This window comes from Diachasma alloeum, unplaced genomic scaffold (assembly GCF_001412515.2).
Source record: "Diachasma alloeum isolate Michigan unplaced genomic scaffold, Dall2.0 Dall_scaffold_01728, whole genome shotgun sequence".
Taxonomy (NCBI): Eukaryota; Metazoa; Arthropoda; class Insecta; order Hymenoptera; family Braconidae; genus Diachasma; species Diachasma alloeum.
In genome coordinates, this window is record NW_021681816.1 from 60,799 (window position 1) to 122,318 (window position 61,520).

At 38.1% G+C, this 61,520-nt stretch overlaps 10 protein-coding genes across 14 annotated transcripts; 5 read left to right on the forward strand and 5 right to left on the reverse strand.

The window, feature by feature from the left end:
- The first annotated feature begins 10,138 nt into the window (after window positions 1-10,138).
- LOC107046693 (protein stunted) lies at window positions 10,139-11,845 on the forward strand. 2 transcript variants are annotated; one of them, XM_015269369.1, is made up of 4 exons: window positions 10,139-10,264; window positions 10,439-10,569; window positions 11,383-11,414; window positions 11,651-11,845. In XM_015269369.1, the coding sequence occupies exons 1-3, from the start codon at window positions 10,236-10,238 to the stop codon at window positions 11,394-11,396; spliced, it is 174 nt and encodes a 57-aa protein (XP_015124855.1). In that variant the 5' UTR covers window positions 10,139-10,235; the 3' UTR covers window positions 11,397-11,414; window positions 11,651-11,845. The 2 variants fall into 2 exon arrangements, with proteins under 2 accessions (XP_015124855.1, XP_015124856.1); XM_015269370.1 differs by lacking the exon at window positions 11,383-11,414.
- LOC107046692 (negative elongation factor D) lies at window positions 11,276-15,050 on the reverse strand. Its single transcript, XM_015269368.2, has 4 exons — window positions 14,361-15,050; window positions 12,206-13,591; window positions 11,847-11,992; window positions 11,276-11,766 (listed from the first exon to the last, which is right to left on the reverse strand). The coding sequence occupies exons 1-4, from the start codon at window positions 14,534-14,536 to the stop codon at window positions 11,732-11,734; spliced, it is 1,743 nt and encodes a 580-aa protein (XP_015124854.1). The 5' UTR covers window positions 14,537-15,050; the 3' UTR covers window positions 11,276-11,731.
- A 177-nt stretch (window positions 15,051-15,227) lies between these two features.
- LOC107046683 (carnitine O-palmitoyltransferase 1, liver isoform) lies at window positions 15,228-28,474 on the forward strand. 2 transcript variants are annotated; one of them, XM_015269355.2, is made up of 10 exons: window positions 15,228-15,717; window positions 20,750-20,908; window positions 21,632-21,768; window positions 22,411-22,687; window positions 23,467-24,195; window positions 24,972-25,105; window positions 25,277-25,345; window positions 26,209-26,320; window positions 26,442-27,071; window positions 27,746-28,474. In XM_015269355.2, exons 2-10 carry the CDS (start codon window positions 20,768-20,770, stop codon window positions 27,848-27,850), a joined length of 2,334 nt encoding a protein of 777 aa, XP_015124841.1. In that variant the 5' UTR covers window positions 15,228-15,717; window positions 20,750-20,767; the 3' UTR covers window positions 27,851-28,474. The 2 variants fall into 2 exon arrangements, with proteins under 2 accessions (XP_015124841.1, XP_015124842.1); XM_015269356.2 differs by lacking the exon at window positions 25,277-25,345 and adding an exon at window positions 25,543-25,608.
- On the reverse strand, window positions 28,396-29,248 carry LOC107046686 (protein POLR1D). Its single transcript, XM_015269362.2, has 3 exons — window positions 29,190-29,248; window positions 28,836-29,094; window positions 28,396-28,582 (listed from the first exon to the last, which is right to left on the reverse strand). Exons 1-2 carry the CDS (start codon window positions 29,210-29,212, stop codon window positions 28,848-28,850), a joined length of 270 nt encoding a protein of 89 aa, XP_015124848.1. The 5' UTR covers window positions 29,213-29,248; the 3' UTR covers window positions 28,396-28,582; window positions 28,836-28,847.
- A 90-nt stretch (window positions 29,249-29,338) lies between these two features.
- On the forward strand, window positions 29,339-32,325 carry LOC107046685 (T-complex protein 1 subunit delta). 3 transcript variants are annotated; one of them, XM_015269360.2, is made up of 5 exons: window positions 29,339-29,453; window positions 29,525-29,694; window positions 29,874-29,926; window positions 30,103-30,192; window positions 30,836-32,325. In XM_015269360.2, the coding sequence occupies exons 2-5, from the start codon at window positions 29,580-29,582 to the stop codon at window positions 32,189-32,191; spliced, it is 1,614 nt and encodes a 537-aa protein (XP_015124846.1). In that variant the 5' UTR covers window positions 29,339-29,453; window positions 29,525-29,579; the 3' UTR covers window positions 32,192-32,325. The 3 variants fall into 3 exon arrangements, with proteins under 3 accessions (XP_015124846.1, XP_015124847.1, XP_015124845.1); XM_015269361.2 differs by having other exon boundaries at window positions 29,531-29,694; XM_015269359.2 differs by having other exon boundaries at window positions 29,550-29,694.
- Window positions 32,326-32,391: 66 nt separating this feature from the next.
- On the reverse strand, window positions 32,392-36,683 carry LOC107046684 (N-acetylgalactosaminyltransferase 7). Its single transcript, XM_015269358.1, has 2 exons — window positions 36,356-36,683; window positions 32,392-35,149 (listed from the first exon to the last, which is right to left on the reverse strand). The coding sequence occupies exons 1-2, from the start codon at window positions 36,509-36,511 to the stop codon at window positions 33,560-33,562; spliced, it is 1,746 nt and encodes a 581-aa protein (XP_015124844.1). The 5' UTR covers window positions 36,512-36,683; the 3' UTR covers window positions 32,392-33,559.
- Window positions 36,684-36,800: 117 nt separating this feature from the next.
- Window positions 36,801-40,950, forward strand: LOC107046690 (vacuolar protein sorting-associated protein 53 homolog). The gene is made up of 3 exons (XM_015269365.1): window positions 36,801-36,998; window positions 37,638-38,223; window positions 38,626-40,950. Exons 1-3 carry the CDS (start codon window positions 36,909-36,911, stop codon window positions 40,461-40,463), a joined length of 2,514 nt encoding a protein of 837 aa, XP_015124851.1. The 5' UTR covers window positions 36,801-36,908; the 3' UTR covers window positions 40,464-40,950.
- On the reverse strand, window positions 40,942-43,476 carry LOC107046691 (60S ribosomal protein L7a). The gene is made up of 5 exons (XM_015269367.2): window positions 43,335-43,476; window positions 42,113-42,377; window positions 41,776-41,996; window positions 41,413-41,535; window positions 40,942-41,194 (listed from the first exon to the last, which is right to left on the reverse strand). The coding sequence occupies exons 1-5, from the start codon at window positions 43,347-43,349 to the stop codon at window positions 41,012-41,014; spliced, it is 807 nt and encodes a 268-aa protein (XP_015124853.1). The 5' UTR covers window positions 43,350-43,476; the 3' UTR covers window positions 40,942-41,011.
- A 4,326-nt stretch (window positions 43,477-47,802) lies between these two features.
- On the forward strand, window positions 47,803-50,313 carry LOC107046682 (ubiquitin thioesterase otubain-like). The gene is made up of 5 exons (XM_015269353.1): window positions 47,803-47,949; window positions 48,031-48,080; window positions 48,190-48,489; window positions 49,170-49,370; window positions 50,031-50,313. The coding sequence occupies exons 1-5, from the start codon at window positions 47,910-47,912 to the stop codon at window positions 50,226-50,228; spliced, it is 789 nt and encodes a 262-aa protein (XP_015124839.1). The 5' UTR covers window positions 47,803-47,909; the 3' UTR covers window positions 50,229-50,313.
- Window positions 50,304-57,883, reverse strand: LOC107046681 (KH domain-containing, RNA-binding, signal transduction-associated protein 2). The gene is made up of 7 exons (XM_015269352.2): window positions 57,633-57,883; window positions 55,541-55,713; window positions 54,840-54,956; window positions 52,725-52,871; window positions 52,420-52,621; window positions 51,193-51,535; window positions 50,304-50,748 (listed from the first exon to the last, which is right to left on the reverse strand). Exons 1-7 carry the CDS (start codon window positions 57,649-57,651, stop codon window positions 50,676-50,678), a joined length of 1,074 nt encoding a protein of 357 aa, XP_015124838.1. The 5' UTR covers window positions 57,652-57,883; the 3' UTR covers window positions 50,304-50,675.
- Window positions 57,884-61,520: the final 3,637 nt, after the last annotated feature.

The window sequence follows — 61,520 nt, forward strand, 5'->3', positions numbered from 1 at the left end:
GGCAGATATCCAGACGCCTGATGTCGTATGTCGAGGTGTCTTCAATAAACAATGAGACATGTGATCAGGTACTCGAGGAAAGTTCGAGACTGTAAGTTGACGATTAACCAATACGATCAGAAAGTCGTCTAGGTATTACAAGGCACGTACCAAATTGAGTGACAATGGGGCATTGTGCATTGTAATTTCATTAACTGCAGTTTTAACCATTTTTATTTAAAAATCAATTTGTTGGGAATATTCACGTAGAATTTTGACAATTCTATTTTTCTTCCCTTTTCAAAAGAAAAAACAAACAAAAGATTTGGAAAAGTAGAGACGAGGATTTCCCATAGAAAATTTTGCAAAAGAATACGTTTAATAGGAATTTAATTCTACTGATTTTGCTTTTTTATTTTAATGGAAAAAATAGACGTTCAATAGTTCAATAGAAATCCAATAGAATTTTTCAGGGAATTCGCTGGGTTTTTTTTCGCACGTGTTTCCAGAAAAATTGCGTTTATTTCAAGTGTTCGAGCTGCTGGTCAAATTTATCTCTAGTATTATCTCCCTAAAATGAGATAAACATAATTATGTGAATTAATTGACTCAATAAAAGTCCGCATTATCTTAATTTCTGCAAGTAAAAGAAAATTTGTTCTGCAGTTATCTCCGGAGAATAATAATTTTGCCTAATAAAAAAATTAAATCATTTAATGTCACTGTTTACGATTGTTTAATTATCTCGATACCGGGGACATCGCCATCACGATGACAGCCAGTTTAATTCCCCCCGACGTCATTGTCAAACAAATCGTAAAAACATTCGTTGTCAACTACCAGTTAATGTGGCGAAAAAACCGCACGTGCTGCTACCATTTTACAATTATCAGTCAACAGGCAAGAAATTGCATGAATTGAATTGACCGTCTGTCGGGCAAACCCTTCTATTCTTCGAGGAACTTAATTTAGTCATTGGATAAAAAGTAACTGGAGATTGGGAGTCCCTCATTGAATCGAAGGACAGATCTCATTTCGTTGAAAACGAGAAGTTGAGTCATTAAAAAATTACAGGCCTCAGGAGGATCTAGATTTCGGTCTCATTCGACACTAGATTAGTGAAAATTTTGCGATTATTTTATTATTTATAGATTTAAGGTATGAATTTAATTTTTTAGTTTGATGCGTTAGAAAATATTTTGGAAATGAGAAATCAAAATTCATGAAATAATTGAAGAATGGACATCTTTTAAAATAACGACCCAATTCAGCGTCATTAAATTTTTTTTTCGTTGTTTATAAATAAATAATGGAAATTATTTAAGCTTTGGTCTTTTGTGCCAATTGTTCTGAAGATTATGCAGCTGAAAAAAATGCGTAAAAGACTAAAAAATAGAAAAATAAAAATAATTGGTATGTCTTTCGCGCTTTGCTACTGAACTATTCCTCCACTATCGAAGAAAATTTAATATTTTCCTCCAGTTCACTGATAAAGCCCGTTGAAACAGGTGCCCGTTGATTTCCGTCCGCCGCCGATGTCTTAATCATCCGCACATCCAAGAATTTCCAAGTGACTTCCAATGTTTGCTCTCTCAACCACAACTCAAATATTGTTGTACAACCAGACGGTCTCGTAGTGCCCTGCCTCCATTACGGGGGGGCTTGAGTACCTCGAGGAAACCCCATTGTGCCATCCGACGAGATTAGACCCAAAAGCCCACCACTCCAGCTCCCTGATAATCACGCCCAGGTAATCGACCCATATGTCCCTGAACCGAATATTTCCCGAGTAAAGGAACTCGGTCGGGGCCAGACTCAAGCCCATAAAGATCATATTTATTGCTCTGAGATTAGTCTCACAATGTAGAATACTCAAAGTGCCGGACAATAGCCTGAAATTTCCTCAAATGAGTCACATGGATTATTTCGCACTATCGGCGAGTGAAGACAATTAAAGGGACCGGAGGAACTGGTTCAAACTCGAATGCTAATTGAATGCAATTAAAGCACTTCGCCAGGGACTGTTTCCTTAATGCCAATGAACTTGGATTTTTCCGGTATGATCTGGTTGGGACAGTAGAAAGTAGAATTCAATTTTTTTAGGCCAAAATAAAGTTTCACATCACTGACTACTGGGAGACAAACAAAGAAGGGCATGAGAGAAGTCAGAAGCTGAATAGCAGAAGAATGATGCCATATGTGTACAGAATAATTTAATAGTAAATTATGGAATTTTGTGTGGGTTTTTAATCTTAATTTAAAAGTTGTATCAGGATTTTTTTGTAGAATCCTTGGGCCTCATTTTCCTATTTTCTTTGATTTTATAACGAGAATGTTGGGAAAATACTCCCGAGAATTTTCTGCAGAAAAAATCTCAAGAGAATAATTCATACAGAAAAATGAAGATCTGTTTCTTCTCAATTTTTAGTAGAGAATTTCAATACATTTTGATTTCACTATTAAAATCACAATCTATTAATTTTCTTGGCTGTTTAATAGAATAATTAATAGATTTCGGGTTTTATATTGAGGAACCAATGTAAGTTTAATAGAATTCCCAATCATTCCTTTCGTCTGTGTAAATAGGTCTGATATAACTAGACAAACTAAAGAGATCCTTTGCTCTCTAAATCAATCAGAACACATCAGTAATCTCGAAGGCACTATCTCCCTGATTTCTTTTTACCCCGATTACGGTGGCAATGATGAAAACATTAGGTACACAATTATTGTTCTCTTGTAGCTGGGAGCAATACCGAGCTCTATTTGCATATGCGTTTGCCTCAAGCGTCATGATTTATTGCTAGTAAAGTAACTCATCCCCACTGCTTATGGCTTTCTTCGAGTGACGCCAAACAAGCGTCGAAAATCCTAATGAGATAAGGAGACACCATAACACATTCTGCCTCAACCTTCGTCACTGCGTCATTCACGCACTCATTATTTTACCTGAATTATCGCTGAGAATATCTGTGAATTCATTAATAAATGATGCATTAATCAATTTGCGGAGGGCAATGATGATGGATTGTGGTTTTGAATTGAAGGAGACGGAGAAAATGACGGTAATGTTTAATGAGGAAATTTATTTCTGAATTTTTAGGTAAACGTACGGGAAATTCAACTTTGGGCTCTGAATTTTCAGATTTTTATCCGTTTTTGGAGAATATGAAGTTTTGTTGTGATTTCATGATGTGATGTTACTATTTTGGGAACCGAAATTAATATTTAAAGTCTCAAGTTCTGATTTCTCTAGGGAATTTGACGGAATGCTGCAGAACATTACTCAAAGAAAAAAATTGCGAGAGCATCTGTAGAAATTTTACCCCACCGAATTTACTAAAAATATTATTCTCCGTCCCAGAAAAATATCCACAAATATGTGAAAGATTACACAATATTGCGCAATTATTCACGTTTATGGGAGAATTTTTGATTGAATGAATGATAAATTTTATCAAGTTCAGCCAAAGCTTTCATTATTAATAAAATAAAAAAAATACGCGTCTGATATTTTTTTCGAATCCTCATACTAGATGAGACAAAAATTGTGTAAAAAATAACGAAGAAAAATCACACACATGTTGATACGATCGAGGTACCCATCGTTGACACCCCATTATCCCCAGAATTTACAACACATTCAGAAATGGATTTTTCCACTCATCAATGCCTCTCCCAGGTGTTTAAATCTCCGTAAATCATCGCCCCAGCAGTTCCATTTGTCAAGCATCGCCATGCGTTAGCATATTCTCGTTAACTGCAAACAAATTTCAGCGGAAATCTTGTAAACTGTTAAGATTCATGGTAAAGCGTGGGTTGACATAAATTACTGACCCGTCAATAATTTGGATAAACACGCTATCCAGTGAGCCCCAATTATCCACTTGTCTCGGAAATATTTCCACGTAGAGAAAAGAAAAAAACCATAACGAATTACTGCATGGAAATTTGTATGCAAAATCAAGAAACAGAATGGAAACAACGGATTAATTTGCCCCTTTGAGACGTATTTTTTGTAAATAAATAGAATAATTTGGGATTTTTATATTTTATGTAGATAAAAAATGGATAGATTTTTATAGAAATAAATTGGATTTTTATCACTTGCGCGGAAAGTGAAATTTTACACACGCTCCGTGTGCGCTAAATGCCACTGTCCACATTGTGATGAAACAATAGGGTTCGACACTCGTGGGAAAAGTGTTATTTGACGCTTAGAACGGTACCACTCGCCTTAGGCGAGCACTAGACACCTCCCGCGAGTGAAAAAACGCTTTTACGCACTCGTATCAAAATATACCATTTTCATCTCGTTTCAAAATTTTTCTGGCCAATAGTATATGCATAGATTTTTTTTTTCTTAAAGGCGTAAGATAGAAAAAGATCTTAATGATAGTATATTATAATAATATAATAACATTATTATGGTATATCCTATTCTAAAAAGAACATACGCCGTAAGCTGTAGCGTAACGCTCATTCCTCGAATTTCATTGGTCGAACATTCGGATCCGCCCGCACGTGTTCGACTTCGGTCGGCTTTCGGTTTTCGTGGCACGATTTGTCTTTAACACGCGCGCTCAGGCGCGCGATCGATCTTGTGGAAAAAGTGAAAACTGAAAAAAATTTTTTTTCACCGGGGGCCAAAGTGTCAGATTTTTTATTTTTTCAGGGGGAAAGTCGACTTTCGCCAAAATCGAATTTTTGAGCCGGGTGAACGTTGATTCTAACTATTTAAGCGACGGGCTATTCAGAACTCCCAAAAGTATGTGGAAAAAGTGAAAACAGAAAAAGTTTTTTTTTTCAGATTTTCAAAGGGTCAGATTTTCCGTTTTTCCAGGGGGAAAGTCGACTTTCGCCAAAACCGAATTTTTGAGCCGGGTGAACGTTGATTCTAACCATTTAAGCGACGGGCTATTCAGAACTCTCAAAAGTATGTGGAAAAAGTGAAAACTGAAAAAAAAAATTTTCACCGGGGGCCAAAGTGTCAGATCTTGGATTTTTACAGGGGGAAAGTCGACTTTCGCCAAAATCAAATTTTTGAGCCGGGTGAACGTTGATTCTAACTATTTAAGCGACGGGCTATTCAGAACTCTCAAAAGTATATGGAAAAAGTAAAAACTGAAAAAGTTTTTTTTTTCAGATTTTCAAAGGGTCAGATTTTCCGTTTTTCCAGGGGGAAAGTCGACTTTCACCAAAATCGACTTTTTGAGCCGGGTGAACGTTGGTTCCAACTATTTAGGCGACGGGCTATTCAGAACTCTCAAAAGTATATGGAAAAAGTGAAAACTGAAAAAGTTTTTTTTTTCAGATTTTTAAAGGTTCAGATTTTTCGTTTTTCCAGGGAGAAAGTGGACTTTTGCCAAAATCAAATTTTTTAGCCGGGTGAACGTTGATTCCAACTATTTAAGCGACGGGCTATTCAGAACCCTCAAAAGTATCCTATTCTAAAAAGAACATTCGCCGTAAGCTGTAGCTTAACGCTCATTCCTCGAATTTCATTGGTCGAACATTCGGATCCGCCCGCACGTGTTCGACTTCGGTCGGCTTTCGGTTTTCGTGTCACGATTTGTCTTTAACACGCGCGCTCAAGCGCGCGATCGTTCTGGTTGTAATATAATAGTATATATAGTGTAAGAATAGTATAGTGTGTCCATAAAAATTTCACTTTACGCAAAAGTGATGAAACGACGATTTTCAAGCAAAAATAAACTTTAAATATTCGTACGTCTACCACACTTTGGCGAAATAAATTTTTAAAGAGAGGACTGGACACTGACTAGTGTAACCCGGACCATCGGCTATTTCTATCACTGAAATTCGGTGATACACTGAGAAAAAAATTGAATTTTCCAATCAAATGTTTCTGACAAGCATTTATAGGGAGATTTTGTATAAAAATTTCGGGCATTTGTTTGTCTAGTATATTTTCTTCTAGTGACATCACTATAATTTATCGGCAAAATCACTGAATTCCAGAATTCTGTACGCGTCGAATTTCCCAACTGTGAATTCCTAAATTTAGGGACGGATTGCTGAAGATCAGCGGCATGTCCTTGAAAATCAAAAACTTTTATTGCTCTGGGCACGAGGGAGCGATTCGTCTGACCTCGGGTAGAAGGAAAAAACAACGAATCGGATGAATAATGTTGAAAAGAATACACGGTTTGTAGACTTCTTGGTTTAATGTACGTGTACCTGCTGCGGCTGACGGATAACTGGGCAATTAAGATAAGAGCGTGAGACTGATTCACGCCTTGAGGAAATGCGATTTGATCTGGATGCTTTTCATAATCCTAAAACGTATAATAGAATTGAAAAAATAGAGGAGAATGGGCAAAACCGTTCGTCATGCTATTCATCGAGACACTGGGACGATGGAATTAAATTAGTTAATGAATTGAAGCGGAAGTGGAGATGAATATTCTTGTGCAATTGTGGAAGTACCCTCGTACTTGCAAATGCCACCGGAACAAGTCACTTTGTTTCACTCGGTTTTTCCGTCGTTTTTTTTCGATGTTCCACCATTTTTTGAGACTTTTCGGTATCTGATGCACGAAAATAGGAAATTGTCTTGTGTCACACATCCGGGTGGGAGAGGATTAATACGTCAATGTGCCTGGAAAATTTCTGGTTTAGCAGCGAAAAAGATGAGTCCCTTGTTTGCTCGCTCCCCGCTTTTGAGAGGAAAACAATTCCGCGAGTAACTGCTTCTAGAAAGTTCTTGAAAATTCTGGGTTTGATCTAGTCATTCATTGACGCTGGTAACAATTGTTGACAATGCACTTGCGACCTGGTTATACATTAATTAATTGATGCAATAATCAATTTGTGGATGTGAACTGCGGTTCCACGACGTTATTGCACTATTTTGTGAACAGAATTGAATATTGTTGGCCTCTAGTTCTTATTCTTCCAGATAATTTAACACAATTTGATCCCAGTTTCACGAAATTGTGAGAAAATATTTGTTTTTCTGAAAAATTAGCAGGAAATGTCACCGGAAGAAAATATTCTGGAAAATTCCTGAAAGATCAGTGTTTAATCTAGTCATTCATCGCGGCTCTATTTGCCGGAGCAATTGACGTGGTTCGAGATCTCCTTAGATTAGTAAACAATTCCACTACATTCACGTTCCAAAAATTCTACTTGAATTATGGTTCAGACTATTTATCAATCCATTGATCGATTTGTGATTGCAACAATGATGTTGCGAATGTTTGCCTCAATTTTTAAATTAAAGATCCTTAAAATTCACACCGAGTTTTTGAACTTGTAAATTTCCACTGAAAATTATCAACAAATCGATCGATAAATTGAGAATCCGACATTTCTCTGTCCCCATGTCACGTTTTTATGAACCCAATTGCATATTTTTGGCCTCAAATTTTCATTTTCCTGAATAAATCAACAGAACTTGTCTGCATTTTCGAGAAATAATGGGGAACAAAGTATTTTCCTGAAGAAATTAGCAGTGATATTCAATCATTAATCGCCAAAAAATTGAATCTGCACTGGGAAGAAAAAAATACGATTGCTAAGGAATCATTTTCTTGGGAGAAAATTTATTTTTTAGGATTCCTCGAGGCTTGTCATTCCCAGGTAGACCATGTCGATCTCCAAATATTACAATTATGTTAAATTATTAACAAACATTAAATGAACACTCTTCATTATGTTTCTATTTTTTTCAAATTTGAGATTTCCTTACGTAAAATAATAATAATAAAGAATACAAAATAATTTTAAATAAATAATTCTAAATGCTAATAATTGTCAGTGGAGTTCATTGATAATTCGAATTCTCCCAAGCGGATAATCCCTTGGAAAAAGTAATGATTTTTCTCAGTGTGCAAAATACCTGATAAATTTATATTCAATCTATTTATATTCATTCGTTGGTGCATTCGCCCCAACACTTGACACTGTTCGATCCCCTTTCATTAGTTAACAATTCCAACGGACATTTTTTAATCACTTCATATGTTATTCCCACCGGCGCTTCTCTTCACCACCGACGCCTTCGTGCGCCTGCATACGCGATAGCCACGGCGAATACTCAAGGGTAAAGAGATACATCGATGGATACTAAAGCGGTGGGTTAAGGTCTCTCGCGGATCGTAAACCCATATACGCACTTGACCGATTATTTCGCACATCTAGGAGTTGACAAACAATGCTCCACGGAACTGTGATATATTTCCAATTTTTCATTTGCGCAATGAGATAGTGGATACGCTGCTGGCGTTCATAAAAGGTCTTTCGGAATTTCGTAAATTGAATGATCTGTTACATCGGAGGGTTTATATAATGACGAGAGGAAATATTAAGACCCGTGTGAAATTAGAAATATTGTGGATAATAATGTGAAGCAAATGCGCAGTTACTTCTTACAAAAATAGAAACAATATCGATTATCACCTCAGAGTTATCATTTTTTATGCTCTGCTGAAATAGATTTATGGGTACTGCACAACAATTTTTGTAAACACATTCTGCAGGAAAGTGGCTCAACTCAATAAAGGCAAGTTAAAGTTTTAAATGGTTTAATTCAATGTTTTCAAGGTTTTCGGTAATTCGGGAGAAATTGTTGAGAAACGTTTTTTTAGGATTTATTTAATTTAAGTAAATTATGCAATTCCCCATAAAAAGCGTCTCCTCGTATCAAAACATTTGATGAAAAAAAAACTTTATTAAAATTCTATAAGAATTGTACGAGATTGAAAAATTTAAATCTCTAAATTAAAGATTTAAAAATTAAATTTTAACCTTCGAAATCCGAATTACGAAATCTAAAAAGAAGTTCTACTTTTCAAACACACTTTTCCAAATGATCCGGACACATTAGTCTCAGCAGTTTTGTTCGACATACGAAATCGATTAATCTTATCTGAATCAACTAGAACGAAATAGCGATATTTTGCGTCTAATGTCCTCCAAGTACATCAGAAATTTCCATCCACCTAATTCCCCTCGAAAACACATCGATCACGACTTGTGCACACGTATCGTCCCGCGAATATTGAGCCAAGTCATATAAAGTATTTGCCACTCGTATAAATCATTACGCAATATCGATCCGTGTCCTTTGTAAAAATCCAAACGACATGAAAAAAAAATGGGGAAAAAAGCGACGCAGAGTGCGTTGTACCGGTCCCAACGCTGAAGAAGCAACCATGGCCTACTTGGGGGCCCCGAGGAATCGCGGCAAAATCACTGTTTCCCCTTACCCACAGTCATCACACTCATCGATTCACCCATTATATCATCGAACCGTTAAATAATTCAGACTGAGCACTCCGAAATTCCCATCACCAATTCAACGATTCAATTCCCACAAATGAATCGAACTGTTTATCCTTATTTTTCCGTCTCGATGATGACTCGTTGCGTTAATATTTATACGTCACATATTAAATATTTAACGACCACCCGAAAAACTCAGCGCGAAGACAATATTCACCTTGAAATAACGTAACCTTGGGGATTAATAAGCCCAGGGAATTTCCAAAATTGAAGTTAAATTTTGTTTCTTATTGCACACGCGTCCTTCGAATTAAATTCCTATGGAAATTCAATAAACTACAGGTGATTATTTTAGGTCTTCCTATTGTTGCTCTTGAATTATCAATGTCCTCTGACCAAGTGATAAATTTTAAGTAAATTTGAGTCAATTGTTAATATTACTCGCCAATTTTTTCATTATTAAATTAATCATCAAATAAATATTCAAATTGCGAATTATTTTATCAATCAATAATTGAGTTCGGAAGATTGACGATTATTTGGCTAATCCCAAAATCCCTTTTAGGAGATTGAGAAATATTTATTCAATAGTCAATTAATAATTCCATATGGTCAATTCTTTAATTCATCGTCAATTGAGAATTTAAATTATCAATTGTTTATCAATTAATTTTAAAATTTCAATGTCCATCAGTCAATTCTTAATTTATTCAAGTGACATCGGTTGATTTTACAAATAAAATCACCCGATTTCAATCAAAATTTGGATTTAATATTCAAGATTTGTGTAAATTAACAAAAAATGTTGATTTGAATAGAAATCGATAAAACAAGGGGGATTTCAATTCAAACTAGTTCGACTAAAATGGGGGCAGCACGGGCCAGAAATCGGAAGTGAACGAGAGGAAAACCCGCGCCTGCGCGATACGGACAGAGCCATTGCCCTGTGTCTCTCGATTGGTATCTCATTTTCGATTGCCGAAAACAGGGAGCAATAAATTGCTAAAATGTCGGCGTGGAGACAAGCTGGATTAAAGTACGTAATTATTTATTGACTCATCATGTTTGATTGTGAAAGAAGAATTAATTATTTTATCAGAGTAATTGTGGTTTGAAAAATTATGTAACCTATGATTATTTACCATTGTTTCAATCAATTTTAAAGGGCTATATTCAGTTTTTGATGGTTTTGGGGGTCTTTTGTGTTTAGTTACATCAATTACTCGCAAATTGCTGCGAAACTCGTTCGCCAGGCACTCAAGGCTGAGTTTCGGGCTGCTGCTGCCAAGCGAGAGGAGTCTAGTGTTAAGTTCACTTCATGGAAGGATGGAAAGCCTATCAGTAAGTTGGATAATGTATTTTGATGGTTAATTGGGGAAATTCAGGGGGGAAGTGATAAAAGGTGACGAACTAGAAGATATAAATTCGACAATTCTTGTTGAATATTGAACAAAACAAAAATGTTACTTTCAACTCTCACTTCATACAAAGTCGAGACAATTGAACGCTTAAACAATTGACAAAAATGTTGAATTAAAATCTTATCATTTCTCTAGAAATTGAAAAATGTAACACAATAGAAGAAGTTAATTCGTCAATTCTTAGTGATAACTTGAATATAAAGTTGTAAAACGTAAAAAGTCGATTCAGTAAATTTTAATTCTCTTTAAATATTGATTCATCTCGATGATGAGGAATTCTGAGAGGGAAAGTTAAGGAACATCTCTTGCTGAATATTTTCATCAGCAAAAAAAGGTTTCCATTTTATTTGAAATTTTTTATTGTGTTTTACAATAAAGTTGTAAAACACAACAGAACAAGTCCATTTTCTAATTCTTGTTGAATACCAAATTATCTCGATAATGAGTGATTCTAGTCTAGGGAAAACATTACAAGATATTTCTTGACATTTCCTCCCAAAATCCCTATTTTCAGATAAACCGACAATTAACAAAAATGTTAAATTCAATTTCCCTCATTTTGCCGGTAGATATTACGTTTATAAATGGTAAAAACCCTCGATAAGCTGAAAATTATAGAAGAAACATAGAGTTACTCCTCTCATTTTATTGGACCACCAGCCTTACAAAATGATTCAAATAATTTTCTTAAATAATTTTAATGTATTATCCTCACTACTCTAATTATTTACAGCTGAGAGATCTTAACGATATCGATCGATGATTGTAAGTCAAAGAGTCCCAGATTTGCACTCTGAAACGTAATCCCATCCCTACAACTCCGATAATAATCCTAACTCCCCAGTCTTGAGAGTGTTCAACTAATAATAACCACCAAATAACTCTAATAACGATTTTCATCAGAGTGAAGTTCGAAAATTAACAAAACGTTTAAGAATGTGTGATTATCATATCTGTACCAAAGTAAATATTTTCTTACGCGAAATGATCGTATGTTTCAGAGGCCACATAATCTAACACCACCCACAGATCGTAGAATTACTCTCCATCAAGAACACCATGAAAATTCAATCTTTAAATCGTCATCTCACGACAGGACAATGGGCTTTGCAGTGAACTGTAATGATAAGAAATATCTTTGAAGTCATGTAAAAATAATTGTTATCAATAAAGTGAATTAGCAAAAGTCAAACTCACTTATGAATTCTGAAACAAGATCATTATCACTGTCTCCCCTCATTGTCCCAGTGATTTCCTCGTTCTCAACCATTGGAAGAAATAGTTGTACGAATTCCAGGCTGTATGGAGGGGCTATTGCCTCGAGTACTTCAGTAACAAAATATCTGCAAGTGACAAACGACAAAGAAAAATAAGAAAATTAAAGAATGCCATAAATTTTTTCGTGAATATTTTTAGAGTGATTGTATCGAAAAATATCAAAGGATATTCCTGGGGAGGAGTAGCTCATCTTCAATAAAAAATATCAGACCTCTCCATAAGTTCCCCGACATTCCTCTTTAAAGAAAATATTTCCTAGAATGAAGCTTGAGACGTACCTGATCAAAGAAATATCAGTGTCTCCCCTCTGCCAGCACTGTTTAATATAACAAACAACCGGAACAACGCATCCTCGACTCAGCAGATTAACCATCCTATCAATCAACATCTTCTTCATCTCCAGCTGGACGAGGATCTCCAGCTCATCCTGTTTGCTCTCAAAAAGTTGCACCAGTAACTGCAGAACTTTGGGATGCAGCAAATTGTGACAAGCAACGACTTCGTCCAGCAGTGCCAGATGAATAGGGCAATGTTCAGTGCTGAGTTTGAAGTACGAGGGTTCAGTGACAGTGCACTCAACCCACCTGATGATCCCCACAGACACCACTGGGAACCGAATGGACTGGTAAAGTGTATTAAGTTCAGCCACCAACTCAGTGGATCCCTTATTGACATTGCAGATGTTGTGGACCTTCTCGATGGCTTGAATAGTCGTCTTCAATTCGTCTTTATTCACTTTCCTAGTGTTTCCCTTTCTGGGGAGGGTTTCACAGACACTCGCAGCATAAGCCAGGAGATAAATATACTTGGACTTGTGCTCGGGGTTGAGTTTAACCCCGGACTTGAAGAGAGAATCCACGAGGAGCTCCAGGAACTGGGGATTTCTCACTAGTTCTATTGGTGGTGGCTCTGTCGAGGAATAATGTCTGAAGAGGACAGTGATGTCAGCTGGATTCAGGGTATTTCTCGACAACATTGATGCCAGGGCCAGGCAGGCAGCTGGGCTGCTAGCAGCTCCATTCAGAGCCATTGTGATTGGTGTTACGTCGTGTCTGTTCTGCTGGGCACATTTTGTTATCTCTTGGGAGAGTCTCTTCATCATGAATCCACCTCTCGTCTCCTGCGCCAGTATTTGCAGTAACACCTGACTGTACACGTAAGTGTGCTGTCCATGGCACACCATCTTCGCGCATTCCTTTATACTCGTCTGCCAGTCCTCAGTGTTCTGGAGAAATCCAGCGATTGCAGTCTTCAGTACTCGAGAGAAAACCTCGATTTGCTGGGCTGCTGTCGAAATGCTGGTGATCTCACCCTGGAATCCAGCGTCTGAGATTAGTTTTATGGTGAAGTTCAGCATGAGGCAGTCTGGGTACTCCTCGGCCAGGCGGTAGATCAGGGAACGCCAGGTTGGGTGCTGAATCATCTCGGTCAGCCAGGCTGGGGTTTCTCCCTCCTCCGTGAAGATCTTGTCGGCTTTCTTCGGGTCGAACGTCTTCAGGATCATGTCTTTCAGGTTGTTCTCCACCATTGCTTGGACATCTGTCACTTTGACGCCTGCCAGGATCAGCCATTCTGCGAGGAGGTTCGCCATCTGGGCGCAGGCTGTGTAGTTCTTCGAGAGGAGCTCGATTACCGTCTCTGGGTTGCCGCCTGCTTGGAAATATCTGGGGAGAAAACGCTTGTTTTGGAAAATACGCAAAATAAAATCTTTTTTCGATGGATTGGGTCATTTGCAGGGATATCCAAGTACTTCGGCTGTTTTTTCAGTGAAATGGTTTTCTAGTTTTGACCCTAAATTTCCAAACATTTTAGAATGATTTTATTATTTAAACTTTGCAGGTCTGAATTTGAATCGCGATATTGAACCGTTAGAAAAAATTAGAAAGTTTACTTTTAGAGGAAGATTGATGGAATAATTGAAAAATTACAATTTCAAAAAATTACGCGCAGTTTCTCTAAATAATTTATAAACAGTCAATTTTCCAACATGAAAATCATTCGCTCCGAATCGTAACAAATTTATTAATGTTCAGAATTTTACTGGAAATTGCTTTCATGACTATAAAAAATGAGATTTGCGAAAGTTTAAACAATTTAAATTATTTATTTATAAACAACAAATTTTTTTAAAAATAATAACTCCGTGCAAAATATAATTTAAATCAAATACTCCAGAAATTAAATGATTTGTCAGTACCAGAACATATGCAAATTTCATATAAATGAGTCGTTAAAAATTTCAGGATTATTTACTTGACATTCTAAGAGTAACTTTGACAATGTCAACCACGAAGAGCACAACTGTGATTAAGGAATTTCTATTCAAAAGCCCGAAAACAATGAGAGGCCCAAAAAAAATTATTTTGATTCAGAAGGGTCCATATGCTTGAATAGAATTAATGTTTTCATGGGTCTCTAATTTACATTCTCTACCTTTTGAGCTGAGTGAAGATCCCCGGCTCCATGATGTAGTCCGGTGTTTTGAACTTCTCCAGACACTGATTGAGCACTTCCTGGGGATTGTCCAGAGGATCGTCACCCCCTGGATCGTCCCCACGCCCCATATCATCGCCCCAGCCCCCCCTCTCCTCATCATACTCCGGCTCCATCTCACCCCTATCAATTTCCTACCAATAAATGTTTATAAACAACAACAACTCGTGGTAAAAACTCTAGATCCAAGACATCCAAGCACAAGTGGCTTCAACAGTTGTAAACATAACCCCACAGACTCGTCTTCTTGCCTCTCTCACTCCCCAAAAACCGTCCAACAGTCCGAATTCCGATGGAGCTCCCTTCCCCAGCGTTAAATTATTCCCCTACAAACTGTCCTATCGATGAATATTCACAAAACAACACAACTGCTCGTGATTAGGGCACTAGGTCCACATCCAGGCACAAGTGGCTTCAACAGTTGTAAACATAACCCCACAACCTCGTCTTCTAGCCTCACCACTCCATAAAAACCGCCCAAACAGTCCGAATTCCGATGGAACTCCCCTCCGAAGCGTTAAACACTTCACCACATCAACTCCCCCATAAAAATATCACCTTGAAACCATCGAATGTCCTCGAGTGAAGTTGAAGCCGCCCATGAAGCGCGATTTTTATGAACAATCCTCAGAGATGTCTCTACAATCCCCACAACACTTCCAGGTAGATACGCCAGAATTCTACTGAATCCACCCCCCGAATATCGCCACCATCTTCTCCATTCTTTATCCGAACATGACCCGAACACTTCCGTACATTACCGAATGACGTTTTCGCAAAATAAATTCCGCCGTCGAACATCAAAACTTGTACAGTTGGATTGAGCTTGTCATGTGTTCGGCGGGCTAGAACGATTGACAAGTTGATCCTCGGTAAAAATTAATTTTACGGCCCCCTCCAGTCTCCGCGAAACTGAGGAAAACACCGCGGTTCGTGCCCGTCACACACGCACGCAACCGGAGTGAGAGGATCCTGTTTTTAATTTCTTGAGTAAATACAGTCACGACGAAGTGGCTCGGGTGTTCGGCGGGAGACGCCGAAGTGGCTCGCTAAAACGTGCCTCGTCCGTTAGTTCGTTCTCCCTCTTCGTTGAGTTCACAACGTCTTTGTAGCCAGGGAATTCAGTATTTTCGCTGGTTTATTACATTCACGCGATTAAAACACTGGATAAATGCCCAAAAAAATCGAAATAACCTTCGGCTGCTTTTCGTTCGATTAATCGATTTTGCAAAAATTCTGAGTGCTCTGGAATTTTTGGAGTTCAGGGAAGATTTTTCTGGTGTATTGGTTCCTATTGGTGAGTGTCCTTTCAGAATTTGCTGGTTTATTACATTTGCGCAATTAAATCCCTGGGTAAATGCCCAAAAATCAAAATAACTTTTGGCTGCTTTTCCGTTGATTAATCGCTTTTGCGAAAATTCGGGGGGTTCTGGATTTTTTGGACTCCAGAGAAGATTTTTCACGTGTGTTGGCTCCTATTGGTGAGTGTCCTTTCAGTATTTGCTGGTTTATTACATTCGCGCGATTAAATCCCTGGATAAACGCCCCAAAAACGAAATAACTTTCGGCTGCGTTTCCTTTTATTAATCGGCTTTGCAAAAATTCTCAGTACTCTGGAAGATTTTTTAGGTGTATTTGCTCCATTTGGTTAGTGTCAATTCAGTATTTGGGGTGTTGTTTTTTTTTAAATTGTTTTTTGCAGATTAATTAATTGAGATTTTTGTTTATCTGTGACTTTATTCAGATTTGTGTTGCGTAATGGTTGAGATTAATCAGTGGCTCGTCCTCGAGAACACCCCCAAATATCCACCAATCGCGGATACTCGAGACTCGATTATTATTTCATTCATTAATCATCATTGCTGTTTTATCGTTCATTCTTGTGATAAGTGACTGTGAAAGCATATTTTAGTTACTGAGGAAAGAAAGCCCCAGTGAACGTATTTCTACTACGTTTCACGTGGATTATTAGGTCATATGCAACAGGTGTTACTGCGCTCAATCCCCTGGTTCACTTGTTGATTGGATTTATGAATTAAGATGGAAGATTCCCTTTAAAAAATGTGGACAACGTCTCCACAATTTTTAGATAATTGTCAATCATCGAATCAGACGATTAATTTGACTGGAGACAAAATTCAACACTTTCTTCAAACATCCACTTGTTGAGAATAAATTATGGAGATGCTTGGAACAATCGATGGTTTATAAATCATGTATGGAGGGAAGATCTTAGACAGTTGCATTTTTTTTTATTTCATAAATCTTTCGTATCTTTAAATTTTATTTTATTGTTGCAACTGACATTCAACTATGAATATTGAATAAAATAAAAAATTTATCTTCAACAACAAAATTGAGAGAAAAACTGAACATATTTTTTCTACGTGACACAACAATTTTTTTATTGATTCCTGCTGCTAGTCTTCTCACAATGTAGCAGTTTATTTTCTTACTCAAAAGACTCATTGACTTTAACCCAGGCATTGTTACTTTTTCCTATAAAGTCTTTACTCTCCGAGAAAATTTTTTCCACACGAGCTCCTGGTGTTGATGAGATTGAATGACTGAGGATAATTGTTGTGAACGTTTACTTCTTCAACTGTGCGGTAATAAACAGCGGAATAAAATACAGGGGCTCTAGGTGATAAATCAGTAATTTTTACGAATGACTGATATACGTATTTTCATCTGTTTATCGATAAATAATCGCGTATATTTCTCCTTCTCCTTTCCTTTTCGTTTGTTTGCGGTACAGGATTATAAAATTTCGTTGATGCGAGGTTGATTTCCCAAGTGCTTACAATCAATCTCTCATGAATATTCAACAGCTCTTTCACCACAAATTTCCATAAATCGATTTCAACCGTAAAAAGTCAAATGATTTTGAAAATAGATTCTAAGGTATCAGCGATCAGCTGGCGTGCATGAGTCTACGTTTGACACGTCGTGACCATACGTCGACCAAAACGGTATACTCCAATGTTTATTGACCTTGCGCCAATTATCCCCGAGTTCTTTATTCACTTCTATTATACTTCAACAACTAAAATAAACTTTTTTTTGTACCGGAGTCCTTGAAAAAAAGGTCGAAGTATTCTGAATCTTTTTTTTTCTTAGCATTTATTGCCGGGGGTTTATATAGCATTCCACATCCTGTGACGTCACAGGATATTGTTGGATGGGATTTTGGAATAAGTCGGAAACTAAGATAATTCACGGTATTAGTTTACAAAAAAAAATACTGAAGGCAGTGCTTTAGTAATTATGCGACAGTGCAAATACGACACTCAAATGGGTTACATCACTTTGAAACAATGAAAAAAACACTAAAATCAACCTGAGGAGTATTCTGCAAGCCAAATTAAGTTGTAGATATTTCAGTAACAGCTAGGATTAACAAACTACTTATGATAATTAAACATGCAGTCGATTAAATTTGTGATAGATTGAAAATTCTGAAAAATAGTTGCTTGAATTTTACAAATTTCTGATCATTTTAATTATCATCTGGACCTGGAAATGGCAATTTCATTGAATACTCCCGAAATTGAGTGATTTTTCAGTAAAAGAATATATGGAAATTTCATATTAATGAGTCGTTAAAAATTTCAGGATTATTTACTTGAAATTCCCAGAGTAATAATATTGCGGAAATTTTATTCACAAGCCCGAAAAAAATGCGAGGCCCAAAAAAATGTTTTTGATTCAGAAAAATTTAGTGAAGGCAGTGTAAGATTTAATAATTTTGTGATAAGATAAATAACTCAATGGATGGGTTACATCACTTTACAACAATGAAAAAAAAACACTAAAATGAACATGAGGGATATTCTGTAATTGTTTTCCTTCGTATTGAAGTTGTCAAAGCCCCAGGGAAATAAATCCTTGACCCCCAGCCCCGTGCAAGTCTGTGAATATTCATGCCACCATTGTCTGACATTTTTAATTAGAGTAAAGGTAGAGGAAAAATAGCTGCCGATGAGACTGCAGTCGTTAAATTTTGAAAAGTCCGACATCCGTTGTTTTTTATTTATTTCGTATCAATCGCGACAATTATCACGAGATTTACGCATGTTTTGACTGCACGGATTCTGTGTATCGTCGAAATGATGACTTTGCCATTACAGTACTCATTACGTATGAGAAGCTGGCCTTGAAAATGACCTGAATGAATTTTTCGTCATCTCTTTTGGAGCTCATTTCGATTTAATTAGAGTCATGATTAATTTCTTTCATGTATCTGTGACAGCAAATTTAATTATTACTGTCATTTTATCACATGTTTTAAAGCTTATTTGGCACTAAGGACGATTGATCTTGATTATTGACTGAATTCTTGCATGAATTCATCTGGGAAATGTGTAGAACTCCATCGAAGAATGTTTATTAAGTGAAGAATGAGATCACCATTTCTCTGACGACAAATTTCCCTATTCACCCATTCTACATAACCAATAGATAGCTAATTATGGAGAAATATTGCTCAGATATTTTACAATCATTGATTAAAAATCAGATTTTTTCGAAATCCGCTATTTCGGTCCTGACGTCACAAAGTGGCATAAGTACTGTTGGATAGCGCTCGATTGGTCGAATGTGAGGAGAGAGGGGAGTCGCCGTCATCCATTGGATAAGTCGCACGGGAAGATTGGGTTAGGTTGGCTCGAGCCGCTCTGTGATTGGTCCGACGTTCCACCCTTGTGACGTCATTAGCGATTTCAAAGCGCTTGAAATCTTCAACCTTCGACAATCAATTATTAATTAACGAACAATATTTCTAACGTTTGTAAATGAAAAATCCATCATTTAGGGACAAAACTTGAGGTTAAAGTATTTTTATAAAATCGTGCAATATGATAAGTTTCCTGTTTTCATTTTCTCCCTTCAGCTAAAACTATAAGGTAGCGCATAATAGTAGTGGCAACTTGTCAAATGTAAATGTGAGTGAAGGCCAACTGCTGCGTTGGGATTTTTAATATGATGACTGGCTTTGAAACCATCAGAATCGCATACTTCATCGGTACAAAGTCCAATTTAGCCCACGTGGTTGTCGCTAATATGTCGAGAATTTGCCGGATTAATTTAATCGCACTTCGATCACGACTAGATGTGACCAAAAATCCGTGAAACAGAGATTATCAATGAGTAACCGATAGACAATGAGAAACATTATTCATCCCAATGCGAGTCAATGAATTATATTTCTCTGTCAATTCGCATGTCGCAAACACTTGTAGCGATAGGTAAACTATGACGGAATAGTTGATAAACAAAGTCGGACTTTGATCGGCGGGATTGAAGGAAAAAAAGGAAAAATAACTATCTTCTTTGCAAGTTTTGTTCCCTTGTTTTTTCGATTAATATCTTGTTGATAAGATCGCTGCGGCAGGGGGCCGGTTGGGGAGGGGGTGGGAGGGGAAGAGGGTCGAGCCTCCCGCGATGAGGGATTTTGAAACAAAATACACATCGAAAGCAACCCATAAATTGTGAGTACCTAACAGCTGTGTTGCTTCGTACTCGGGTCCAAAGTCCAACCGGTCGACTACTCGTGTCCATGACGCCTTCACACATTAAATATATGTTGTATGTATTTATATCTCACACATGTAGGTACAGTTACTATATTCTTCATCAGCTTTCTCCAAGATTTCAGCGACGAATCGAAAATCTGTTGAGGTTTTCGGCTTGTTTTTGCGGCTGTTCATGATTTTTTCGTTCCTGTCTGGGTTTTTTTTAATTGCTGCATAATTAGAGCTGTTTGAATTACTAATTAATATATTCATAAATAATCAGCATTTCAGTGTCACAGAATGAGAAGTGAGATAATATTTCATTTTTTTTATTTTGAAAAATAGTACATTTCATTTTCTATCAAGTGAATGTGAGTTGTGGAATGGAATTGAAATTGTTTTCACTCAGATGAACATTCTTCGAGTTTTAATGGGTGGTGTGAAATATAAAAAGAAAGAATAAGCATTCAATTGAATGTTTATTGAAATAGTGGATGATTGAAAAAGGGATATGATGGGAAATTCAAGTTGAAAGTCCAATAATTCGAAATAATATTATCGAGTAAATGATATTTTCTCTTCCTCGTTATTTTTCCGAGTTGCGAAAATACTTCGACCTCATATTACACATGCAACAGCACAAAAACAATTATGGGTTTAAATAAGGTCAACTGGTCCCGGGCTGTGTGCAACATGCTTCAATCTACAACTTGGTTACTTCATCCCCGTTTTATTTTTTCAATGTCTGAGTTGATAAGTCCTGGGATTGTTGGAGTAAATCACTCCTTCAATGGTTTTACTTAATTTTTTTCGCAGAGTAATTAGGCAGCAGGCATGGCGGAGGCACACTCAGCCGTTGCTTTCAGCTTCTCCATAACTCACGAGGGCTGGGATGTGAATTTTGACCGTGAGGTTCTTCACCTCGTTTGGCAGTCCGGCTTGAGATCGTGGAAAAAACGTTTTTTCAGATTTCACGTAAGTTTACTGTTAGCAATATCTGCGGTATCGTGACGATTCAAGGGAGATCCAAGAATAGCTCGGATTGGACACAATTTTTTAAGAACGCGAGAGTCATTTGATCGTTCAAGTGGATAATCAATGCACGCACGAATGAATTTCATTGAAAAACTTAATGAATTCGATAGGTTTTTATACAGCTTTTTTCGTACGTGTGATATTGTGACGAGTAAACGGGGAATTCAGGGAAAGGGGTGGACTTTATTCATTTATTTATTTAATCAAAATATATGATGGTCCATATAACAGTTATTGCTATAGAATCATAAAGCAGAATTTAACGTGCGATTCCGTTACAATCCAAAAAATTAATGAATAAGAAATATTTGTTTTTAATAAAAAATTTAATAGAAAAGCTCATTCTGTTGGCATTTTGTTTAAGTTCTAGAAGAATTCCTGGAGATATTTTTTTTTAACAAGAAACAAATGAAAATACAGCCGAAAATGACAATCTTTTCACTTTTTTCCATCGAACATCAATGAGAAAATGAAACGATAAAGTTGCAGAATCTTCAACGGAATTGGCGCAAACAATCGACAAACTTATTCAATCGAGTTTTAACAGAATAGCGTTTTTATGAGGTTTCAATAGACATTCAGGAGAATTCATTGGAGAAAAAGCGGGGCCTGTTGAATTACTTGATACGTCAATCACTAGGAAAATCGTTTTTTCATTCACAGAATAATTTGCGGACTGGTGTATATCCAGCGTCCTTGGGCAGCCTGTGGTTGACAATAGCAGTGGTAACCGCTATTCATTTCGCAGGTTTTAAAGTGCCGTTCGACCTTGTTGGAAAGGTCGCACCATATCTCGAAGGGTAAATTGCAACTATCTTTTTACATTTGATACTCTTTAGGGATGGGAGAAAATAGGATGAGACAAATTTAAAATAGGGTTCTGCGATTTCTTGTGGGTGAATATGAACATGGAACGAAACGTGACTGAAACCGTATTTTTTACTTCGATAAATGCACTGCTAGAAAATTATTTGTAAAATTTTTAATAACGAAAAATTTACATTGAATATTCATGTTTTTATTGATACTCTTTAGGAATATGAGAAAATGGATTGAGATGAATTTAAAATAGTTTTTTGCGATTTTGTTTTGCTGGATATGAACATTGAATGAAACGTAACTGAATGCGTATTTATTTACTTCAATAAATGCACTGCTAAAAAATTACTCTTGAATTTTTTTAAAACGAAAAATTTACATTAAATGTTCACGTTTTCACTGACGAACCATGAGTTGACTTCAAATTTACAACATTCAGAATTTAAACTGCACAAAATTTCCAACAGTATAATGACAAATTTATGAATCCTAGGGAATTGAAAACGTGTGCATTAAGTCGTTGGACATCCTCAAGAATATTTCAAAAATCGATTCGTCTTATTCTGTTCCCTTTTCCCAATTCGATACTCGAATTTGACGAATCTAAAGAAAAACCATTACAGGTCATCGATACCAGTTCATCTGGGTGGATCAATAGTCGCGGGGTTTTTACTATGGATCACAGCGATCTACACCCTTCGATACACCCTGAAACTCCTGCTCATGTACAAGGGCTGGATGTACGAGTCGAGGGGGCCTGGGCAGAAGATCAGCCTGTCCACTCGTGCCTGGGTTATCGCTGTTAAGCTTCTGTCAGGATGGCAAAAACCAATGTTGTACAGTTTCCAAGGCTCACTGCCAAGATTACCATTGCCATCGGTAAAGGACACAATGCAAAGGGTAAATAAACATATTACACAATGGATTTAGTGATGCCCAGGTCATCCACACTTCGGTTTATCCCCAACAGCTATATTTTCATTCCACTCGGTAGTTGCATTGGACAGAAATTTATTCACTTTCTTATTCCAGACGATAAAGTTGTGGACTTCTTTCGCTCTTTCATGAATGCATTCATAAATCGTAAGGTGAATGATTCAGGAGATGGGGGGGACTTCGTAACACGTTACGATTTATTGGTGTCTGAGAATTTTAGTATTTTTAACGACTTTTTTGTTTTTAATGAAATTCTCCCCAACATTTGTATTTAAATATCAGAGTTTGGGGCACATTTTTAAGATTTGAAGACAGGAAAATTCAAAAAATAATTGAAAAATAGCAATTCATGAAGATTATGACTCTTTACGAATAATTCATGAACAATCATGTACCACCCCAAACAATATTTTCTAAAGATGCGTTTTGCATGTTCATTTTTGTTCACCTATACCCCACGGAAGTTGCGGTGCGGAAAAATTTATTCACGTTTTTATTGCAATTTAAAAAATATGAACTCGTATCACTCTTTCATGAATGTATTCATTAAAGTCATTGGAATGATTTACAAGTCTCCATGAATTAAATTCAATATTTAAAAAGTAAGAAGAAAAATACAGAGTAAATTTTCTGAAATTTATACCCAAAAATTTCTACAGAAAAATAAAAATCCCACTCCCAGAGTTCCACCAGAAATTCAAGAGAATTTCTTCATATTCAATTCTTTACGAATGAAATTCCAGTATTTGAGAAGTGCTAGACCACTTCTTGACGACGAAAACTACAGAAGAATGGAGAAACTCGCCAAAGAGTTTGAGGAGGGAATAGCTGTTAAACTCCAGCGTTATCTCATTCTAAAATCCTGGTGGTCAACGAATTACGTTTCTGATTGGTGGGAGGAGTACGTCTATCTCCGTGGAAGATCGCCAATAATGGTCAACTCAAATTTTTTCGGTATCGATGCTGTTATGGCAGAGCCTGTAAGAACTCAAGCATCAAGAGCTGCAAGTGTTATCTATGGTTGTCTTCAGTATCGCAGGTCCATCGAGAGGCAGGAGTTGGAGCCCATCATGCTCCAGGGAATTGTGCCCCTCTGCTCGTGGCAGTACGAGAGAGTGTTCAATACGACTAGGGTGCCCGGAATCGAAACAGACAGGATTGTTCATTACAACGATTCAAAGCACATCATCGTTTATCACAAGGGATGCTACTACAAGGTTCTCATTTATTACAAGAACAGGATTTTGAATCCTAGTGAGATTGAGCATCAGATACAGTATATCCTTGATCATAATGCGGAGCCACAGAAGGGGGAGGAGAAACTTGCGGCTCTCACTGCTATTGACAGAACGTCGTGGGCTCAAGCCAGGCAGACACATTTTGTCAAGGGAACCAATAAAATTTCACTGGATCTCATCGAAAAATCTGCCTTCTTCGTCACTCTCGATGATTATCCTTATGAATACGATCCGGTAAGTTTGGAATTTATTCATTTAATCGATTGTGTGGTTTTATTTACGGAATAATGGAAAATAGCGTACTGGGGTTGAGACTATTTTATTCTCAGTTCAAGGATATTTATTTTATTACGAACATTTCTTCTTGGTTTGAGAATTTCCGTATTTTTAAGAATTCACAATAAGTTGAGTTATTTTTCTTCGTTTTATCAATTTAATTCGCCGTTTTTAACCGTTGAGAAGCGTGTTTATTCATTTTAAAAAGTTGAGTAGTTTACATTTTGTGGGAAATTTAGAAGAAAATGAAAAATAATAATTTTTTAATGAAAATTAATAATTTATAAACAATGATTTTTTCTCCCCAAAAAGTCGTTCTTAGAAATCGTAGTAGACTTGCCCATATTCAGAGTTTGATTAAATGCATGTTCAAAAGTCGATTGAGTGCAAAAAACTGTCCGATACTTTATTATGTATTCGTAAGATGCGAATGTTGAAGAAAAATTGATTTTTTGCGCTGTTGACTCGATTGTCAACAGACGTAAGGATTAAAAATTTGCGTAAGGCATCTGCATACATTCAAATCATTTTATAATTTTTTTGCATTCAGAATATTCTCAGAAGTAAATCTCATGAAAAAGTAACTTCATAAAGCATAAATATTGAAAAAAAAGTTTCGCATTTGATTCGACAAATGTTCAAATGTTATTAATTGAAACTAGCCAATAGTAAAAATCGACTTGAACCGTTTTACTGCTTCGCCACTGACTCATTCTCTCCCCTTTTCCATCCAGGCACATCCTGAGAAATTAGATAAATACGGTCGAGACCTTCTCCACGGGAAAGGCTACGACAGATGGTTCGACAAGTCCTTTACCCTCTGCATCGGCAGCAATGGCAGAATAGGCTTCAACGCCGAGCACTCCTGGTAAGTAAGAATCCAATTCTCATCCTCACAACGTTCTAATAATGTCTTTCCAATTTTCACTCGACCCGAGACAACACCAATATTCCACCCATAAACACCCCCAAAATAAGAGAAACCAATCCCAAAGAGTACAATTAAAAAAACACTGTTACATTGAAATGCAACAAACAGGGCGGATGCAGCCGTGATGTCACACTTTTGGGAATTCATCCTGTATTGGGATGTTGCGCTGAACAATGTGTAAGAATGACGAAAAAAATCAGCAAAAAAATCAAGAAAAAACTCTTAATGTCTGCGATGGTCTATCTCTGCATAATCTGCTCAACTGCCATTTGTGTTTATCATAATTTATCATTTTCTTCGGCACCCTCTTCGTTGATGTTACGTTTATCTGCTTTTTTCTCTGCTTAATTATCTCTGTTGATTTATTTATTCAGGGCCGACGCACCGGTGATGGGAACAATGTGGGAAAACGCTATTTCCACTGATATAACGGATACTGGGTAATTTAAGCTTGTTGAAAATAACCTGTTATCACTCCATTGGAAATGACACTTAGTTTTTTGTTTTAGGATGATTTACTTGGTCCATAATCTCATGTACTGTGCAATGTCTCATTAATGCGTTTTTTTGCATTGCGCATCACTGTTTTATCTTGAACTATTGCTTCATGCCATCGCATGCTGTACATAATGAAATTGCGTTATCTGTGGAACAATAGGGGAGGGTGGGGCAAAATAGACACTTTTTACTTTCTCCCAACGGCTCATCGTAATGGAAAAAATTGTAGTTTGCACAGAGAAAATTTACTCCATTTGCATAAAAATTCAATGAGTTATTAAGGGGAGACAACACTGGAATTTCAAAATCACAGAGACCTTTAGTTATATTTATGCATATATTCTTCATATGTAAACCGAAATTAAAGTCAATTTATTGAGAATTGCATTGAAACAACAGCTTTAACAAACTCATTAAGACAATAGATGAAAGTGATTTCTAAATTTCGGTCTCCCCTGAAGATTAAAATAAATCTCAAGTTTCTATTTCGCCCCATCGGACCCAATTGGAGCATTTCGCTCATTATTATTCAATTTTTGAAGATATTCTGAGGACGGTCATACCATTGGACCTCTGGAGTTCAAACTGGTACCATCTCGTCTGCAGTGGGAGTTCAGCAGTGAGGGCATCGAAGTAGTAGAAGACGCAGTGCAAGTGAGTTTTTTCTCCACAATACATTGAATTTAATTAAAAAAGTCCATTCTTCTTAATTTATAAAAAATAATTTATGTATTTTTCACGTGTGATTTGTAAATTGACATTTATCATTTTCTAGGCAGCTAATAATTTATTGAACGACGTAGATCTGCGTATTTATCAACACGATCATTATGGCAAGGGCTTCATGAAGAAGTGCTCAATGTCACCGGATGCCTACATTCAAATGGCACTGCAGCTCGCTTATTACAGAGATGCAGGGAGATTCTCACTTACTTATGAGGCATCGATGACGAGATTGTACAGGGAGGGAAGGACTGAGACTGTTCGTCCCTGCACCATTGAGTCGGCTAATTGGGTGAAAGCCATGGAGGACAAGTCGAAGAGTGTTGAGGAGAGGTACAAGCTCCTCAGGCTTGCGACTGATCAGCATCAGCGTGGCTATCAGGACGCCATGATTGGGAAGGGAATCGACAGACATCTGTTCTGTCTTTATGTGGTGTCCAAATATCTGGAGGTCGACTCTCCATTCCTCAAGGAGGTTCTCAGTGAACCCTGGAAGCTGTCCACATCGCAGACCCCTCATGGGCAGACGTCCAAAATAGACTTGAAGAAACATCCCAATTGCTTGTCCGCTGGGGGAGGATTTGGCCCTGTTGCTGACGATGGATATGGAGTTTCTTATATCATTGCTGGAGAAAATCTCGTTTTCTTCCATATTTCTAGTAAAACTAGTTCACCTGAAACTGTGAGTATTTCACATGTTATTTTTTTTTTCATTTGTTCAGCCATTAAGAAGGGTTTTAAATTTTTTTTAAGAAGATTCATAAAATCATTGAAGAATAGCGTTTGTGAAGATTACGACACAGTTCATAAACGATTATAAAATAATAATTTTTTTAACCGTAAAAAATTTTTTCATACTCAGACTTTTATCAGAAATAGATTTAATGGAAGGAAAAGTTTTTCAGAAGTTCAAATAGGTTGTTTTGTTGAGGAATTTTTGCTTGAATGACGTGGGTGATCAATGAATGATGATGAGAATAAATTTAATTGTAAATCAACATAAAACATTGGAAAGGATATTTGAATATCCATTCCTTTAAATTCATAAAAGAAATCGCTCAATTATTCATTCAATTCAATTCCCACTTTTTTCGTCATGGACTTTCGTGTAATTACTGGGGAACATCTTGTTTTTTACAATATTTCTAGAAAAACTAGTTCACCTGAGAGTACACGTCTTTTCAATATCAGTTTGAGGACTTTTTTTAAATCATAATGAAGAATATCAATATTTTCATCTAAAATTATGAATTATACGAGAAGGTTCTCTTGATATCCGAAATTAAAGAAAAGAAAAGTCTGTTTACTCTTTACTCATCTCGAATTAATTGACAGTTTACCTAATTTTGCTTTCAGGATTCAGCAAGATTCGCAAGAGGAATAGAAAAAGCCCTCGCAGACATGAAAGACCTCATGGTGACCTACAAGAGTACCGAGCGCCAGAAAAATGGCTCCAAATGATCATGTTGAGCTAAAACTCGTATCAAGAATTGCCTTTAGTTCTCGAGCGTTTATTAGGCTCTCGGTACAATGTCAATGCGTCATTAGGCAACACAAAGAGTTGCAATAGTCAGTGGACCTGATAAATTTTCTTATCATCCATTGGCACTCAGATAGGTAATGTTGCAGTGACTGTATTCACACAAAAAGTGGGCTAACGATGGCAGCTCTTGCCGGACAATCAAGCCATTAGTTTCTCCTTTTGTTTTGTTTAGAAAAAAATTCTAAGATATCGAGAAATCAACTGAACTGTTGTGAGCAACCTATCAATGCAAAATATTTTAATTATTGTAATTGTATATGCGTATTTTATAAGTGAAAAGTGGAAAATTGGATTTTGATAATTTTTTGAGACTCATTTGAAAACTGTGAATGCAATTGGAATATGAAATTTCGTACTTCGAAGTCGTACTTTGGTGCTTATGAAATTTTTACAAATTAGCAGGGAAAATAATTGAGGTAAATTTGGAGAATTGGGTGTGAGTTTGATACAAACTTGTCTTCGATTTTCACTTTTACTTGTTATGATTTATTAAAATACTATTTTAGAGAGATAAATAATTGAATAATAATTTTTTACACATCTCTTGTCATGATAAGTCATTATCCAAGTCCTGAACTTTCTCTCCTTCTGCTCCTGAACCTCTCGTCATTATTAGCATTTTATCTCCGTGAGGTATTAGTTGGATTTCCCTTTGATTAAAAAATAAAAAATTTTACATTGAACTTTTTTTTTTACAAATTTGCAAGGAAAAATAATTGTAAGGGAATTTAATAGAACTGAGTGTGAGTTTGTTTTGAATAATTCTGAGGGAATTTAATGAAATTGAGTTGAGTTTATCGTCGATTTTCACTTTTGCTTATTATGATTTATTTGTAAAAAAATTAGAGGGATAAATAATTGACAAACAATTTTTACACTTCTCTTGTCATGATAAGTCATTACCCAAGTAGTCAACTATTCTCTCCTCTTACTCCTGGACCTCTCATCATTTTTGGAACTGCTATCTTTGTGGGAGGACGTCTCACACCGTTTCTCCTTCGATCTCTGTTTGTGCCTGTTGGATAGAATTGCATTTCGCAGTGTGGAACGTAGGAATCGTTTGTTGATGGTCTCCTTGGGTTTCACCCAGCCACTGGGGCCCATTATTTCAGCCCTTCGAGCTCCAACCTTCGCCTCTTCGATCAGAGCCTCAGCAGCTAGCCTAAAAACAATATTACTCCATTTTCTAGCTGTCTGTTGTTCACCTGAATGCACTAAATTCATCCTTCAATTAATTTTCCCCAGATTAATTAGTACCTGTTCAATGTCTCCTCATCCATATTCTCGAAAATAATATTGATTCCAAAAACTCCAAAGTCCAAAAATATGTTTATTTACGTTTTGCTCCGTTCTGACATGATCAAGAGCTTAAAAAATCCCTCGTCAGGTGGAGAAGAGGCAGTCGCCACATATTTCGGAGTTTCTCGAATCTGTCGGATGTTTTTCGTGTCCAACGCTGCCGTTACCGCGTGCTGATCGACTCTGAGACAATTTTTTACAATTAAAAAATTTTACAAAACCGTAAGTTGGCTATTTACAGCACAAAGTTTAAGAATTGTTAAAGTATCAGAAGTTAGTGTGAAAAGTTTAAGTTTTAGAATTGTCTTTGATGTTCAGAGGTTGAGTACAACGAACGTAGAGGCGAAAATGACGGCACTGAGCAAAGTCGGCGAGCCAAGACGCACCCAGGCTCATGGAAAAGCCTTTCAGGACAGGACAAAACCCAAAGACATTCGCAGCAGCAATATTCAGGCTGCCAAAGGTATTTGACATCCTGTGGGTGATTTTGAGGTGTTTGGGGGTGGAATCATTGCTCGTGTGCTGGAGCATAAAAGTTACCTTTTATGGGCATAACCCACACACCGGTCGAGTCACTCATGAGTCTCATAATCAAATTTTTTATGGGTCACACTAATTTTCGTTTTTTTTTTAATTCTGCAGCTGTTTGTGATGCTATTCGTACCAGTCTGGGCCCTCGTGGGATGGATAAAATGGTAAACACGCAATTCATTCCTGCAATTCCATTGTTTTAATCGATAATTTGCATTACGTATTTTTTTATCCATTTTCTCGTCGATATTTATTCAACAATTACGAACCAAAGGGGTATTTAATATCGGATTGTCTCCATAATTGGAGGAATTAGAGATGATGGAAATTTGTTTTGCAGATTCAAGCTGCAAATGGCGAAGTTACAATTACAAACGATGGTGCTACTATTCTACAGCAGATGAATGTCATCCACCCAGCGGCTAAAATGGTAAGTGAGCAAAACAGTATGGGAATATTCTTTGAATGAATTGACCACTCGTTTCATTTGAATTAAGTGCAGAATATTTCCTTTTGATTCACAAAACATATTGAAAATTGCACAAAATTATCACTGGTTAATAGTAATAATTTACATACTATCTATTTTCTACTCTAAAAATTATTAGAAATCGTGAAAATCTTGTTGATATTCAGAATTTCTCTAAAAGTCAATTTTATGTTAAAAAAAATAACATTTCCAAAAATTTGAACAACTCTCGTGATTTGTCCATAAGCAGGGGATATTTAAAATCTTCATGAATTCATGAATTCCTCAAATTTATCTTACACCATTCAATTGCCAAATTTAATGATTAAAAATTGCGATGAATAATGAAACAAAATAGAGAGTTAACAATTGAAAACCCCTTCAATGACCTAAACTTTAAATAAAAAACCAGTCTCCATCACTTATTAACAAGAAGTGAATGTTCAAAAGAGATTCATGAATTGTTCAACCGTTTCTCCTGCAATTCAACTAACAAAATGGATAGCTGAAGAATTCCCCCCTGAAGAAACGAAACAAAAAAATAATAATTGAAACCCCCTCAATAAAACGAAGCAATAAAGCCGATCCCCCAATCCCCTTCCAGTTGGTGGAGCTATCAAAAGCCCAGGACTCAGAAGCAGGTGACGGAACGACCAGCGTGGTAGTGGTAGCGGGTTCCCTCCTGGAGGGAGCTGAGATGCTCCTGCGAAAGGGAATCCACCCCACAGCGATAAGCGAGGCCTACCAGAAGGCAGCAGTGAAAGCGGTGGAGATCCTCAGCTGGTCAATGGCGATCCCAGTGGACCTGAACGACACTGAGTCCCTGGTAAAAGCAGCGGCCACATCCCTGAACTCCAAAGTGGTATTCCAGCAGTCCTCACTGCTGGCTCCCCTCGCTGTGGACGCAGTCCTGAAGATCATCGACCCTGGACGTGAAAAATCCACAGACCTGAGTGACATAAAGGTGATCAAGCAGCTGGGAGGCACAGTCGAGGACACAGAGCTGATCGAGGGTCTGGTGTTCACCCAGAAGTCCTGCAACGTAAACGGCCCCAAGAGGATCGAGAAAGCGAAGATCGGTCTCATCCAGTTCTGCATATCTCCCCCCAAAACCGACATGGATCACAATGTCGTCGTGTCGGACTACTCAGCGATGGATCGAGTACTCAAGGAAGAGCGTGCCTACATCCTGAACATCGTCAAGCAGATCAAGAAGTCTGGCTGCAATGTTCTCCTCGTCCAGAAGTCAATTCTGCGTGACGCCATCAGTGATCTTGCCATTCACTTCCTGGACAAGATCAAGGTCATGGTGATCAAGGATATTGAGCGTGAGGACATCTCCTTTGTCTGCAAGACCCTGGGGTGCAGGCCAATTGCCTCGCTGGATCACTTCACAGCTGAGAATCTGGTGTCTGCTGAGCACGTCGAGGAGGTGCAGACTGGAGCCTCGAAGTTCGTGAGGATCACTGGAATCCAGAATCCAGGACGAACGGTCACTGTACTCGTTCGTGGCAGCAATAAACTCGTCCTCGAGGAGGCTGAACGCTCTCTTCACGATGCACTCTGCGTCATTCGTTGTCTCGTGAAGGAGCAGGCGTTGATCGCTGGTGGCGGAGCTCCCGAGATTGAACTGGCACTGAAACTCTCGGCTTATGGCCAGACACTGGGGGGTGTTGATGCCTATTGCATCAAGGCATTTGCCAATGCCTTGGAGATCATTCCATCGACGTTGGCGGAGAATGCTGGGTTGAATCCTATTGCCACGGTTACGGAGCTGAGGAATAGACATGCCCAGGGGGAAATCACTGCTGGGATCAATGTCAGGAAGGGAACCATCACGAATATTCTGGAGGAGAATGTCATACAGCCACTGCTGGTGTCCACTAGCTGTATTACTTTAGCTTCGGAAACTGTGAGGAGTATACTCAAAATCGATGATATTGTCAATACAAATCAATAAGGGGTTTTTTTTACTATTGTTCATTCGAGTGACTTTTCATTGATCACATTGTGGAATTGTGAGGGGCTGTCGGGGCCTGTCGCTGGTGTCAACTGCTTTTCATACGATTAATAAAGTTATTCAACATTTATTCACCTGATTTTTTCATTATTTTAGAATTTGGGGGGATTTTAGGGATTAAATGAATGGGATAGTTGACGTAAATATAAACATCATTTATTTCGTAATAAAATAGTAATTGTTGGCATATTAAATTACACGAGTTCGGTGTGAATGAATTAACAGGTAGATTAAACAAATTTGTTCTTCAATGATTTTTTGTCAGTCATTTTTTATATTTAGATATAAAAAATTATTTGTTAGTTCTTGAGTGCAGATACCTATTTTTTTAGATTTTTCATTCAATTTATATCTAGGTATTAGTCGATTCTGATAGTTTCGAGGTTGCTGAATCCTTGATTGATTCACACAATTACATAAATTCGGCACAAGTAAATGATTCACTATACATTCGAGGGTTTTCTTCATAAATCGTATACCAAGAATTGAACTAAGTCCAGAACTTTAATCTCTGTCAAGTGGAAGATCCTGGGCTAAAAAAATCTTATAAAATTGGGACGTGTGTAAACACTGGTTCAAGAATCATGAGGAATGACTTGGCGGAATGTCTTGAGTACCTACGAGTATCAGAAAAATCAGGAAGATTGATTTATTTAGTCTTGGATTCACGAAATTACAACTCTATCGATCTAGTGTAACGAGAGAGTAAAGGGATAATTTTTTATTTATATCATAGTAGAAGAGAAACAGAGGCTCTCCAAAAATGCAAAATGATTACGGAAATCCTCACAACTCAATTCAATTTTGTTGCATGAAATTTTTCACTCCAAAAACTCCAATTGATGTGTCATAAAACACCTAAGAGTATCAAAAAAATTAGGAAAAGTAATTTTCTTTAAATCCAACATTTCTCAGCTGTAAACATTACTTTCCCCTTAAAAACTGAAGATATTTTTAATCATGCATATCATAAACTGCAAACGGCATTTCTCCAAACCTTCAAAATAACTCCACTTTCAGCTTTTGCCATCAACTCATTAAATTTCACGAATACAACTCGTTAATCCCTCACTATTTATAAAAATAAAAAACTACGTGTTTAAATTCTCAAAACCAGCACTAAACAAAGTCCCGCAAAACCCCACCAGACTCATAAAATAGACTAAACTCCAACTATTCAAAATAACTCTCCCAATTCTGCAAATATCTACCTCCCAACTCCTCCCAAAAACCCCTATCCTCCAAAACTTCACAGCTAGTCTTAAGTACTCAATAGTAGAGACCTGTGCGCAACAATGCCCTCGACTTTCACCAGTCGGGATGTATCTGGTGAAAACTCCACTGCTGATAAACATTGTTAACATCGCACGGCATGAGTGAAAGTTGATGAGTCTGCGGATGAAAAGCCACGCACTTTTTGTGAACCCTATGAAGAAGAGTCTTGGTCTTCTCGTCGTACTGCCAGGGTCCGTCAACAGTCCCCAGCCTGCAGAAGGCCAGCTTAATCCCCTGGCTATCAGCCTCGACACACCTCTCCCCAATCCCCATCTGCCCCTTGGCATTCAGCCTCACAAGCTGATTGTTCCCATACCCATGACAATGCGAAGTGGCCATCAAGGTCGGTGGTGCCTGCCCCATGGTGTCCAGACAGGCTGAAGTGGCAGCACTCCTGAGCTCCCCCCAATGAATATTCGGCGGCAGCTCTGGAAACTTATCGTAAACATCATAAGCCACATTGTCCATGAACCACTGAAAGTTCTTGCACTTCTTCCTCTCCTTGAACTTGAGCTGCTCACTGATGTCACCGTGATCCAGCAGCCTGGCTAGGGGTTCCCTGGTGTAGAAGAACTCCTTGTGCTTCTCGTCGAACCACGTCTCAATGACCCTCTTATAATTAATGGTGATGAGAGGTCCCTTCTTCTTCTGCGCGAGCTTTCCAAAATTGTAGGGCATGAATCCCCTGTAGACGTGGCCCACGTGGGAGCACGGCACCCAGAGGATGCTCCCCCCACACTGCCAGACCTTGAAGCTCAGCTCGAAGTTCTCACCACCCCAGACCAGGAGACCCTCGTCGTAACCCCCCAGGGAAAGGAAGAACTTCCTGTTCATGGCGAAGAGCCCTCCAGCGTGGGTGGGGGACTTGTAGGGCTCGCTGGAGTAGGCTCGAGTCTTCAACTCTCGTTTGGGGACCTCGTTCTCTTTGTACAGCATCCCCCACTCGAAGATGCCACGGTACAGGTGGCCCTCCTGGTACACCGGACGGTACTCGAAGGTCTTGTGGTCTATTCCGTCGATTATTGGGACTGTCATCACAGTGCTGCTGACTGCGATGGGCGCCAGCAGGGGCGGCAGCCAGTTTATGTTGACCTCGCAGTGGGCGTCCAGGAAGACGATCACCTCTCCACGGGCCTCTCTGGCCCCTCGCGAGCGAGTTCTGATCAGGCCCTGTCTCTCCGTGTTCCTCAGCAGTCGAACCTTTCCGTTCCACCGCTCGATGTAGGATTCCAGCTCGCTCTTCAGGTTCTCCTTGTCGGAGAAGTCGTCCACGAGAAGCACTTCCTCCAGGAATTGGGGCGGCGTTCGGTTTATCACGCTGTGGACTGTCCGCAGCAGCACTGACCAGCCCTCGTTGTGGAATACTATGATCACACTCGTCTTTGGCAACTGCTCCGGGTAGTCCCAGTGCTTGCACTCGTCCGGGCGCATGTCCGGGATACTTCGGTCCAGGGAGATCTCGTCGGAGCAGACCATGTTCATGCCGTAGTCCGATTCCGACTGTTGGACGTCGTTTTGCTGGTCGTCGCGGAGGACGTGGGACTTGCCACCCTCACCGGGACCCTTGCGCGGCTTCACGTCCCGCGGCTCGAAATTCCCGGGGTCTTCTATGAACCGGGGGACCTGAAGGCCATTGCAAACGTGATTCAGGGCTTCTCTTTGTTTTTTGTCATTGCGGGAATTTAGGGTTTTATTTTTTGAAGGCTTTCGGCTACAGTTATCGAGACATTGTAACTGGAAATAGTTACGAATTAGGGGGGTGGTGAAACTAATTTTGCAGGGAAATTAAATTTTTGGGGTTTGAGTTTTATATAAAAAATACTCGATCAAACGATTCTACAGTTCTCTATTTTCAAAGAGACAGGACAACAGAATACATGAATGATTAAGAAGGAAATTTATGGTTTGAAAATATATTTGTAATAAATAAATTATAAATATTATTGAAAAGTTGAAATTACGCGATGACTGTATAAAAAAGAAGTTAAAGTAAAAATCGTTCAAGTTTTTCGTGAAATATTTATTGAATAATGCTGAGATTGGTCAATGTCATTGACCAACAGAAGTATTTGCTATTATTGCTGACGTGGTATTCAATTTTATTCGACCGCTCGGAAGTTAATCCTGAAATGCGTATATGTGAATGCATTTTTATCGGGTATCATTGGTGAATACATCGATACTTTGGAAAATTATTCCGAACATCACTGAGAACGACTCAATTAGAAAAGAAAAATTGAAAGTGAATAGAAGATATAAAGAATAAAAATGCTAGTTCAATCCCCTTTGATTTTCCGATCCCCCAAGAACAAATGAAAGACATTTAAATCAATATCCGTTGAATGAAAAATACTTCATAAAATTATTGTTCATTCCTCGATGTTCAATAATTAAAAATAACGAAATCACATTTAAAAAGACAGAACTGAATAGAAGATGAAACAAAAGTAATTACGATTCCCTCTGAGTTTCCGAATGTAAATTGATATTTCTCCCATAAAAAATAATCTTTCCATCACCAGAATCAAAAGTTCTTTTTGAAAATTCCAGAAACGAAAAATCCTTCACAAAATTATTGTAAATCCCTCCATTTTTCCTAATAACTAAAAACAGGGAGATCAAATTTTAAAAAACTGTATTTTTCAATTCCCTCTGAATTTTTGACCCAAAAAAATTGAATAGACCCCATCTGAGTAAATAACCCTTCAAACCCACAACTTCCCCCTCTCCGCGTCATAAAGAATGTTGCCCTCCCGCTGGAGAAGACCTGCAGGCTCCAGCGCTTCCCCTAGAGTCCCAAACCCCAATAAAATGATGAAATCCTCTCACCCTTTTGCCCCGCAGTCCCTCGGCCCAATAATCCTTAATATTATTGACATGATCTGTCGAGAATGTCGAACAAACAGCGTAAACTACTAAAACCACAACTGTCAAGCCAATGAGGGCATTCACCGTGCGACTTCGCCTCATCCTCAAAACTCTCATTATTCACCAGTCCCAACAATAATCACTTAAAAAATAAAACCCCAGAGTTCTCTCAGTCAGACCAATTCCACCATTTCCTCGAGTGCAAACTCAATACTCTATTTAATCCGGAGGGGATTATGCCGCGGGTTTATATGCATCTGTTCCATGACACGTTTACATTTTCCAATTGACTCCGATTGGTCCAGTGTATTTGACGATCACTTTTTAATGCCCCGAGGTGTCGTGGGAGTTTCGATCATAAACATCGGCAAGGTAGAAATTCGGGGCATTTTTTGGAGCACCTGTCACCACAGCTGGCAGTGTGACAGTTAATTTCGGAGCAGAACCTGGATTTTTAATTGAATTGAGACGAGTTTTGGTGCTCAGTGAAGTGTGGAGTTTTTACTATTTCGAGATGATGGGGACTCATGAGGAGGATGAGGTCGAGGAGCTGCAGTCGACGGTTTATACCTTCCCGGAGAGTGTGCAGAGTGTCATTGAACAGGTTATTAAACGATAGCAGAGTATATAGTGCAGTTAGGGAATTTGGAACGAATTTTCGAAAAATGAAAATTTTTAGATTTTTTTTTCAGTTGCAAAAACCGAAGAGGTTTACAGAGCGTAATTCATAGATTTTAGTTGACATTTACTGTTGTTCGTTGAGATGGAAACATAATTGTGAAAATTTTTGGAATCGGTTTTTAAACCACAGATTCAATTGGATTGGGATGTTATTGAGTTTAAAAAAAAAAGTTATTTTATTTTATATTCTTAAACTTTCTGATGTATTTGGGATTTTATCTTCACACAATAACGGAAAAAATGAATTTTGACATTTCTTCAATTGCCAAAACTTTCAATAATGAGTTTTCAAACTTATCATTACACTTTTCCCCGAACAAAGTTCAAATTAATTATATGCACTGACAACATTGATAACAAATACCTAGTCCAGTGGAGTTTAGCATAGAAAAGCCTATTATTATGTCTTGAGATGAATTCGATTTCCTAAAATATTTCCCATAAATACCCTCAAAAAACTGGTAAAGTTGAGTCTCCACTCTCTTTTCATACTCATTAAATCTCAGAGCCCTAAAACCTCCCCAAAAAAATCTCAAAATTTTGTTGCCCCTCACCTCCACAGGTTCTCCCAAGCACAGACCCCCTAGACCAACCAAACTTCAACGTAGTAGACTACATAAACTCCCTGTTCCCCACGGAGCAGTCGCTCTCGAACATCGACGACGTCGTGAACGAAATGGAATACAAGATCAGCTCCATCGACAAGGAGATTCGTTCAGTCGTCCGAGGTCAGACGAACGTGGGTCAGGACGGCAGAGCAGCCCTGGACGACGCGCAAAAGGTCATCCGCCAGCTCTTCATCCACATAAAGGACATAAAAGACAAAGCAGAGCAGTCTGAGGAGACGGTGAAGGAGATCACCCGAGACATTAAGCAGCTGGACTTCGCAAAGAGGAACCTCACAGCGTCCATCACGTCCCTGAACAAGCTGCACGTCCTAGTGGGTGAGGTAGACAGTCTAAAAAGCCTAACCCAGAAGAAACAGTACGGAGAGATAGTCCTGAAGCTCCAAGCCATCATGGAGGTGATGCAGTACTTCAGCTCGTACATGGACATCCCCCAGATCAAGGAATTATCCAGTGAAGTCCATCAAATAGAGATAGAACTCGCCCAGCAGATCACTTCGGACTTCAAAGAGGCATTCTCAGGTAGGGATACAACGAAAATAACTGACCCTTCAACTTATCGTTATTTTACACGTTTTAATTAAACTTCACTGACCGCAAACTAATTACTGACCAATTTGATCAGAACGAAAGTGACAAAATCACTTGTCACAAAACTGTTGAAAAAAATTTCACCTGTGAATTTTCATTTTTCTTCCGAAGCATTATTTTAAATCTCTTCCAAGTCTCTGAGACTCAATCCAAGACTATTCAATTGATTTAAAAACGGACTATGATTTCACATTTTTATCAATCGAACATTTTCCAACAATTGTTCGTCGACAAATGAAACTTCATAGAATTCATAAGAAATAATACAAACATCTTAAAATCCTTGGAATTAAATGCCACAAAATCCCAGTAATTTTGCATTTCCATTCTCAGGCCAGAACCCTAAACACTTCACCCAGTTGACAGAAGGCTGTCTAGTCCTCTCAGTTCTGGACCCGAAGGTAAAGAAGGACCTCCTCACGTGGTTCGTTGGTATCCAGCTCCAGGAGTACGCCCACCTCTTCGACGAGAACCAGGACATCGCGTGGCTGGACAAGATCGACAAGCGATACACCTGGATAAAGAAACACCTAATGGACTTCGAGCAGAAATTCGGTACGATCTTTCCGCTGGACTGGGAGATATCCGAGAGAATAGCTGTGCAGTTCTGCAACGTAACCCGAGAGGATCTCTCCAAGCTGATGCAGAAGAGGCGCCTCGAGATTGACGTGAAGTTGCTACTGTACGCGATACAGAGGACAACGAATTTCGAGAGTCTCTTGGCCAAGAGGTTTTCAGGGGTGACCCTGGAAGGCTCTGACCCCCTGAAGAAGGTGGCCCAAGTGGAGGCCCGTGCAGAAGAGGTGCCTGGAAACCCCTTCGAGGAGGGAAATACTGAAAAAAGTGAGAGTGATAAGCCACCTGTCACTCCCTTTGCCAATCTGGTGGGCAGATGCTTCGAGCCTTATTTAAACATCTACATAGAGAGTTTGGACAGGAACCTCGCAGAGCTGATGGAGAAGTTCGTTGCAGACTGCAAGAGTCAGCCCCCAGGAGCCAAGGACTTCGACGGAGTCGAGGGGCCCAGCAGTGTGCTGTCCTCATGTGCTGATCTCTTCGTTTTCTACAAGAAGTGCATGCTTCAGTGCACGCAGCTGAGCACTGGGCCCATCATGCTGAGTCTCGCCGAGACGTTCCAGAAGTATCTGAGGGAGTACGCCCTCAAGCTTCTGCAGAATAATCTCCCGAAGATCGGGGGGACGAGCCTGGGGACCAGTATGAGCAGCATTACGAGGGACTTCAGGGATTTATCGACAGCCGGACTCATTCAGAACTTTCAGAGCTTCTTGAAGGAGGGGGAGACCACTAGGTTCAGCAAGGAGGAGCAGTCGAGGATCTGCTGTATCCTGACGACAGCTGAGTACTGCTTGGAGACCACTCAGCAGTTGGAGGAGAAGCTCAAGGAGAAGACGGACAAAGCGTTTTCCGATAAGATCAATCTCTCCCAGGAGCAGGACATTTTTCACAATGTCATTTCGAATTGCATTCAGCTACTCGTGCAGGACCTGGAAGCCGCCTGTGATCCTGCATTGACAGCGATGATCAAGATACAGTGGGGGGCGATTGAAGGGGTTGGAGATCAGAGCCCCTACGTCAGCACTATTGTTGCCCATTTGAGGCAGACCATTCCTGCCATCAGGGACAGACTGTCCTCCTGCAGGAAGTACTTCACGCAGTTGTGTGTGAAGTTTGTGAGTTCGTTCATTCCCAAGCTCGTGCAGCAGTTGTACAGGTGCAAACCACTGAGTGCTGTTGGGGCAGAGCAGTTGCTGCTGGATGTTCACATGTTGAAGACTGCTCTGCTGGATCTACCGTCGACTGGGTGTCAGGTGTCGAGAAAGGCTCCTGCCACTTACACCAAAGTCGTTGTCAAGGGAATGGCTAAGGCTGAAATGATACTCAAGGTCGTCATGTCGACGACAGAGTGTCCCAAGGCGTTTGCAGAACAGTGCAGGAGGCTGCTGCCGGATTTACAGGTGCAGGAGTTCCAGAAGATTCTGGATATGAAGGGGCTCAGGAAGCAGGAGCAGGCTGCTCTTGTCGAGCAGTTCAGGATTGGGGGGAGTGAGGTGGGGGTGGGGGAGGCTCAGGGACACTTTGTGAGAAACAGCCCTGAATTGGAGGCGGGGAAAATCAAGAGGCTGGAGAAACTTATCAAGAAGAGAATGTAGAACTCCAATTTTTAGGGAGGAATCCAGTGATGAAGTATTTGATTTTTTTTTTTAATGTGGAATTGTCTTGATGAGTCGATTGAAGGAAACATGTTAATGTCAATGAGGAATCCGTGGGGATTAAGCTTCGTTCGTCTTAAGAATTGTATATATTTAATTATCTAATTAATGTAGTAATTTCTAATTGTAATTTGTAATTTTAGCAACCCGGTATGAGTGAATTTTAATTAGTAAATAGAAGATCAATATTACTGAAGAGATTTAAGTGGTGAATGAAAAATTGAAGTATAATGATCGTATTTTACAATTTTACTACCGAATTTTGTAAATTATCACTTTGAGTTACGTGTCGTCTGTTAGTAATTGCATATATTGAATGAGTTGATTGTTGAAATGACGACTTTTATTTGTAGTTTTGAGTAATACTGGAGAATGATTTTTAGCTCTTGTCTTTTTTGTTTTTAAATAAAAGAGTATGTTTACTTTTTTTTTTCATGTTTTTATTATTTTTTTAATCGACCAGATGAGAGTATAAAACCTAAGTTTCCTTAACCCTGCTTCTGGGCGAGCTCCTTAGCCTTGGCCTTCTCCAATTTGGCGATTCTTGCGGCTGATTTGCTGCCGAGAAGACCACCACCCCAGTGACGTCTGATCTCGTCGTGACGATCGTTGAAGTTGGTCTTGATTGCCTCGACGACCTTGGTGAAGTTGGCTCGGTCGGCAGAGTCAACCTGAAGAATTAAAAAAATTGTTTGATTAGTTCAATGATTTTTAAGGATTAATTCATTGATTTGGTGAGTTTTCTAAGGGATTCAGTTGAAAAATAGGTGTCTTATCACAACAACTCATGGGATTGGCTCTATTATCTTTCATCATTGAGTATTTTGGAACTCTAGGTGTAGTTTCAATGGTTGAAATAGGATTCTGAGGGTTTGGAGGCGGTTTTTACCTGTGTGAGGGCGACTGCAGTGCAGGTCTTGCGTCTCACGAGACGTCCCAGACGAGCTTTGCCCTTGATGATGCAGTATGGAACTCCCATCTTACGACAGAGAGCAGGGAGGAAGAGGACGACCTGGTAAACATGACAAGAAATTATAAATTAGTTTCTTTTTTCAGATAAGATCATTCACTTTGGATTTTAGATTGGAAATCACTCAGAGTCAATTCTCATCCTCTGAACCAGAGGAATTTGTTACTCCTCTCGTCTCAGGTGAAGAAATTCTAACATCATAGGAAATTAAAATTATGAATTCAACTTCATGTTGAAGGTACTAAACTAATTAATTGTTTTGGAGGTATTGTAATTATTTACCTCAATGGGATCCACATCGTGAGCAATGACAACAAGTTGTGCCTTCTTCTGTTCCACGAGTGTTGTAACAGTGTTGGTTCCACTGCGCACAACGTTTGGCCTCTTGGTTGGTGTGTCCTCCTTCTTGCCAACTTTGTCCTCAGCCCTAGCCTTTAGCCTCCTCTTCTTCGCGTCAGCTGACTCTGGCCTGTACTTCTCCAGGATTTTGAACAACTGTGTTGCTAAAAAACCAATGAAATATATTTTCAGAAACTCATTCTTAATGATTTGATCATTATATTCACCTCCCAGGAAGATGAATACAACAATTGGTATGGAATAGAGTAAAAATATTCACCTGTCTGTTTGTCGAGGGTCTGGGTGAACTGGTTAATTGGTGGTGGAACCTTCAGACGCTTCTGGAGGACAGCCCTCTGACGCTGGATGCGAATGTACTTGGGCCATTTGACGAATCTGCTCAGGTCACGAGCTGGCTGGATGTCCTGGCCAATTCCAAAGTTGCGAGTGCGCTTCTCGAACAGTGGGTTTGTCTGCTTCTTCAGCTCGACTTTCTTCACTGCCAAGGGAGCAGCTGCTACCTTCTTCCCTACCTTCTTCTTGGGCTACAGAGGAAATTTTTGATTAGTCACTTCTCAAGGATTTTTATCGTTTTAAAAGGTTTTTGAAGATTTCAGCCGAAAAATAGGTGTCTTCTCACAGCAAATCATGGGATTGGCTCTATTTTTTGTCATCATTGGGTTTTCTCAAGTTGAAGTCTCTTTAGAAAAGTTGAATATTTTTTTGAGACGCAAAATTCGTTTTTACCTGTTCCAAGTGATTTTAGGATTTTTTATGGGAAAAGAAGGTATCATTAGAGACTTGTGAATATATTCGATAGCAAATTATCATCTTAATAGTCTAAATATTTCATTTGAGTTGTCTAGTATGCTCCGATGTTTTTGTTCAAATTAGAAGGCAACATTTCCAAATTAATTTCGACATTTACAAATTAATTTCTCAAGTGATTGGATAAATGATAGTTGTTTTGAGTGATATCTTTGTATCATTGAAAAGTAATTTTATTTCAAATTTAGACATGCTGATGAAGTGAAAATTAATCTCATAGAGCAGATCATTAGGAGAAAAGAAATTGTCTTCTCGAGAAACAGAAATTATTTGCGCCTATTCCCATTAATTATATCATCATTTTTTAATATGAGAATGTCATCAAATCCTTGTGGATACATCGGGGGGAAATCATCTGTTTAATAACCTCAATATTTTACTTGAGAAGATCTAGAGAACTAGAAATCATCCCAATGTTTTTATTCCGAATGAAAATTAACCATCTGACGTTCGAAAATTCACTCTCCGACGAAATAATTGGACACCTTGTAGTTATTTAAACAGCGGTTTTTAAAGTCCCAAAAAATAATTATCTCACGAATTTAGACATGTTGATAACGTGGAGGTGCATCTGTCGAGGAGCCGACCCCACCGACATTCAACCTCACCCCAAAATTCCCCGAATCAATAAAACCAAAAAATATTAGGAAACACCTCTCAACAAATATGTTTACCTTCTTTTGCACCATTTTTCCGGTAAAGGAATCAAGGGATTCCTCACTAATTAATGGAATATAAAATACAACACTTCGCGACGGGAAATGCGAAGTATGGCGACCGAGCGCGTAAAGGGGGAAAGAGGGGTGGCGCCACCTACAACTGGCGGAGACCGCAAGCAACTTAACCTAGAAGTGGAACTTGGTACGAATGTTCGTGACGTACGGTGGCGTCGACTAACGATGCTCGGGATTACGTTCTGTTCCGTTCGAATGTGTAAAGTGGAGGGACGCAAGTAATTTTAGTTTTAAACAATGAAAATTAACAATTAAAGGTAGTGAAAGGTGATGACAAGTGTCTGGCGAAGAGGAAAAAACATCAGCGACTTGAGGACTCGATTGCGAGTACAGAATCTACTGAGTTTCTGTGTTTGTTTCCTCTTTGTTGACTTTTTGTAAGTGTTTTAGGTATCGACGCAAGATGAGTGCATGACCTTGTTTTTTCTGAGACATATTTCATAGAAAAAACCAGCAATTTTACGAATTCTGTTGGTTTCGGAAAAGAACAATTGATGTTGAAAACATTTCTCTCAGAAAATAATTTATCCATTTCCATCAGTGATTTTCAAAGATCATATCTCCTTATTTACTTTTATTTTTATTAAAAATAGAGAATTTTTTTTCGTGACCAGGTTTTGTTCAAATGAGTAGTGAGGATTTTTTCAAATTTCTTTGGTTGAGCGCAAAAACCTCCACGCACCATCACTGCGCACATCTAATATGGCCGACTAGTCCCGCGTTTTTGACGTTCGTCTCCGGCTTTTGTCCAAAATAAGGGGTAAAATCGTCAAAATAATTATTAAAAATGTAATAAGTAGTTAATAATAAGGGACAACAATGATTTTATCATGAAATCTGCAACTATTTTCATGAATTACGAGTGTTGAAACGTAAAAATAAAAATTACCATGGGACAATGGCCAAAACGTCTGCGCAACAATTCTACGCACATCCAAAATGGCCGACTGATCCCCGAGTCCTTGGCGTTCGTCTCCGGCTTTTATTCAAAATAAGGGGTAAAATCGTCAAAATAATTATTAAAAATGTAATAAGTAGTTAATAATAAGGGGCAACAATAATTTTATCATGAAATCTACAAGTATTTTGATGAATTACGAGTGTTTAAACGTAAAAACAAAAATTACCCGGAGACAATGGCCAAAACCTCTGCGCAACAATTCCACGCACATCCAAAATGGCTGTCTGATCCCGAGTTCTTGGCGTTCCTCTCCGGCTTTTATTCAAAATAAAGGGTAAAATCGTCAAAATAATTATTAAAAAGGTATTAATTAGTTAATAATAAGGGACAATAATGATTTTATCATGAAATTTACAAGTATTTTGATGAATTACGAGTGTTGAAACGTAAAAACAAAAATTACCATGAGACAATGGCCAAAACGTCTGCGCAACAATTCCACGCACATCCAAAATGGCTGTCTGATCCCGAAATCTTGGCGTTCGTCTCCGACTTTTATTCAAAATAAGGGGTAAAATCGTCAAAATAATTATTAAAAATGTAGTAATCAGTTAATAATAAGGGACAATAATGATTTTATCATAAAATTTACAAGTATTTTAATAAATTACGAGTGTTGAAACGTAAAAACAAAAATCACCGAGACAATGGGAAAAACCTCAATGCAACATCCTGCGCGAATCCATAATGGCTGTCCTGATTATTTTCGCGTTCGAAGACTGATCAAATTATGGAGATAACTAAAATCAGTCCAATAATTAATTGATAATAATGGACAGCTACAATCGTACGATAAAATAGTTGAATATTTTTATGAATGACCAGTTTTAAAATACGAACGTTTCGAATGGTGAAAATCTGGAGTCTCCAAGTGACCGACGTATTAGGAACACCACGAGATGACGCGTGGAGGCAATTCTGGACGATAAATCCAGTGTTTTGCGTGTAGATGGATTCAATGATTTTTTAAATAATTAAAAAAGTGATAAGACAAGTTCAGTGAAAACACGGGACACGATTTTATTGGAATTTTAGTGTTGTGAAGTGTGATGAAGTTTTTTTTTTAATTAAACAAATTAGAGGTGTTCTTGGGAATTTCTTTGTCGACGTGGGTGTATATACGTAAGGTGGCGGCTTCAGTTATGTTTGTGTGTAACATTCAATTTCGAAAAATGTTAGTGCAAGTGATCGTCGTGGAGATGAGTTTCTGGAGGCATTGGAGAACATCTCGAGGTGCAAATGGGGATTTCAGCTACTGGTGAGTCACCAAAATTTACAATTGAAAGTTCACAATTTTCAATCACCAATATCTCAAGATCGACTGACACAATTTCTCAATTTTTGCATCCGAATGGAATGCGAATCCGAATGGATTGATCATTTCATATTCTAATTTTCATCTTCTAATTTTGCCAGAAGATGATGTATAATGTTATGAAACGCGAAAATATGATGTTTTTAAGAAATGTGTGTGTATGTCCGTATGTATGTACGGTTTTTTCGGATTTTTTTTTTAATTTCAACAAAAAAGGAGTAAAGTTGAAGCTAAAAATTTGAAATGGGATAATTGGCATTGATGAGTGGGATAATTGGCATTGTTTGGGAGCAAATCCAGGCAAAATTTCAGCTCGATCGTTCAAGTAGTTTTTGAGATATAGCAGATTAAAAAATCATCTTTTTTCTTCAATATCTAAAACATTACGCGATTAAATTTAATTTGGTTGACGCCAAAATGTTCCTTGTGATTATTTCTGTCAAATCAAACGATAATATCTCAACTACGGACAAGTAGGTAGTAATTGGCATTTTCCAATTTTTTGTATATTTTTGATGAAATCCTTGTAGTCACGATAACTCTAGAAAAAATTAAGATGGGATGCTAAAATTTTGTACGATTGTAGGTTCCATCATACTAAAGGATGGTATTTCTTCTGTCATATGTCCTCTGTCGCATAGCCTCTGCCAGACTGCTTGTTTTACCATTCAAGCATACCTCATGATGAGTTCATTAATGCTGCAGCTCACTGATGCGTCTCTCATTAGGCTCGTAGTCATGAACATGTCAAGATTTTTCGGTGTATCATAGAGTGACGAAAGTGCACTTGTCGTTCCCATCTTCGGATGAACGACAGTGTGGTATCGCAAGGTCTTGACGGTTCTGAATACAATCAGGTTCCTATTCGGAAATATCTGATGCTTGGTGCACATAGCAGAAGTGCTGCGCAGTGCTAGCCAACTCACCGTGACATCTACCTGTCCAGATTTGTCGGCGTAGCATAGATCTTGGAACTTGGATTTTTTCAGGGGAAAAGTCGGTCAAAGGGTCACAAGGGTCACAAGAGCCAAAGTGTCAGATCTTGGATATTTCCAGGGGGAAAGTCGACTTTTGTCAAAATCGAATTTTTTAGCCGGGTGAACGTTGATTCCATCTATTTAAGCGACGGGTTATCCAGAACTCTCTGAAGTATGTGAGAAAAGTGAAAACTGAAAAAGTTTTTTTTTCAGATTTTCAAAGGGTCAGATTTTCCGTTTTTCCAGGGGGGAAGTCGACTTTTGTCAAAATCGTATTTTTTAGCCGGGTGAACGTTGATTCCATCTATTTAAGCGACGGGTTATCCAGAACTCTCCGAAGTATGTGAAAAAAGTGAAAACTGAAAAAAAAAAATTTTCACGCGGGGCCAAAGTGTCAGATCTAGGATTTCTTCTGGGGGAAAGTTGACTTTCGCCAAAATCGATTTTTTTCGCCAAGTGAAGGTTGATTCTGGATCTAATGACGATTCTGATGCTATTGAAATACTCGGAGGCGCAAGAAATGTCGAAATACAAAATTTCTTTTTCACCCGGGGCCAAAGTGTCAGATCTAGGATTTTTCCCGGGAGAAAGTCGACTTTCGACAAAATCGAGTTTTTTCGTCAAGTGAATGTTGATTCTTAATTAGCACGTCGTTAGTTTTTTTAATTTACTAATCAATTAAGTAATCCTTAAACACCGAAAAATTCATTATATTCATCTGCTAACGAATTACGAGTGATTTACCATCGTCATTTGTTTATAAATAATAGTTTCCGGCGGACAACCAATTGCTCTAGTCCGATTCAGTTTGTAATTCTGCTTGAAATGAAAATAATCCCGCTATCTCTCAACGTGCCGCCGCTGCACTAGAAAATTCGATTGGTAAGACTTTTTACAGGACATCTGTAATATCGAGCCCTGTTTAGCCACCTCATCAGAATCTGTCCATCCGCGAATGTGACCACAATTTTTCGTGCCCATCTGTTCCACCGCCTCCCGTACTGACGCTATTTTCCCCCGAACGTGTCCAAAACGGAATGAATCCATCTGTGATTGCTCAAAGACCCCCCCCCCCCCCCCCCACCATCGTTAAAAGTCCTTAAAGGCTGATTCTCAAATTCGCGCCTAACTACACCCATTGATGTTCCTGTGTGTCCTGTATATGTGCGAGTCGACCGGTCGTAGTCGTTCTATCCGACAGGCGACTTTTGTTTTCGATACAACGCTCATTCCAACAAAAATCCATGAAGATTCGTTGAAAAATGGGTGACACATCGATTAATAACCCCGGAGAAAATTTAGGTAATTTTCCATCGCTCAAATTCTCAATCTCCAATTAAAGTATAAGTCTCACGACCATATTGTCGTTTTTCTCTTTTCAAGTCAATCAAGATGAACTCATCCTTCAGCAACAAAGAAGCATCGAGAAAGAGGTTAATGATTCCTTTTATTTATTATACTTTTGAAATTTCATTGGCTAATTAAAATCAAGGGAGGAAAAAAAATTGCGAATAATGGGCTAACCTGCAATGTGGGTTCTAGATATCCGAATCAATACCTCTAGTGGGGGAAAAGGAATCACTGAAGAGCCTGGAGAGGGAGTACGAGGAGGATGAGGTTTATCTGTCAAAGGCTAGGGCACTGGGACAAAAGTATTCCTACATTAGAAGAACTAGACCCGATGGTAATTGTTTTTTTCGTGCATTCAGTTATGCTTATCTCGAGAGACTGATACAGAATAAAGATGAGTATGACAAGTTTCGTGAACTCGCATCAAAGAGTAAGGATAATTTAGTTGCACTGGGATTTCCACAGTTCACGGTGGAAGACTTTCATGACACGGTAATTACAGTATTTTTTTCTTATCAGTGTGTTTCAACATGGACACTGCATTTTCTTGGCAGAATTACTTATTGCAGACAAAGGAGACTTTATTTTTTCTGGTAGATTTTTTTCTCCTCATTCTATCTACACGATATACATATTGAATTCTATTAAATTGTAATGTGTCATCCCGATTATACAAACTGAATATTGTTTTTATTTCTCAAAATAATGTTTAAAGTATTATCATCTACACAATTATGATTGGAAAATTTTTTGGTAATACTGAATGAAAAGGAAATAATGTGGGGGAATAAGGAGCAACTTGCAAACTTTTTTTTGGAAAAGACATAATTCTAGAATCGACATGTAATTTAAATATGTGCAATTCAAGAAAAAATCCAAAATCCATCAAACTTGAGTCCAGATTTGTGAATTCTATTTTTGAGTTCCATAAGTAGAATTAAATATATATATCGTGTACTGAGAAACCGCGGAGCACAATTTCTGTAGATAAGATCTCAATACAAAACATGAGTTGTAAAAATAAATGATGTGACTCACTCGTACTAGACAATTTTGTCAAGAAAATGCTGTGTCGCTGTTAAATTATACCCATAACTCTACTCTGGATGGCTTTTGTTATCTTCTTTATGCTTCGTGTGAATAATCGGAGTAACGAGTTGTACTCATTTCAGTTTATGGAAGTCATTGAGAAGGTTGGCGATGGTACAGAGGCCAGCAGTGCTGAATTACATAAATTTTTTAACGAGCAAGGTTACTCAGATTATATTGTTGTTTATCTTAGACTAATAACCTCTGGTCAATTGCAAAAAGAAGCTGATTTTTACCAGAATTTCATTGAGGGTGGTAGGACTGTCGTTGAATTTTGTCATCAGGTAATCATTCTTACAATTAAAGCATTAAAATGCACAACTTAATTCCACTTGATTATTAGTTTTTGATGAATAGATTAGAATCGACATTGGGGGGACAATTAAAATTCGAACACGTGAAAGTTGATTGAAACAACAAAATACGTTTCGAATGATTGCCAAAGTAGAAATAGTTTTTTTTAGAAGATACCAAATTCTCAAAGATGAAAATATCCCTTTTGATTTAAAGCTAAATCGCGAACATTTCGTTTCACTCGAGATACACACTTTGCGAACCAAAATTTAGAAATTTGCGCCTTTCTTTCGTATGAATTAGAAATTTATTGTGACCAAATGGGCGTGAAAGTGCTAGAAATAAGATTTTCTTTAACGACAAATTATTTTTGTGATGAAAATTTTTTCTTTGAGATAGTTCTTCAAACGTAAGAATTGTTTTGTAAAAGTAAGACATCTGTGACGCTATTTTTTTGTGTACGAAATACGAAACGTGAACAACACACACTCATGTCTGGAATTCACACGTTGATTTCAACAGCAACATTTATCAAAAACTCATCCTCAAGTTGAATTAATACCATTTCACTCGATCCATCATTGACAAGTGATCAGCCCTTCATGCATTAAGCAAATGAAAATTTCTGCATTTCATAAATTCTAATGTAGGAAGTGGAACCAATGTACAAGGAGTCCGATCACATTCATATCATCGCAATGAGTACAGCCCTTGGTACTGGTGTACGAGTACGTTACATGGATCGTGGAGCTGGCACCGAAGTGACAGCCCACGATTTTCCAGAGGGCTCAACACCAGCTGTACATTTATTATATCGTCCAGGTCACTACGACATTCTATATCCCTGATAATTCTCCTAGCCAGTGTAAATCTCGATATTTACAAGTCTACATCCATTTTACAAATAATAAAATCAATTTTTTTCCGCATCAATTTGTGGTATTTATTTCATTATACAGATTGAAGAATACTTCATTTATCCATTAATTATTTATATTAATTTTCATTTATTTAAATTCATCTATACATTGCATTTTAATTTCTTTATCTAATTGCTACATCAGCGCACAATAGTCTACCTAACGAAGCCAGTGAGAGCAGAAGTTGGTCCGAGGGTTGTAAAGAACAATTATAACACAATAGAATACCTTCAACCCTGATTAATCACAAAATGAATAAGGAAAATTCCTTATAAACTGCTTTACATAAATTTCACCGCTCTTTTCCGAGCTTCCTCAAAAATAAAGCAAACGAGAAAAAAATTCTCTTCGATTTAAGACGACGTTCTCAGTGAATTAAACCAGATTCACTCCAGCAACGAGGTCCTCTCGTAGAAGTGGAAGCACCGTTGGCCCACCGGCGGTCCTCCTGCAAAAACAAGTGGCCAGATGAAAGGGAACACTAATCGTCTACTCTTTGAATTCGTAATAACATATCCTTGACAAAATAGGTCTCAGCCTCGGGGAAAATCCGATAACTTATTTCGTCTCAGGCGTCGGGATTTTTTCACCAATGTTTTTTTTTTCTTTGTCCTTTCAACGATATATATTTTTTGCTCATTAGTGAGGGGGATTAAAGGAATGAATTTTTCGTTGAAAAATATTTCTAGGAGTGAAGGGAGAGAATCAATAATGATATTCACTTCGCTCTGTTTAATCACAGAGATGGATTTTCCCCCGTGAAATTTCCTCTTCTCGTCTCGTCTCTCTACCTCAAAAGAATCGTCTCATCCACTCGGGCAATTTCCACCAATTAATTAAACACTCGAGGCAGAGTTAATCTCTTAACGTGATTGAACATATTTCTACTCACTGCGCATGGATAAGCCCAATTGCAGGTGACAGAATCTGATGTTGCGAATGAGGTGGAATAATTGTCTGTCTCCGTGACGTTTGATGTTGCGCCACTGTCTGACCGATTAATTGAATTCTGGGTACTTGTGGTACAGTATGAGTTGTGGGCTGGTTTGGGGCTTGTGGGATCATTGTTAAAGTCGCTTGATGGACACTTGGTGACTGTGGGTGAGCAACAATCTGGCCTGGCTGAAGATGCTCTTTATTCTGGGCTGCTCTTGCGCGCGCTAAGAGTGACATGACTGTTCTTTTCGTTGGGGACATGGCAGGTCGATTTCCAGGGACCAAAGGCCTCTTTCGACCTACATGAAATGTACAAAAACCACTGAAATTACGTTTTTTTGAATTCATTGGCGTCGACGAATGGAATCGATGAAAGTTTTTGTTGTTGTGAAGGATTAGGTAATCGCGGTTCTGTATTGTTCCAGTATTAGATTATTTCCATTTTGCGACTTCGAATGGGGTTTTTAATAAATCATTCATTCTCTCAGTCTCGGTGAATTATTAGGATGAAAATTTTACGTCACTTTTGAAGGAAAATTCCGGAATTTAATGAAGGTTTAAAGTCAAAACTATGAAAACTATTTTAAAATTAACTTTTCATGCTCGAATTTCTTTATTAAGTGGAAAATGTGCCATGCCTCACTGAATTCAATTGATTTATGTTAATTTCCATGGAATAATTGAAATTAAATTTGCAGTTTGCATTGGCTTATGCATCGAATTTTGAAATTTCAATGACAGTTCAGGAGTATTTTTCACATGAGCCACATTGAATTCGATATAGAGTGGATAAAAGTACGAAATTTAAAATTTCAAGAATATATTTATCTGAATTTTCCTGATATCGATTGGTTTTTCTAGAAAAATAGCAATGAAATGAAATTATGAATTTTCAATGACGAAATTCCTTGAAGTTTTCCGGAAAGTCATTTGATAGAAAATTTCCAAGAATTATACCGGAAATTCAAATCATTTTCACTAGTGTAACCTAGAATGCATAGTAAAAAGAAAAAGAAAAAAATTGGAAGTTATTTTTTTGCCGCTGTGACTTGTTGATTTCTACTGGCAAGTCTCGTTATTTTTCCACGTGAATTCAATACATTCTCGAGTAATTTTTTTCCATGTATCTGACGATTAAATTATTTCACGCAAAAGCCTGCATAAAAAAAATATATATTTTTACCCGAAGTTATGGAATGGGGCGAATTCCCCGAAGTTTTGGATATCTCTTGGGGTTCGGAAGCTTGTCCAGTGGTACTGGAAATTGGTGAACTAGTTGGTTCTGAATTAGTCTCTGGACTTGATAATTCATCCTGGCTATTTTCCGTACAGTTCATCATCTGCATTTCCCACATCTGCTCCTGTCGTATGTCATCATTGTAATCCTGCACAGAGGGAGTCATTAATTCTCATAAATGTCACATTGTGATTTAATAATGACGCATCATCGTTTATTAAATCTGCTAATTAATGCATTGATTGTCGTACGGGAACGAGGAAACGTCGCACTTCGACTAGGGCATAGGCAATGCGAGCGTGTGCCTCAGCTGGTGTTGCATAGGCGCTTATTTCTACGTGAAGATCCTCCGTGAGATGAGAGAACTTTGGGTCACCACTGGCACGTAACTCCTCCTCCTGTTAAATAATTACCAGTGAGTGAATTCGAAGCGGAAAAGTTGGATAGAGAGATGAAAACAGTTTTCTCTGGCATAAAAGGGATATTAATTCTCCTGGTAATGCTCATAATAATGAGTCAATTTCCCTCTGCCCATCAGGAACTTTCTTTTTTCTTTTAGGTCTGGGGAAATTTTTTTTATCGTGGGATAAAAGGGGATTTTATTCCGCATCGGAAAAGAGATATTAATTCTGTAATGGAGAAGGGTCTACACTGAATATTCTTCTTAAATTGTACTTTAGATTGCGTGAAAAAACACTCGATGAGTGAATAAAAAAATTTATTGTTTCTTCTGGAAACTTTAAATTTCGATACAACTGTCCCGAGAAAATTAATGGAAATCGGGAAAATTGAGATAAATATATTCTTGTGTTCATTTATAAAAAAAACTTGTTTTAGAACACGTTTTTTTCTCCCTCAGTGTACGATTTCTCTATTTCAAACTAATCCCGAAATTGAATTATATAAATCATTCACTTCAACTCAAGTTTTGGGGGCAAAACTAGATTCGATTAATCGATCGAACTCGTACAGAGCAACGTAATTGAATGTTTAAATATTAAAAGTAAAGCACGAGTTTACAAACGAGTTGCATCCAAGTTTCATGCGACTACTCTGTGTACACGTGCTACTGGGGGGAAGTTTATCTCAACCGCAGATGGGTGATGTTTTCCAGCGTTCGGGATAACCATCAAAAGGAAACGACGGGGGAAACCCCATCGTTATGTGTAACATTTCACTTGGAATTCCGTTCCAAAAGACACACATTCATACGCAATATGGATGAGACCAAAAAGGCTTCGACAATTTCAAGCCCATCGGTGAGTGGAGGTTTCCCCACAAGCCACGAGATGTACGGCTTTTAATTAAGGAAGTCATTAAAGTCGCATCCTCGTACAAATCTTTACCCTTCCTCCCTTCCTTCCCCCTGCACCCCCCTCCCCCTCACCCACTATGTACATACTACCCACTTCAACCCAACTCTTTCGTTCAGGTGCATTTATTATGGGAGAGGAAGAAAGTGATGCATGATATTTTCTTTGGAGGGAAAAAAATTTAAAGTGACGATCTTTTCATAATCTGGTGAGTGCACTTTCGGGGGAAGTTGGGGCTTTAATTGAAGGACGGCCCGGGGGATATATATTTTTCCACCAGGAGGTTTGCATTTTTTTTCTTCATCCTCTCAAATTCTTTATGATTTATTTTTCATTCTCTCCCGTGGTCTCTGTATTTTTGTGTCATTTCTGCTGCTCGCGGACATCGCTGAGGGTTTTTTTCTTTTCATCGGACTGTGGGTAGCTGGAGATGAAGGGGGAATTTTTAATTCTTATGGTTGGGTTGGTTGGGTTGTTTTGTAGGGGCTCAATGCGTCGAGAAAACAGTTGAGAAAAAATTAGTGAAAAACTCGAGTTATTGCCGGGTTTAATACCGTTCTAGGTTTTTTTGCTTCCGAATGAAAGCATTGTATATTCAGTCAATTGAGGTGAAATGAATGAATGGATGAAAGTAATGTATTCGTCAAATCAGAAATTTCCTGTTTTTTTGTGTCAGGATAACTAATTTTCGCGTTAGGTCGAATATGATAGTTTGCTGAGGTGTTTAAAAATAACGTGTTTCCAGTGTGTATCATGATTTATTTTATTTATTCTTTACAGTAAATGTTCACATAATTTTTTTCGGATTAATCTGCATTCTTTTCATTCTTCTGGATTTGTGACCTAATATGAGATCTCTTGAGATCCGAATTCTTTCGAATTCTGTCGCTAGAGTGTGTTTATTAATTCGCTATAAGTAAAGAGAAAGTGGAGTACTATTTAGAAAGAGAGAGAGCAGTTATTTTTCTACCTGTTGAAACCTAAAATTTCCGTTCCACAAAATATTGTTCATTGAATCATCAATTTTTTATCTGTGCAATTCTTATTATTTACCTTTTGACGATCTTTCATAGAACCCCGACCAAGTACAGCCATTTTGCACCCACTCTCCTCCTGCAGGCGTTTTAATGAATTTCCCTTCGGGCCCAATAATTTTCCAACGAAATTAAACTGCACAGATACAAGAGTAATTCAATCAAACTGCAGTTAAAACTTTCTTTAGGTACATAGAATTAAAAACCATGAATTTGTTCAATTGATTTTTCCCTCCGGTCAGCGTGATTCGAATAACATTTTGCACAGAATTAGCATTTTTTTAACATTCTTTGTTTATAAATAAATAATTGAAATTCAGACCTGTCCAGTTTAAATAATAAAATCAGAATCGTAAAATGTTGGGAAACTTACAGTCAAATGGGGCTCAAATGAAAAGCATTTCACTGGAGAAAGTGTTGAAGTGGATGTTTCCATTTTTATAAATGATAAATTATCTCGATTGATAGTGATTTTATAAAGGAATGTCAAGAAACGTTTTCCCTTTGGGCCCAATAATTTTCCAACGAAATTAAACTCCACAGATACAATAATAATTCCATCAAACTGCAGTTGAAACTTTTTTCATGTAGATACAATTAAAAACCGTGAATTTGTTCAATTGATTTTTCCCTCCCGCCGGCAGTTTGATATTCACTCGAGTTGGGAAAAATAGAAAATGAAAAGTTGAACGGCAAGTTTACCTGAATTTTTAAACTGACCTTGGGATGATCTCGAACAGGTACTTGCACCCTCACGGCAACTTTGATCGGCTTATCTCTGGTAATGTCTACCATTCGTCGCTCCACCCCATCGCAATTTCCTCCCACGATGCTGCTACGATTTACGCCAGTGGCACTTCTGCTACAACCACCCCCAGCCACTGTGCTCGACTCTGAAAGGATCGCGTGTGTTCACGAGTACAAAAGCATCGACGATGCGTCAACACGAAATGCTCTTCCATGGTTGCTACTGTACTCTCGACCCATTCACCTCAACCCCTCAGCGCCAATAATCTTTTTACGTATCAGGTATCAATTTTTTTTCGGGTGAAATTTATCGTCAAACTATTCTACGGAGTATCAGGGATTTTTTTTTCATGGAGAGCGTAATGGAATTCGATTCTACGAAGTGCGGTAGTATTTTTTTCTTTCGATTTTAGAAGAATGTCAGGTCTCTCCAGATTATCAATTAAATCGTACTATCTTTTTTTTTATGGGATAATTGGATCAATCTTGCAATCTCTCGTAGAAGTGGATGGAATTTTTATTTCATTGGAATATGAAGAATTGGAAAGTATCAGTTTTTCCGTGACGTCATCCTTTGAATTAAAAATGCCACCAATTTCTCTCAACTCGACGACGTCTTACTCAATCTCAATGTTTTTTTCGCGTTACAGTATTCATCTGGATTCGACATACCAAATTAAATTACGAAACATTAAAAGCAATGGAATTGTCCCGCAAGATATTCTCCCAATCATTTTGTTTTTGGCTCCAATTTATCATTAAACTGATCTACCTAGCCTCAAAGTATTTTGCACTCATCCAAACCATACTAGAATTCGATTCTACACAGTAGAGATACATTCTTCTATTTCGATCCCAGACTACGCGTCGGTATTTTCGAACCATTAATCAAATCATAGCGTTACTCTTCACCAGTAATTGAGATCACTTTTTAACGCAATTGACTGTAGATTCCATTTCATATAATTTCTCAAAATTGAAAGCAAAATTTTTTTCTGCACCATGCTACGAAATATTTATTGTACCGCGAACGCAATAAAATTCGATTCTCCGTAGGCGCTAATATTTTAAGAAAAAATTACTATTTCTCGAAAAGAAAAAATTGAATCCAATCGTCAATGCAATTAAATTCAATTGTACATAGTGTTCAAAAATTTTTTATTTGAACTGGAAAAAAAACTTTGTATTCTCGAACTATTAATGCACTCATTTTATTATGCTTTATAGAAAAATTGAATCCAATCTCAAGGGAATTGAATTAAATTCTTACTAGATTAAATTCTGAAAAATTGAAAGCAATAGAATTTTCCGTTAAAGCGTTCTCTTAAGCCCCTCGAAAATATATCACCCCCGACTTAATATTGTCACCATAAATACTCTCCCCCCTAATTGTTATGATGCCCCAGCGACGAAGAGAAAAAAAATATAATAGAAGAAGCAGGTGCACGTGACCAAGTGCTAATGCAAGTGATCCCCATTCTCCAAAATTACGTTACCCTGTAAAAGGATCCACCACTTCACTCCCTGAACATACGTGTCCTATCAACGTCCCTCTGCTCCCAAACTGGAGCACTAGTTCTTCGCTTAAATATTCCACCCCTTAATATCGCCAATAGTAAGCCTCTTACCAAAAATACTTGAAATAAATTTTTTGTTTGAAACTTTTTCCTTATCACTGGCGAGTCAGGCAACACGTTGCTGATATGATAATTTTGAGGGTAGCGAGAGCCATTCAACACTGACAGTGAGTCGAAGTGGAAAATTGTTTCTGGCACGGGACCCCTTCAAACAACTCATCGTGAAAGAGAGAACACCCGAGGAGATGTTGGAAACTTTGTGAAAGACTAGAGAGACATTGGAGGAGCAAAGTCCAAAGTTTACGACACCACCGAAGAAATAAAGGTGCCTCTGGAGACGACATAAAACGGATTATATTCTTCCATGGATTTTTACACCCCCCATTGTCCACGGTATTTTTATTATCCCACGCAACATGTGACGAGATAAAAAAAACATCCCTTCTTTATATTTATTTTCTAAGTAAATTTATTCCAAGAGTACTCACCCTGCATGGTGTATGCCATTCTCAGTGAACATAAACATTTATCCCAGAATTTAAATTCATCATTCACGAATGAATCACGTGCAATCACAATTATAAACTGGGGAAGAATAAATTACGAGTAAGGGAAATATTGAAATTCATTTCAACGGAATTTTGACGGATTTTTTTTAGAGAGTTTGGGTCTCTCAGTAGTCGGCTTCAACTTTTGAGGACTCGAGGGTGGGTTGGGGATATTCGATGCTGTCGGGTCGGCTGCTCCAGCGGGACTGAAGGATGTGCATACACCTGAAACGCCTGGAGCATATTGCCCCATGGCAAAGGGCGCTGTTGTCGGTAAAGTTCATCGTTAAAGTTCGTGTGAGGTTTTTTCTTTCTTCTTCGTAGTGGGATACAGACATTCGGCTGATCACAACTACTTATTTCTACTGTTCCCGGTGTTTGTCCTCATTCTTCGTCGGATAATTGCAGGATTTTTTTACTTGATGTGTGAATAGCAGGAGAAATTTAGTTCGATTATTGGGATTATTGTTGTTGAGTGGTGGAAGTTGATGGTCACGTTTTGATGAAGAGTGAGTTAGCTTGATTAAGAGTGTTTTTCGGAGTAAATTGTCGAGAAACCTTTTTATTCGGAATGCCTGCCGTGGATCAAATGTCAGAGGATGAAAATTCCACTCATTATAGTGAGAGCATTAAAATTTTTATTTAGCAGTAATCAACAAAATAATTTTGTGATTATTGCAAAAGTCGAAATTTTTTTCATTTGAAAATGCAAAATTTGTTATTACGGATACCAGTGTGATTAATCTATTTATGGGTTTTATCGCTGGGAGAATCTGCATTTGTGCGGATAATTTGTAGACGTCTGCTATTTCGCTCAAGATTTCGAATTCTTTACTATTTCGAGGTGAAAATATCTCTAATAAAGTGAATTTAAACGGCAAATATTTCCGTCAGAGTTACAGGGTACCAATCACATCGTCATTGTTGTTTTATGCAAAAATTGCAATTGCCTTTCATTATTCGTATAAATTCCTGGACCCAAAAATTCCATTCGATTTCAATCAAAATGAGGACCTTATTTTGCGAGCAAACATTTTCATCTCTACTGACTCCCCGAATATTTAGCGAATTTTCGAAAAATATAAATATTCAATTACCCTCCATTCACCTAATTAGTTCCGTCCACGCCCCAACGAATTTCTCCCCATTCCCCAAATAAAATTAAAATTCCCTCGATATTTGTATCGCCCCTCCGTCCAATTCCGAAAAGCATGCAGTTCAAAGAAATCAATCATTCAATTAATCTTAATTAATTCACCCTCGAAACAGGCACTCACTCTCCACAAAGAAAATCTGAAATGATTGGTTTGAAAAAGGTGAAGGAGAAAAATTCAATGAATAATAAATAAAGAAGAAAAGAAGAAAAAAAAACTACAGCTGGTAAAAAGAGGGTTTACAGAGCAGTTCCCAACTCCCAGACGTAATTAGAATGGAGGAATAGAAGAGTTGAAGTTTTTCATGCATATGACCCAACTACAATGAACACTGAAAACTGCATACGTTATTTGTACAAAGTTGACCGAAGCGCTCGTTAGCCCGAAGTCGTCACTCCACCGGGCCTTCAACAAATGCCTGAATACGCATGCACTCACACTAGTGATTACAGACAGTATTTAATGATCATTCAGACGTTAATTATGTCGATTGGTAGAATTTTTCGCTTGGTTCGTTTATCGAGTTTCAGTCTCATGTTGTTTTTTGTCAAACGGGAGAGAAAATAATGCGTCGAACGTGATGTAGCTCAGTAGAGTGACGTAAAGAGGAAGGAAAATTTATGTGGCAGACGTGCTCCTCATATTTTTCAAGAACTTTTGGCCTAATTGTCGATGAGTGTATTAAGGTTTTTTTTGGGATTAAGTGAAGGCTGTTAGATTGGAGGAGTGTAACACGCCCCCATGCGGGTCATACACTGAGAGAAAAGGCTATTTTTCCAAATATTCATTTACGTGAGAGAAGTATTTATTTTTCAAAAAAACTCGGCTGAGTTTTTTATGAATATCTCTGAATCTAAGGGAGATGATGCAATTTTCGTGAGGGACTTTTTAGTAGAGCGAATTGAGGGCTATAAAAAAGTTCGTGACAAAAATTTTTTTATCCCCCTTAGATTTTGCGATATTCATTGAAAACTGGTCTTAATAAACAAAAAATAGATTTTTTGTTTATTAAGATTTGAAAATTGTTGGAAAATGTTGTATAGTTGAGGGCCAAATGTTGTTTGAGTGGAAGCTTTTGATACAAATGTTTCAAAGAATTCAAACGTGAACAAAATCGGCAAAGTACTCGTATGGAAACTGTTTATGAAGGGTGACTTAGCGTAGGTGAATAGTCCGTTTATTGCCGAGTGAACCCGGCTACCGACAATTATCCCCCGGCACTACTTCATTGTTCTACGGAATGGTCCGACGGTGATTGACGTGTTGAACAATTCTGGACAATGGCATACGTACTGAGCCACCTCGAGTACCAATCATACGGGAAATACGCGCGTACAAATGGGACAGACTCGGGCTTGGCGATTAATGCGAATTGAATTGATTATCGATGATGTTTTATGAGGGGATTTTATGTCTCACTGGGGATAACGCCTTCTTGCTGATTCATGTCGATGCGATTTGCGAGGAGGGAATTTCCAGAGTCAATTGTTTGCCATGGAAACCTTGGGATAATCACACTGATATGCTCACGGTCGGTAGCAAATTAGTGGAATAATAAACATGCGTCCATTCAACATCTGATTTTTGGCGAATATATTCGAATCTGAGGGAAATGGGCATTTTAGAAGGGTTTTTTCGGAGCTGAATGAACTCCTAGGGTGAAATTACAAAAAATATACACCCCCTGTAACAAACAATATCTTCAGACCATTAGTGGTTGAGTATAATTAAGCTGTAAAAGAGATAACCGTAATAATATTGCTCCTTCGTTCCCAATGTATTCCGTAAACACTGAAGTGTGAGCAAAATTGATAAATGGGCTCAATTTGAGGGGGCGTTTTTGATAAATATCGCCGAAACTGGAGGGCATAGGGGAGGAACTTATGAAAAATTCCGTGTGGGGAAAGTTATGTCTTTAATTTAGACACAAAGGCGTAAACTGACAAGCTTTTGCCTTTTTCTTAAATTGTCGAAATTGTGAAAACGTATTAGGAAAGGACTTGAATGCATCTTAACTTTTTACCATTTTTAGAATGAATGAGGATGAATTTTTTGAGCCTTGCAAAAAATTACTGCGTATAATATTTGCATTCTAGTTGCCACCGACATATTTCCAAACATTAGTCTTGTTTATCCAGGAAATCTCAAGATCTATGAGAATTTTCTGCAATTTTCCAATAGAAATGGCATTGCAATAGAAGCTTTAAAGAAATGCAATAGAATTTTTCAGTGAATGCTAGATTTTTTAATGATATCTTTTCATAGGATTTTTCTTTAATAGAATATATTGACGTCCATAAAGTTACCAGTCCCTTAGTTGACGTCCCTTATTTTCCACCCCTTACCCCTAATTCCCGAAGGGATGGAGCACCATTTTTTTTTGTTCGAGCACCAAAAAACACATAAAAAGCACATAATTTTGACAAAAAAAAAACATTTTTTGACCTTGCTCCGCTAACTTTATGGACGTTGGAAAAACGCAATTCTGAGCCGTCCATCTGCGTATACGGAACCCAAATTTCCTCAGGAATCCAATGGAATAAGTTTTAATATAGGGTGTATAGTATAGGGTATATATAGTATATATAGTATAGGGTATATATAGTATAGGGTGTATAGGGTATAGTATAGGGTGTAGGAAGTGGAAAAACGCAAATCTGAGCCGTCCATCTTC

Excerpts from the sequence above, each read along its gene's own strand:
- LOC107046693 (XM_015269369.1), top strand. The coding sequence starts at position 10,236 with ATGTCGGCGTGGAGACAAGCTGGATTAAA. Across the intron at positions 10,265-10,438 it reads TGGAGACAAGCTGGATTAAA|TTACATCAATTACTCGCAAA; the intron begins GTACGTAATTAT and ends TTTTGTGTTTAG.
- LOC107046692 (XM_015269368.2), bottom strand. The coding sequence starts at position 14,536 with ATGGAGCCGGAGTATGATGAGGAGAGGGGGGGCTGGGGCGATGATATG. Across the intron at positions 13,592-14,360 it reads ATCTTCACTCAGCTCAAAAG|ATATTTCCAAGCAGGCGGCA; the intron begins GTAGAGAATGTA and ends TTTTCTCCCCAG. Across the intron at positions 11,767-11,846 it reads TCTTGTTTCAGAATTCATAA|TTCACTGCAAAGCCCATTGT; the intron begins GTGAGTTTGACT and ends TTATCATTACAG.
- LOC107046683 (XM_015269355.2), top strand. The coding sequence starts at position 20,768 with ATGGCGGAGGCACACTCAGCCGTTGCTTTCAGCTTCTCCATAACTCAC. Across the intron at positions 20,909-21,631 it reads AACGTTTTTTCAGATTTCAC|AATAATTTGCGGACTGGTGT; the intron begins GTAAGTTTACTG and ends TTTCATTCACAG. Across the intron at positions 21,769-22,410 it reads GTCGCACCATATCTCGAAGG|GTCATCGATACCAGTTCATC; the intron begins GTAAATTGCAAC and ends AAACCATTACAG.
- LOC107046686 (XM_015269362.2), bottom strand. The coding sequence starts at position 29,212 with ATGGATGAGGAGACATTGAACAG. Across the intron at positions 29,095-29,189 it reads GATGAGGAGACATTGAACAG|GCTAGCTGCTGAGGCTCTGA; the intron begins GTACTAATTAAT and ends TATTGTTTTTAG.
- LOC107046685 (XM_015269360.2), top strand. The coding sequence starts at position 29,580 with ATGACGGCACTGAGCAAAGTCGGCGAGCCAAGACGCACCCAGGCTCAT. Across the intron at positions 29,927-30,102 it reads CTCGTGGGATGGATAAAATG|ATTCAAGCTGCAAATGGCGA; the intron begins GTAAACACGCAA and ends TTTGTTTTGCAG. Across the intron at positions 30,193-30,835 it reads TCCACCCAGCGGCTAAAATG|TTGGTGGAGCTATCAAAAGC; the intron begins GTAAGTGAGCAA and ends ATCCCCTTCCAG.
- LOC107046684 (XM_015269358.1), bottom strand. The coding sequence starts at position 36,511 with ATGAGAGTTTTGAGGATGAGGCGAAGTCGCACGGTGAATGCCCTCATT. Across the intron at positions 35,150-36,355 it reads AGGGACTGCGGGGCAAAAGG|GTCCCCCGGTTCATAGAAGA; the intron begins GTGAGAGGATTT and ends AATGGCCTTCAG.
- LOC107046690 (XM_015269365.1), top strand. The coding sequence starts at position 36,909 with ATGATGGGGACTCATGAGGAGGATGAGGTCGAGGAGCTGCAGTCGACG. Across the intron at positions 36,999-37,637 it reads TGCAGAGTGTCATTGAACAG|GTTCTCCCAAGCACAGACCC; the intron begins GTTATTAAACGA and ends TCACCTCCACAG. Across the intron at positions 38,224-38,625 it reads CTTCAAAGAGGCATTCTCAG|GCCAGAACCCTAAACACTTC; the intron begins GTAGGGATACAA and ends TTCCATTCTCAG.
- LOC107046691 (XM_015269367.2), bottom strand. Across the intron at positions 41,997-42,112 it reads GACCCTCGACAAACAGACAG|CAACACAGTTGTTCAAAATC; the intron begins GTGAATATTTTT and ends TTGGTTTTTTAG. Across the intron at positions 41,536-41,775 it reads ACGATGTGGATCCCATTGAG|GTCGTCCTCTTCCTCCCTGC; the intron begins GTAAATAATTAC and ends CATGTTTACCAG.
- LOC107046682 (XM_015269353.1), top strand. The coding sequence starts at position 47,910 with ATGGGTGACACATCGATTAATAACCCCGGAGAAAATTTAG. Across the intron at positions 48,490-49,169 it reads TGGAAGACTTTCATGACACG|TTTATGGAAGTCATTGAGAA; the intron begins GTAATTACAGTA and ends TACTCATTTCAG. Across the intron at positions 49,371-50,030 it reads TCGTTGAATTTTGTCATCAG|GAAGTGGAACCAATGTACAA; the intron begins GTAATCATTCTT and ends ATTCTAATGTAG.
- LOC107046681 (XM_015269352.2), bottom strand. Across the intron at positions 54,957-55,540 it reads CTGTTCGAGATCATCCCAAG|TTTAATTTCGTTGGAAAATT; the intron begins GTCAGTTTAAAA and ends GTATCTGTGCAG. Across the intron at positions 52,622-52,724 it reads TGCGACGTTTCCTCGTTCCC|GATTACAATGATGACATACG; the intron begins GTACGACAATCA and ends CCCTCTGTGCAG.